The sequence below is a fragment of the Natator depressus genome, chromosome 6 (assembly GCF_965152275.1).
Source record: "Natator depressus isolate rNatDep1 chromosome 6, rNatDep2.hap1, whole genome shotgun sequence".
NCBI lineage: Eukaryota > Metazoa > Chordata > Testudines > Cheloniidae > Natator > Natator depressus.
The window spans coordinates 3387711-3458506 of record NC_134239.1 but is presented as its reverse complement, the minus strand read 5'-3'; the positions used below and the strand labels follow the sequence as shown (position 1 = coordinate 3458506).

The window sequence follows — 70796 nt, the reverse complement described above, 5'->3', positions numbered from 1 at the left end:
TGGAACTGCCTGCCACTGGATTGTCACTAATTCTGGATCTCTCTGTTTCTCTAGCTCCATATGTACATTTTCAAGTACATAAAAGGTTGTTACAAGGAGGAGGGAGAAAAATTGTTCTTCTTAACCTCTGAGGATGGGACAAGATGCAATGGGCTTAATTGCAGCAAGGGCAGTTTAGGCTGGACTTGAAGAAAAACTTCCTACCTGTCAGGGTGGTTAAGCCCTGGAATCAATCGCCTAGGGAGGTTGTGGAATCTCCATCACTGGGGATTTTTAAGAGCAGGTTGGACAAACACCTGTCAGGGATGGTCTAGATAATCCTTAGCCCTGCCTTGAATGCATGGGACTGGAGTAGATGACCTCTCGAGGTCTCTTCCAGTTCTATGATTCTATTATTCTATGGGTCTACTCTGGGTAGCAGGGAGGGGTCAGGATATTGGGCTAGATGGGCCCATGGGCCTGATCCAGGTCAAAACGGAGGGAGCAAGATAAGAGGTTAGATGGGCCCAGGATCTCTTCCGGGGTGGTAACATTTCCTGCCTTCTTTCCCCAACAGCTGCAGTGTCCAGGTGGCAGCGCCAGACGCTAGGGCTGATGCTGGCCAGGAGAAACCCCAGAAAATGACCCTCCGTCAGTAGTTCAACACAACCAAATCCACCACTTGGCGTGGCCACAAGGGGGCCCCAGTAGTTTCTACAGCAAAGCCAGTCATGCCTAGCACGACCCAAGCTCCCGCTGCTCTTGCTGGTTAAAAAGCCACGACATGGGTTGTGTGTGGCTTTGCACTGCCCACTAGTGGCCAGACCCAGCCACTGAATCAGCTCACTCAGTACAAGCCATGTGGCACCGCCCTCTAGTGGCCCCATTGGGGAATTGCAATGACGTATTATTAGATTGCGCACCGTGGAGTAGGCATGTGAAACTCTACCTCCTCCTCGTAGTTAGTCCTGGTATTACAACATCTGGGAAGTAGGGAGGGGAGGGAATTGATGCCAGTTAGGTAATCTGTAGTCAAACATGCAAATGAGGCATCACGTCATTTGTGTAATGAGTTTTCGTAGGTGTGCAATAAAACATGGCTGATGTCGTCGGTGGTAGGTGGATGTCTCTGTCTCTACAACAGAGATAACTTACAGAACTGCCTGCCACTGGATTGTCACTAATTCTGGACCTCTGTGTGTCTGTTCCTCTAGGCTGTTCAGAGGCTGACGGCCTCTCCTTGGAGGGGGAACCCATCACATCAGCCATGCCCAGATTTGGTGCCTTCATCCCCCTCCTCCTCTTCATCTTCCCTGGGGCCTCCTCCCATTGTCACACTGGCACGGTCAATGAATGCAAGAATCACACAGCCTTTGTGCCCGGGCACAGCCTGGCTGGAGAGGGCATCGATGTGACCACGATGGCCAGAAAGGGGGCCTACCTGGTAGACAGCAGCCTCTGGCAACATCAGGACAGCACCTGCACCCTGTGCCGGAACCGACTTCAAGGAGGGCAGTGGCAGAGGCTGCCACTGGCCGTGGAGGACTGGAGGGTCCGCGTCTCTTGCAGCCGGAAGCTGAGCAGCTCGGTGCAGCAGTCGGCAATGGGCATGATGGATTCGGCGGCGTCCACGGTGCAGAATGACTGGAAGGTGGGGCTGGACGTGCTGTGAAGCCCAAGGTTAATGTGCAGGTGGCCCTGGCTGGATCGCACTCCAAACTGGCCAGTATCATGGTAGACCACGCGCAAATGGACAAATACGGCTTCATGAGCCACAAGGTCTCCTGTGGCTCTTACAGGTGAGAGGCAGCCTGGGTCGGGAGGGCTCACTTCAAATTGGGATCACAGCAACACCGCACAGTGATACGGGGTCTTTCCCCTAAATGGGACACCAGGTCAGATCCAGGCCTAGGAGGGCTGGCTCAGGGGGGCAGAGAATGTGACACAGAACCTTTCCTCTCTAGGGAACACTGGCTTCAATCTAGCACCAGGATGGGGGACTGATTCAGGATAATGGGGAATGGGACACAGGAGCTTTCCCCTCTAGCGGGCATCATCTCCGATCTGGCCCCAGGCCAGGGGACTGGTTAGCTAGGAAGGCAGGGAATGCTACACAGGACCTTTCCCCTCTAGGGGGCACTGGCTCCCACGTGGGACTGGACAGTTATGGGGATTTCTTCTCATGCATGTCAGGACAGCCCGGTGACCTGCTATGAGCAGAGCGGGGGCAGTCTGTCAGAACAATCAAGCAGCCGGCAGTATCCCCAGCAAGCTTGTGAGGTTCAGCACAATGGGTGGCTGTTTTCAGTAGGAGCCACCTGCTTAGACCCTTTCTTCTGGTTTGGCTGGGGCCTTAGGACTGGCAGCTAATAACCTCAGCTGACTCACCGGGTGCAGAATCCACCTCTTGTGTCCCTGACCAGGTTCTGGGTCAGCGAGATGCCCCCGCTCACCAGCCATTTCACTCTGGTGCTGGAGAACCTCCCGGAGCAGTACAACAGCAAATCCAAGCTGGAGTACCGGCAGCTAATCAGCAACTACGGCACCCACTACCTGTCCCAGCTGCAGCTTGGGGGCCGGGTGCAGTACGTGACAGCTGTGCGGGTCTGCGAAGCGTCAAGGAGCAGCTTGATTGACGACGAGATCAAGGACTGCTTGAGCATGCAGGCAGCCGTGAGTATCGGAATGGGCTTGATCAAGAGTGGGTACAGCAAGTGCGAGGAGGAGAGGAAGGGGAAGGTCCAGGGGAGCTTCCACGAGACGTATCGGGAGTGCCAGGTCGAGGTGGAGGAAGGAGAGAGCACAACTGATGTGCTCTTCTCCGTGAGTGATGCCAAGGTCTTCTCGGCCTGGAAGGAGAGCCTCAAAGACAGCCCTGACCTGGTGTCCTATTCGCTGCAAACCACCACATCCTACTGGAGCAGGACGACCCCAAGCGGGAGGCGCTGAGGCGGGCGGTGAGTGAGTACATCCGTGAGAGAGCCCTGTGGAGGAATTGCACCCGAAGCTGCCCCCCCGGGACTCAACGCAGCGCCAATGACCCCTGCTCCTGCGTCTGCCCTGGGGATACCATGACCAACACGACGTGCTGCTCGTGGGAGCGCACCCTGGGGAAGCTGATGGTCACAGTGAATATGGCCAGTGGCCTGTGGGGCGATTACTTTACTGCTACGGATGCCTTCGTCAAGGTCTTCTTTGAGAGAAGGGAGATGTGGACTGGCACCATCTGGAACAACAACAATCCCGTCTGGAACGTCCACTTGGACTTCGGTACCGTCCACACCACCAGCGCCAGCAAGATCCGAGTCCAGGTCTGGGATGAGGACAACAAGTGGGACGATGACCTGCTGGGAAGCTGCGACATCCCGCTGGAGGCTGGGGGGCCCCACCAGAAGGATTGCTACCTGAACCATGGCCGCATCTGGTTCCAGTACAGCCTGCGCTGTGGGCCCCACCTCGGGGGGCCGAGCTGCTCTGATTATGTCTCCCAGCCACCCCAGCTGGGAACAGCCAAGGGGAATGAGGTGGAGGCCTTCTGGTCAGCCCCTTAGATAGGGGATCGGAGAGGGGCATGGGTGTGCATTGGTCAATAGTACTCCCTGTCCAACCATTTGCTAGATCCCGCTCTGCTGATGCTGGGCGGCTTCATGCTGACCCTCCTGCTCGGGAATCAGGGTCTCCTATGCCCATAAGAGACGTCTGCTCCTGTGGGTCCGTTATCTTCACAGCTCCCTCTGGAAAAACATCCCATCAAGAACCGTCCATTTCAAATCCATCAGACCAGCCTGTCCAATGATTCCAACCATCCAATGGATCCCTCCAATCAACAAACTAATGTATCTACCTACTGCATACCTGTTCTCAACCTATTTACCATTTTGGGTTACATATGCAGGGGAGGTTGCATTGTGGGTTGCATATGCGGCTCTCTATGTGTTATTCTGGCCACATCCATAGTGCATATATACTATCTGTATGTCCCTCAGATGTGACACGAGCTTCAGCTGTGTGCTGACTGGGGCACGAGCAGCTGCGGGTTGAGAACTACTGATCTAGTGCATCCAATATAACTAACCAAGCAACCAACTAAGGTCTTAAGTACATCCAACCAACCAACCAATATGTGTAGCCGGTGCAACCAACCAACCAATGAATGTCCCAAGTACGTCCAACCAACCAGTCGACCAAGATGTGCAGGCCGGGCAACCAATCCACCGCCCCATGTCTCCAGCCACCAACGGTATTTATCTGTCTAGTGTATCCACTGGAAAACCGATGTTCTCTGCAAGAAGGGATAAGGTCCAGAGCTTAGCCCTGTCCTATTGCGGCTTCAGTGATCAACCCTCTGTAGAAACCTGAAGATATTCCAGGGTGGACATGGTTCAAAAGACCCAGCAGATGGGCCGGGGTTCCAGGGGGAGGATTCATTAGGGGGCTGTTCCCTAAATGTTGTTTCTGTTGCTTTCCACAATTACCCAGCTGCTTTGGGGTTAGTTATATCATTATAAATTCACAGGTCCCACCCACCAACCAGCTGGATGTTCTCTGCTCAGGTGGTCGTCACAGATGATGACGTATCACTCACCGTCAGGAAGCTTCAGAGTTAGTACCCAGGAGAACATGCCACAGGGCTATTGACTGAGGCTGTCAGCAGGCTCAGGGAGATGGCACTGCACTGGGGTCACATTTGGGAAGAGCAAATTCTCCCTAATTCGGGGATTCAAGGTTCTTCCTGTCTCACTTCTACCTGCCTCTGTTGAGAGCCTAATCAATAAGTCCACAGTGCACCTCACTGATGATGGGTGTGGTTAACTCTGAACCCTACTGACTGCAAGTTAAACATCTCCAGCCTGGAAAACTGCCATGCAGTTTCCCTTGCGATAACAAGCCTGGTACATAACTCCACGGTGCACCTCACTGATGATGGGTGTGGTTAACTCTGCCATTTGCCATGCTCTCTCTCTCTTTTCCACCAACATCTACGGACAGTACACCAAGCAAATGAAGCGCTGATCAAAGGGGAGAGTTTGGCTGCCAAGGAACCAGCCTGTGGTAAGTAGCATCTAAGGGCTTGGCTACACTTGCGAGTTACAGCGCAATAAAGGAGCCCCGGGCGCAATAGCTTACTCCCCGTCCACACGGACAAGGCACGCAGAGCGCTCTGACTCCACGGCTACAGCACTGCTGGTACTCCACCTCGGCGAGTGGAATAGCGTTTGCTGCACCCCCCCTGGAGCACCACGGCACCAGTGTGAATGAGGTGTTCCATTACTGAGCTCTTGTCAGCCTCCGGAAACATCCCATAATCCCCTTAAGCCAAGTGGCCACTCTTCTCATTGTTGTGAAGTCGGCTGCAGGAATGCGGAAATGCCCTTTGAAAGCTCCGTTTAGGAGAAGCCGGAGAAAAAGTAAACATTTACTGTTTGCTTTGAGTGAGTGAGAGAGAGACGGGGGGGAATGGGGGTCTGAACTTACAAGACAGCATGCAGACACACTCTCAGAACCCCGAAAACCCACTCTCTCTCCCCCCACATACACACAACACACTCCCTGTCACACTTCACCCCACCCCACCCCATTTGAAAAGTACATTGCAGCAACTTGCATGTTGGGATAGCTGCCCACAATGCATCGCTCACAATGCCGCTGCAAGTGCTGCAAATGTGGCCACGCCAGTGCGCTGTCCCTGTGGACAGACTGCAGGGCTTTCCTGACTGCGCTCTGAGAAGGTGGATTTAACTCACAGCACTCTACATCGGCAAGCGTAGCCAGGCCCTAAGTTTGTAAGGGCATTGAAACGTTAAGGTCAGCTTAGAATGTGTTTTGCTTTTATTTCATTTGACCGATACTAACTTTTTGTACTTTGACTGATAATCAGTTAAAATTTATCTTTATAGTAATATATCTGTTTGTGTATTCTACCTGATGCAGTGCGTTTGGTTTGAAGCGTGTCAGAGACTCCCCTTGCGATAACAAGCCTGCTACATATCAATTTTATTGTTAAATTGACGAACTTATATACGCTTGCAGCATCCAGCGGGCATAACTGGACACTGCCAGACGGAGGTTCCCAGGGTAGTGTCTGGGACCGGAGATATTGGCTCGTGTCATTCGGTTGCGTAATCCAAGGAGCAGCTTGAATGCCAGAGGTTGTGCGTGAACAGCCCAGGAGTGGGGGTTCTCACAGCAGAGCAGGGTCGGGCTGGCTCCCAGAATCAAGCATTGGCGTGACCTTGGAGATCACCAGTCCAGATAACACCAGAGGTGAACGTCACAGTGGGAAAGACCTACAGGGAGATGGGCCGTGTTGTTAGGGGGTATTAATATCCCCCAGCTGATATTTGCAAGACACTGCTATTGCCAAGGGATATGAGGAATTTTCCTTCTAAGGGGATTCAGCTCTGATCTGGCCCTAGAGCAGGGGGATTGGCTATCTCAGGGGGCTGGGGAATGGGATACGAGGCCCTTCCGCTTTTGGGGCGCTGGTTCTGATCTGGCCCCATGACTCTCATCTGGGCCTTTGTTTCAGTCTCTTTCAGGCATCTCTTGTGGGTGGAGAGGCCATCTCTTGAGCCATCTGAAGACAAAATGGAGGGGTTTCCAGGGCCTTTTATATTCTTCCTCTTGTGGCCAGAAACCCCTTGTTCTCCTGTACAAAATCACAGCAACAGGATGGCGTTTGTAGCCACATGGACAAATCACATGTCAATGAATGATTCAGCTTTTTGCAGGCCGACACCATTGTTTACATGTTAGTTTGAACATTCCCAAGGAAAGCTCAGATGTGGATTGGCGTCTCCCAAAGTCCACTGTTGTCAAGGTTCCTTCCCCACTCTGAACTCTAGGGTGCAGATGTGGGGACCTGCATGAAAACTTCCTCAGCTTACTTTTACCAACTTAGGTTAAAACTTCCCCAAGGTACAAACTATTGTTACCTTTTGCACCTGGACTTCCACTGCCAACACCAAACTTTATCTGGCTTCCTGAAAAAACAGAGTTTGGACACGTCTTTCCCCCCAAAATCCTCCCAACCCTTGCACCCCACTTCCTGGGGAAAGTTTGGTAAAAACCCTCACCAATTTGCATAGGTGACCACAGACCCAAACCCTTGGATCTTAGAACAATGAAAAAGCATTGAGTTTTCTTACAAGGAGACTTTTAATAGAAGTAAAGGAATCACCTCTGTAAAATCAGGATGGTAGATACCTTACAGGGTAACTAGATTCATAATATAGAGAATCCCTCTAGGCAAAACCTTAAGTTACAAAAAAGACACACAGACAGGAATAGTCATTCTATTCAGCACAGTTCTTTTCTCAGCCATTTCAAGAAATCATAATTTAACGCATATCTAGCTAGATTACTTACTAAAAGTTCTCAGACTCCATTCTATCCCCGGCAAAAGCAGCACACAGACAAACACAGACCCTTTGTTTCTCTCCCTCCTCCCAGCTTTTGAAAGTATCTTGTGTCCTCATTGGTCATTCTGGTCAGGTGCCAGCGAGGTTACCTTTAGCTTCTTAACCCTTTCCAGGTGAGAGGATTTTTCCTCTGGCCAGGAGGGATTTTAAAGGGGTTTACCCTTCCCTTTATATTTAGGACAACCCCCACACACTGTTCACTATCCCCCCATTGATATTGTAGTCTCTCTCTCCCCAGTGCAGCCGGAGGAGCCAGTATCCCTATCCCATGCTGCTGATCACTCCCCGCCCCCCTGCCTCGAGAGATCTTCCCACGCCCCACCCTCTTGGTATCCTTCCCCTCCCCTGCCCGCATCCTAGCTGGGACAAGTGATTCACCTTTCCCCTCTCCCCTAACCATCCCTTCTGTCTCCTGCCTCGTTCCAAAATACTGGGGGAAACTGTGGGTGGGGCCCCTCACCTTGACCCTGTGGTCCCACCCCTGCCAAATCCCCCATCTCTCCCTGTGCCTAATCTCTTCACCACCACCACCGGCCCCTCTGCTTCCGCCCCTCATCGGGCACCGCTGGACATGGGTCCGGACTCTGCAGCTGCCATGGCCACAGCCCTCTTCAGTTTCCGGGGAGCCTCCTCGGCTGGTAAAAAGGGCCAGGGGAAGGAAAAGGGCAAGAGCCTGCCCGCCTCCCGGGATGTCAAGAAGGCCTCACGCTAGCGGCGGGCGAGTTCCCTCTGGCTGTTCCGCTGGCTGGAGGTCTCCCCGGCTCCGGCTGCTGTTGCTGCTCGGGGTGGCCCTGCCGGCCTGCCCTCCAGGGGCCAGCGGCTGACCCGACCTCCATCTCTGGGGTCTCTCCTGGCTGGCTGCGGGCTGCTTGCTGCTGCTCCCTTCAGCCGGCTGCTGTTACCATTCAGGAGGAGGACCCTGTTGGGGGAGCGCACAGACGGGTGCTGGACACCGTGGAGGGGCTTCATTGCTGAACTGAGTGACTTTCCTCTTTGCTCCTGGGTGGTGGTAGCGACAGTTGTTGTGGGGAGCAGGGGGAGTGGTGTGGGGCCCTCCCCCGGCCCATCTGCTCCCACCTCCAGCACCCCCACTTACCATCTGGACCTGCTCTTCACCCCTCCACACGGGGCAGGGATAGCTCAGTGGTTTGAGCATTGGCCTGCTAAACCCAGGGTTGTGAGTTCAATCCTTGAGGGGGCCATTTCGGGATCTGGGACAAACACTGGGTATGGTCCTGCTTTGAGCAGGGGGTTGGATGAGATGATAGCAGGCCAATGCTCAAACCAATTCATTGATTCCCTGCAGTGCAGTGGTGTGGGGGTGCAGCAGGGCTGGAAGGGATTGTCCGGCTGAGGGTTTCAAACTTAACAGTTAAGGGAAGCTCATGGTAACCCCCGCCCAAAGCTTCTTTGTAAACCAGCCTCGCGCTGATGCTGTGTAAGGAATATGAAAGCAACACCTCTTTTTGTCGCCTGGGGGCTTGTGTGATTCCTCCCCTCCCAGAGACTGGATAGAACCCAGGAGTCCTGGCTCCCAGCCCCCTTACTCTAGCCTACTAGACCCCAGTCCACTCTCAAAGCAGGGGCCGGAACCCAGGAGTCCTGTGCTGGAGGCTGGACCTGGGGTGGGCCTTTCCCTGAAATGGGCAGACCCACCCTCACCCCCCACCCCCACCAGCTGCCTACCTAAGAAGCTCCCCTTCCTGAACCATATGAGATATGGCTGTAGGGTCCCATGCCGCATCCCCTTACTGAAGAAGTGTGGCTGTGTGATACCCTCGTGGGATCACCATTCTCATGCCCTGGTGCTCCTCGCCCTTTCTGGGGCTCTTGCCAGAGGCTCCTTCCCTCCTGGGACCTATCTCTGCACTTCCAATCCCCTCGCCGTCCCTTGAAGGGTGTGGCTGTCTCATCCCTGGGGCCCCTCCCCAGCCCTGGGAGTACGGCTCTGTGCTCCCAGGCAGGGTGGGACCCTGCGTCCAGACCCTTCCCCCCTCCCCAACTCTCCAACGTGGGCTGTCACTTACAATGCTTTGCCAGTGACAAGCAGCCAACCCCTCCAGGCGCTGAGGTCACTCTGCCAACAACAGGCAGGGAGACACCCAGCTCAGTTGCATGATTGAGGTAGAGAGTGTCACCCCCCCACCCCCAGCTTGTATCTCCATGGGGGAGAAGGAGTCAAAAGCGGATGGGGGGCATGCTGGGATGGAGTGAGGGAGACCCCTGGTAGAATATATGGGGATGCAGAAAGTGGGGGTGACCCCGGCAGAATAATGAGGGGTGCAAGGATTGGGCGTGACCCCTGGAAAGATATTGGGGGGGACAGGGGGACAGGGATCCTCCCAGCAGTGGGGTGAAGGAGTGAGCAGAATCCCCTGATGGGGGGAGTCCAGGGTCTCCTGTGCGGGCTGTGGGTCCCTGGGGTTGAAGTCCCAGGAAATGAAAGTGTGGATAGAACAAAACTCAGGAGAACAGAGTGACAGAAGGAAACCTGTAACCTATTCTACAGCAGCCCAGGGTCGTCATCCCTCTCTCAATGCCCAATTTCCCCACCTCCACCCCAGCCTGCCCCACAGGGCCAGGGCATTGGGCTTGCTCCAGATTTACCCAGGGATCAGAATCCTGGCCTGATTCCATTGGCAACAGTGGGGTGGCTCTGTATTTACAGTGGGGTCCCTGAGGCGCTAGGTGCTGGCCCCAGTGCGGCACTAGGGGGCGCAATGCTGCAGGGTGGGGGGCTCATCAGGGGGCGCTCTCCCCTGGCAGGCAGTGCTGGCCCCAATGCCCCAGCGTGGCGTTCGGGGGCGCTCTCCCCTGGCAGGCAGTGCTGGCCCCAATGCCCCAGTGTAGCCTTAGGGGGCGCTGTGCTGCTGGTCAGGGGGCTTAGCAGGGGGCGTTCTCCTCGGGTACGCAATGGCCCCAGTGACTCAGTGCAGGCTTTGGCTCACTGTGGTTTCCTTTGCAGCCTCTCTAGCTCCTCATACCCTGGGACGAGAGTCACGGGAGGGGCGTTTCATCCACCACAGGGGTGGAAAAATTGGTGGCCACAGCTTCCTTCCCAGCTGGCTGTGGCTGGGGGTGTGAAGGGGGGCAGGAACTCAGCGTTGGGGGGAGTGTGATGACGTCTGAGACACTGAGAACACAGGAGACCTTGTGTGCTGCCTTCATCCACCTTCAAAGCGCGTCTCTCCCAGCAGAGACACATCCCAGTCCTGGCTGCCGACGGGCCCCGGATCCTAAATATACCTCAGCTTGGCTCCTGAGACAGGTGAGCGATGGGTGGATCTGCACAGATCATGGCTGAGATCGGGAACTCCATTGTGCCAGGACCTGCATAGACCCTGACCGAGATCAGAGACCCCTTCCCGCTGGGCATTGCATAGACCCCGGCCGAGATCAGGAACCCCATCGCGACGGGTCCTGCACAGACCCCAGCCGAGATCAGGAACCCCATCGCGACGGGTCCTGCACAGACCCCGACCCAGATCAGGAACCCCATCTTGACGGGTCCTGCACAGACCCCGGCCGAGATCAGAAACCCCATCGCATTGGGCACTGCACAAACCTTGACCAAGACCAGGGACCCCTTCGCGCCCGGTGCTGCACAAACCCCGGCCGAGATTGAGGACCCCATCACTCTGGGTGCTGCACAGACCCATCCCAACTGAGATGACCCCTCCGGCTAATGCTGGGCTCTGCACAGACCCCCCCCAGCATTGAGATTGGGAACCCTGTCACACCGGGTTCTGTAAAGACCTCAACCAAGATCGTGGTTCCTAGTCTCTTCTGGTCTAACCCACTTCACCCCACTCGCCCACCAGAGCGAAAATAGAACCCAGGAGTCCTGACGCTCAATCCAGTGCCCCAGCCACTAGCCCATGTTGCCACTCAGCTTTTGATCATTAATTTACCTAGTTGATACGCTTCATATCAGGGGCATCTTGCAATTTCAGGCTGTTTGATTTTCTATTGGCAACGAAGCAGTGGGGGGCAGCAGATCTGGATTGAGGAGCACCAAAAGAGTTGTGGAGGGGAGGGAACCCCAAGGCGCGGATTGCAGGGGGCTGGCCAGAACCAAGCAGTCCATATTCAAATGGGTTTTTCCTGCCTGGTTCTGCTGGGGTGAGTTCAACCATTTACTGTCCCCTCCCAGTCCGAGCCCGCTACCCTGACAGGATGCAGAGCTGTTACCCTTTCCTGCCCCACAGCCAGCATTGCTGTACAGTTCCAACCCAAGCTGAAAACAATTCAAATTGACCTTTAACACAGCATCCCTTGTGGTTAGGAAGGGGAGGGACGCAAAGAGAAGTGTGAGGTGCTCAAAGCATCTGGGGCAGAAGGAAGGGGACAGGATACCAGAGTAGATGGGCCCATGGGTCTGTTCTCGGGTGGCAAGGAGGGGGAAGGATAGCGGGCTTGATGGGCCAATGGGCCTGATCCAGGGCAAAAGGGAGGGGGCAGGATACTGGGCTAGATGGGCCCAGAGTCTCCTCTGGGGCACCAGAATTTCCTGCTCTCTTTGACCAACAGCCACAGTGTAAAGGTGGCAGCGCCAGAGAGAAACCCCATAAAATGACCCCCCATCAGTGGTTCAACATAACCAAATCCACCACTGGGCGTGGCCACAAGGGGGCCCCAGCAGTTTCCACAGCAACGCCAGTCACGCCGAGCGTGGCCCAAGGTCCCGCTGCTCTTGCTGGCTATAAAAGCCACCACTCGTAGCCACGGGTTGTGTGTGACTTTGCACTGCCCACAAGTGTCCAGACCCAGCCACTACCTCGGCTCACTAATTATAACCAACAGAATCTGTCCACATTGCACCGTCCTTTAATGGCCCCATTGAAGAACTGCAATGACCCATGATTATATAGCAAGCTGTCGAGTGGGTACGTGAAACTCTACCTCCTCCTCATAGTTAGTGTTGGTATTGCAACATCTGGGAAATAGGGATGGGAGGGAATTGATGCAAATTAGGTAATCTATAGTCAAACATGCAAATGAGGCATCAGGTCATTTATGTATTGACACCAGAGTTTCTAGAGCCCACAGTTTTCATGGGTGTGCTATAGAACATGGTAGATGTCATGGATGGTAAGTGGATGTCTCTGTTGCTACAACAGAGTTAACCAATGGAACTGCCTGCCACTGGATTGTCACTAATTCTGGACCTCTGTGTGTCTGTTCCTCTAGGCTGTTCAGAGGCTGATTGCCTCTCCTTGGTGGGGGATCCCATCACATCAGCCATGCCCAGATTTGGTGCCTTCATCCCCCTCTTCCTCTTCATCTTCCCTGGGGCCTCCTCCCATTGTCAGACAGGGACGCTCAATGAATGCAAGAAGCACACGGCCTTCATTCCCGGGCACAGCTTGGTAGGAATGGGCATCGATGTGACCACGATGGCCAGGAAGGGGGCCGGTCTGGTGGACAGCAGTGACTGGCAGAATCCAGACGGCACCTGCACCCTGTGCCGGAACCAACTGCAGGGAGGGCAGTGGCAGAGGCTGCCGCTGGCTGTGGTGGACTGGAGGGTCCACGTCTCATGCCAACACAGCCTGAGCAGCTCGGTGCCGCAGTCGGCGATGGGCATGATGGAGTCCGCGGCGTCCCCGGTGCAGAATGACTGGAAGGTGGGGCTGGACGTGCCGGTGAAGCCCAAGGTTAATGTCCAGGTGGCGCTGGCCGGATCGCATTCCAAACTGGCCAGTTTCCTGCTAGACCACACGCAGAAGGACAAATACAGCTTCATGAGCCATGAGGTCTCCTGCGGCTATTACAGGTGAGAGCCAGCCTCAGTCAGGAGGGCTCATCTGGAGTTGGGATCACAGCAACACCACAAGGTGACACAGGGCCTTTCCCCTCTAGTGGGCCCTGGTTCCCATCCAGCCCCAGGGCAGGAGACTAGCTTGTTTTAGGGAAACAGGGAATGGGACATGGGGCCTTTCCCCTCTAGTGGGCCCTGGTTCCCATCCAGCCCCAGGACAGGAGACTAGCTTGTTTCAAGGGAGCGGGGAAGAGGGAAGAGAGGCCTTTCCCCTCTAGGGGGCACCAGCTCACATCTGGGACGGGCCAGCTGTGGGGGATTTTCCTGTCCTGTATGTCAGGACACCCCGGCCACCTGCTGTGGCCAGAACTATCAAGGAGCTGGCGGTATCCCCAGCAAGGTTGTGAAGTTCAACAGACTGGGTGGTTGCATTGAATAGGAACCACCTGCTTAGACCCTTTCTTCTGGGTTGGCTGGGGCCTTAGGCTACACAGCTAATGATCTCAGCTGACTCATTGGGCTGAGCACACTCCTCCCCTTGTCTCCCTGACCAGGTTCCGGGTCAGCGAGACGCCACCGCTCACCAGCCATTTCACTCTGGCGTTGGAGAACCTCCCGGAGCAGTACGACAGCAAATCCAAGCTGGAGTACCAGCAGCTAATCAGCAACTACGGCACCCACTACCTCTCCCAGCTGCAGCTGGGGGGCCGGGCACGGGACGTGACAGCCGTGCGGGTCTGCGAAGCGTCAATGAGCAGCTTGACTGTCGACGAGATCAAGGACTGCTTGAGCATGGAGGCAGCCAAGAGTATCGGAATGGGCTCAGTCAAGGGTGGGCACAGCAAGTGCGAGGAGGAGAAGAAGAAGGGGAAGATCCAGGGGAGCTTCCACGAGACGTATCGGGAGCGCCACGTGGAGGTGGAGGGAGGAGAGAGCACGACTGATGTGCTCTTCGGGAGTGATGCCAAGGTCTTCTCCACCTGGATAGAGAGCCTCAAAGCCAGCCCCGGTCTGGTGTCCTATTCGCTGCACCCCATGCACATCCTGCTGGAGCAGGATGACCCCAAGCGGGAGGCACTGAGGTGGGCGGTGAGTGAGTACATCCGTGAGAGGGCCCTGTGGAGCAATTGCACCCGAAGCTGCCCCTCGGGGACTCAACGCAGCGCCCATGACCCCTGCTCCTGCCTCTGCCCCGGGGATACCATGACCAACACCATGTGCTGCTCGCGGGAGCGCGGCCTGGGGAAGCTCACGGTGACAGTGAAGCGGGCCAGCGGCCTGTGGGGGGATTACATTACTGCTACGGATGCCTTCGTCAAGGTCTTCTTTGAGAGAAGGGAGATCCAGACCCGCACCATCTGGAACAACAACAATCCCATCTGGAACGTCCCCTTGGAGTTCGGTACCGTCCGCATCACCAGCACCAGCAAGATCCGCATAGAGGTCTGGGACGAGGACTTCAAGTGGGACGATGACCTGCTGGGAAGCTGCGACATCCCGCTGGAGGCTGGGGGGCCCCACCAGAAGGATTGCTACCTGAACCATGGCCGCATCTGGTTCCAGTACAGCCTGCGCTGTGGGCCCCACCTCGGGGGCCGGAGCTGCTTCGACTATGTCTCCCAGCCACCCTAGCAGAGCACAGCCAAGGGGAAGGAGGTGGAGGCCTTCTGGTCAATAGCACTCCTTATCCCCCAGAGCATTTGCTAGCTCCCGCTCTGCTAACGCTACTGAGCTTCATGCTGTTACTCCTGCTCAGGTAGTGGTCTTTCCTATACCCAGAAGAGACGGTCTGCTCCTGTGGCCCGATGTCCTCACAACTCCCTCTGGGAAAATATCCCAGCATGAACCGCCCATTCCAGATCCCTCACACCAGCCTGTCCAATGATTCCAGCCATCCAATGTGCCCATCTCACCAACAAACCAAGGCGTTCACCTACCGCATCCAACCTATCTGCCCCCCGCATCCAGCCAACTGCCAGCCAACCGACCAACCAATTGTTGCACTTACTTTATCCAAGGTATTCAACCAGTAAACCACCAATTGGATGTAGTTTATCCAATTTATCCAACCAACCTCTCAAAGAATGTGTGACGTGCATCCACCATATCCATCCCTCCAACCAACCAGTGCATATATCTCATGCATCCAACATATGCAACAAACCAACCAATGAATGTATCCAATGCATCCAAACAGCCATTGAATTTATCTAGAGCATCCAATGTAAAAAGCCAGCCCGCCGGCCAACGAACAAATGAATGTGTTTCGGATGTCCACTGTAACCGACCAACCAACCAACAAATGTATTTAGCGTATCCTGCCAAGCAGTGTATCCAATGCACCTAATGTATCCATCCAGGCAACCAACCAGTGTATGTACCTAGTGCATCCGGTGTAGCCACGCAACTAATATCTTATCTCCGTCCAACCAACATGTGTAGCCAGTGCAACCAACCAACCCATGAATGTCAAGTTCATCCAGTCAACCAATATTGCAGGTAGTGCAACTAATCCAGCACCCCACGTATCCATCCACCCACTGTCATTGCCTGTCTAGTGTATCCAGCTGAAAAGAGATCATCAGGAGCAAAGCTCAGTCCCGTCCTATTGTGGCATCAGGGATTAACCCTCTGCAGAAACCCGAAGAGACTCCAGCGATGGGCAAAGTTCTAAACACCAGTGGATGGGACGGGCTCCTGGAGGGAGGATTCATTAGAGGGCTGTTCCCTAGCTGTCATTTCTGTGGCTTTCCACAATTATCCAGTACCTTTGGGGTTAACTATCTCATCCTGAATGTGCAGGTCCCACCTACCATCTAGCTGGATGTTCCATGCTCAGATGATCAGCAGAGATGATGCGACATCACTTGCCATTGGTAGGATTCAGAGTGAACACCCACAAGGACATGCCACAGGCCTATCGGTTCAGGCTATCAGCAGGCTCAGGGAGATGGCACAGCATTGGGGTCACCCTGGAAAGGGAAAATTCCCCCTACTTCTGGGATTAAAGCATCTTCCTGGCTCACCCCTATCTGCATCTGTGAGAGCCTAGATCCATGGTGCTGTTAACTGGTAATGAGGGTTGTTAACTCTGAATCCTACTGACTGTAAGTTCAATCTCTCCAGCCTGTTAAAATGCCGGGCAGCTTTGCATCTCCACCACAAAATGATTTGCTTCTGGTAGGATTCCAGGCTCTCTGGATCTTTGTAAATGTATCTCCTTGCTTCAATAAACATTTGTGCAAGCAAATTTCTAAGCAGGAAGACTTGTGATTCTTCTAACCTCAGTGGGCTGGACCGAGATGTAGAGTAGAAATGAGTGGCTGCAATACACACTTGGGAACACGACGGGGAGCTCTAGGCTGGGCAGTTGCAAGGCATGGCAAGACACGGGAGCTAAATAGCTGGATGAATTTGCTGCAATTGGGAATCCAATGTAATGTGGCTAACGCCAACCAAAGGGATTGGCTTCTGTCCAGCACAGAGTGGGGTGGGTGGGAAAGAGATACAGGGAGATGGTCCGTGTTATTAGTGGGCATTAATATACCCCAGCTGATATTTGCAAGACACTGCTATTACCAAGAGATTGAGGAGGGGATATGAGGAATTTTCCCTCTAAGGGGATTCAGCTCTCATCTGGCTCTAGGGCAGGGAGATTTGCTGGCTCAGGAGGCTGGAGAATGGGACACTGAGCGTTTCCCCTGTAGGGGGCACTGGTTCTGATCTGGCCCCGCGGCATGGCTGGCTCCGGAGGCTGGGGAATTAGAATAATAGTCCTCTTCTAATGGTGCAGCTCCGATTCCCTCCAGCAAGTGGCAGCCTGGACTCGTGAAGCCCTAAGCCGGTTGATCACCTAAATCAATCTTGCAGGTCAGTTCTGACAGTGCATGGAAGGTGTTGGGGACGGGGGGAGGCTGCGAGCTCCTGATCTGCCCCTGGAATGAAGGCTGGGATCCTGGTGCAGAGGTAGAGAGGTGTGGCAGCTCCGAGAGCCAATGGGGTTGTGGTTGTGATTCATTGTGAACAGGAGAGGATATTTCCATAGCCTGCTTCTGCCCCAACCCACACCCAATGGCTGCAGAGTACAAGGCCCTAGCTGGCAGGGCCCACCTCCAACCCACTGCCCCCTGGGCCCGAGCCCTTCCCCGTACCCCAGTGCCCTGGGTATGGGCAGAGCATGAATCAGCTGGTTGCTAGAGTACCCTGGGCAATACTCTAAGCTGCCAGGGACAGAGGGATGGGCAGAAGTGGGAGCCCCATGGCCAATGGTGGAGCTGAGATGGGGGGAGGGGGATAAGGACATGGTGACGCCCAAGAGACATAGGGGCCAACATGGGCATGTCTCAGTGTTGCTCTCCTCATAGAACCAGGGACGAGTCGTGGGGTCGGGGATGTGTGTGCAAAAATTCATCCCAGAGCCAGATGGAGAAACGAGGAGCCACAAAGGCCAGGTCAAGATGGGGCTGGGAGGCAGGAGATCCCAGGGCAGCATGTTCTCACCTGTAGGCGACCTCTGCTCCAAGGGGCTGAACATTAAGGTCATGGAGCCCAGGTTGGGAAACTGGGAGCCACGCAGTGCAGACCAGTATGGAGCTGAGACGTAGCCCACCCCAGAGCAGAAAGCTCCTGCTGGGAAGCAGTCGGGTGGAATCATGGGGCAGAGGCCAGGAGAAGAGGGGGCCTGGGAGATGTGGCAGAATGGGGACAGGATTCCCGTAGCCCCCTCCCCTAGAGTGATGGCCCCCCTGCTTCACACATGTAGCCCCTCAGACTCAAGCTGTCGCGTCGGGCAGCGCTAGAGCCGCACTCTGAGTTTCTAGCGGCAGGAAGAGCGGTTCTGACCACAGGCTTCCCCCTGCCCTTCTCTGCAGCTGCACGGCACTGCGGCAGGGAGAGAGCGCCTTTGATGTCAGTGATGAAGGAGTAGGGGGAGACCCCAGAGCTCCCTGCCACGCCCACTGTCGCACCAGTCAGAGCTGCACCTCCATCCAAGCCTCAGCCTTTCTCATCAGCCCTTCCAGCCCTGGGACAGTCACCCCCAGCAGGTGAGTGAATGGTGGTGGGAGAATCTCTGGGCTCCCAGGCCCCTCCTGGAGCTGGGGATAGAACCCAGGAGTCCTGACTCCCAGATAGACTCCCTCTCAAGGTTCCTTCCCCACTCTGAACTCTAGGGTACAGATGTGGGGACCTGCATGAAAATAGTGAGAAGAGTAAGGTCACACATTTAGGGATGAAGAAGAAGAATTTTAGTTATAAGCTGGGGATGCGTCACTTAGAAGTAACGGAGGAGGAGAAGGACCTTGGATTATTGGTTGATCATAGGATGACTATGAGCCACCAATGTGATATGGCCATGAAAAAAGCTAATGCCGTCTTGGGATGCATCAGGCGAGGTATTTCCAGTAGAGATAAGGAGGTTTTAGTACCATTCTACAAGGCCCTGGTGAGACCTCACCTGGAATACTGTGTGCAGTTCTGGTCTCCCACGTTTAAGAAGGATGAATTCAAACTGGAACAGGTACAGAGAAGGGCTACTAGGATGAGCCGAGGAATGGAAAGCTTGTCTTATGAAAGGAAACTCAAGGAGCTTGGCTTGTTTAGCCTAAGCAAAAGAAGGCTGAGGGGACATCTGATTGCTCTCTATAAATCTATCAGAGGGATAAATACCGGAGAGGGAGAGGAATTTTTGAAGCTCAGTACCAATGTGGACACAAGAACAAATGGATATAAACTGGTCATTGGGAAGTTTAGACTTGAAATTAGACCAAGGTTTCTAACCATCAGAGGAGTGAAGTTTTGGAATAGCCTTCCAAGGGAAGCAGTGGGGGCAAAAGATCTATCTGGCTGTAAGATTAAACTCGCTAAGTTTATGGAGGAGATGGTATGATGGGGTAACATGATTTTGGTAATTAACTGATCTTGAAATATTCATGGTCAATAGGCCTAATGGCCTGTGATGGGATGTTAGATGGGGTGGGAGCTGAGTTACCCAGGAAAGAATTGTCTGTAGTATCTGGCTGGTGAATCTTGCCCATATGCTCAGGGTTTAGCTGATCGCCATATTTGGGGTCGGGAAGGAATTTTCCTCCAGGGCAGATTGGAAGAGGCCCTGGAGCTTTTTCGCCTTCCTCTGTAGCATGGGGCACGGGTCAGTTGCTGGAGGATTCTCTGCTCCTTGAAGTCTTTCAACCACGATTCGAGGACTTCAATAGCTCAGACATAGGTGAGAGGTTTCTTGCAGGAGTGGGTGGGTGAGATTCTGTGGCCTGCGTTGTGCAGGAGTTAGACTAGATGATCATAATGGTCCCTTCTGACCTTAGTATCTATGAATCTATGAACAAATATATAACAGGAAAGAGCCCGCTTGGAAATGTCTTTTCCTGCAAAATCCTCCCCAAACCCTGCACCCCCTTTCCTGGGGAACACTTGATAAAAATCCTCACCAATTTGCATAGGTGAACACGGACCCAAACCTTTGGATCTTAAGAACATGAAAAAGCAATCATGTTCTTAAAAGAAGAATTTTAATGGAAGAAAAAGTAAAACAATCACCCCTGTAAAATCAGGATGGTAAATACCTTACAGGGTAATTAGATTCAAAACATAGAGAATCCCTTTAGGCAAAACCTTAACTTACAATACACACAAAAACAGGAATATCCATTCCATTCAGCACAGCTTATTTTCTCAGACATTTAAAGAAAAGAGAATCTAACGCATATCTAGCTAGATTACTTACTAAGTTCTAAGACTCCATTCCTGTTCTGTTCCCGGCAAAAGCATCACACAGACAGAGAGAGCCTTTGTTTCTTCCCCCCTCCAGCTGTGAAAGTATCTTGTCTCCTCATTGGTCATTGTGGTCAGGTGCCAGCGAGGTTATCCTAGCTTCTTAACCCTTTCCAGGTGAAAGGGTTTTTCCTCTGGCCAGGAGGGATTTAAAGGGGTTTACCCTTCCCTTTATATTTATGACACCCCCTCTAACCCACTAGACCCCTCTCCCCACTCAGAGACAAGATGGAACCCAGGAGTCCTGGTTCCCAGTCTCCCTCCGCCCACCCCGCTCTAACCCACTAGACCCACTCCCCTCCCAAAGCCAGGGAGAGAACCCAGAAGTCCTGCCTCCCACCCACCCCCTCACACCAAACTTTAAGCCTTTTTCATCAGCATGAACTGGAGAGGTAGAAAGCTTCACTGTGAGATCTGTTAAATTATTTCTTTCTCCCAGATCTAGACCCCAGCGTGACTTCCCCCTAGTGTGATCTGGACCGGTGATCTGCCAGGTCACACCAATCCTTTTCTCGGGCAGCCAGCTTTACCCTGCTCTGCTGTGAGAACCCCCACTCCTGGGCTGTTCACGCACAGCCTCTGGCATGTCAGCTGCTCCTTGGATTGTGCAACTGAATGACACGAGCCAATATCTCCGGTCCCAGACACTACCCTGGGAATCTCCGTCTGGCAGTGTCCAGTTATGCCCTCTGGATGCTGCAAGCTTAGATGAGTTTGTCAATTTAACGAAGAAATTGATATGTATCAGGCTTGTTATCGCAAGCGGAGTCTCTGACACACTTCAAACCAAACGCACTGCTTCAGGTAGAATAAACAAACAGATTTATTAACTAAAAAGAATAGTGTTAAGTGATCATAAGTCAAAGAATAACCAGTCAGTTTTGGTCCAATGAAATAAAAGCAAAACGCATTCTAAGCTGATCTTAACACTTTCAGTTCCCTTACAAACTTAGATGCTTCTCACCACAGGCTGGCTGGTTGCTCTTCAGCCAGGCTCTCCCATTTGATCAGCGCTTCAGTCGCTTGGTGGTGATGTCTGTAGATGGAGGTGGAAGAGAGAGGAAGAGCACGGCAAAGGTCTCTCCCTTTTATCGTGTCCTTTCTTCCCTCTTGGCTTTGCGCCCCTCTCCCGCATTGGAGTCAGGTGTATATGACCTCATCACAGTCCCAAACTGATGAAAGGAAGGGGGGTGACTCACTCCAGATCCTTTCTTGCTGCCTAGGCCAGCATCCTTTGTTCCTGTGAGGCTGGGCTGGGTTTGTCCCATACATGCCCTGATGAGGTGTGAACTGCCCCTCTGCTCTTGGAGAGTTTTGGCCTGGGCTTATTTTTTAGCCATGAAGACACATTTTCAGCCTCTTAACTAGATACATGAAATTATAACCTATAACAGTACTGTAACAACAATTACTATAACATCGCTATCACAACAATGCTCAGTGCATCATGAGCCTTCTGAAGACTCCCGACATGTCAAGATTTGCATTGGATACCACACGATCACAGTATAAGGATGAACGTGGGGGTGTAGGGTGTTCCCACAATGTACACAACCTCACACCCAGAGATATGAAATGTTTAATGTGTTAAAAAGTTCTATCAATCTGTCCCCATAACATAGTTACACATCAGTCTGATCTAATCTATCTATCCATCCATCCCCTTACACCCGCCTCTATCTATCTATCTATCTATCTATCTATCTATCTATCTATCTATCTATCCCATACACCCTCTATCAATCTATCATCTTATATGACTCTGGCTTTGTCTACACTGCACTTTTGTGGGTAAAATATTTGTCATTCAGGGGTGTGAAAAAACACACACACACCCCAAATGACAAAAGTTTTACTGACAAAATGAACAGCGCTTGGTCAATGGGAGAGCTCTCTCCTGTCACCAAAGAGCAGCTACACTGCACACCTCTTAGCGGCACAGCATTGTTACTAAAAGGTGCATAGTGAAGACATAGCCTCTGTTTATCACTCTGGACAGGATCTTTAAAATGGATGGGCACTGCAGAACTGTGGGGGGAGCCCACTTCTAGGATAGCAGGGGGCTGTGGATCAGGACTGAGGGGCACCAGCCGAGCTGTGGAGGGTGGGGGGAACCCAGTTCTGCGTTCGCAGGGGGGCTGCCGGTTGGCGTTGAGGGGCTGCCGCAGAGCTGGTGGGGGACCCCAGGGCTAGGCTTGTAGGAGGCCGTGGTTCGAGATTAATTTCTCATTCTGTCTTTCTTTTTCAGGGATCAGAACTCCTGCCTGTGTGTGACAAGTGGAAACACACACACACAGAAACCTGAGGTGACACCACTCCCCCACCTCGCCACCACCAGCTTCTAAGTTTCTGTTTCATGTTCCGAGGTATCCTGTACCAGAGAGATATTCACATTTTCAACGTCAGCCCCTGCGACCCACAAACAGCATGTGCCATAAATTTAAAGGGAAGGGTAAACCCCTTTAAAATCCCTCCTGGCCAGAGGAAAAATCCTCTCACCTGTAAAGGGTTAAGAAGCTAAAGGTAACCTCACTGGCACCTGACCAAAACAACCAATGAGGAGACAAGATACTTTGAAAAGATGGGAGGAGGGAGGAAAACAAAGGGTCTGGGTCTGTCTGTATGCTGCTTTTGCCGGGGATAGAACAGGAATGGAGTCTTAGAATTTAGTAAGTAATCTAGCTCGGTATGTGTTAGATTATGATTTGTTTCAATGGCTGAGAAAAGAGCTGTGCTGAATAGAATGACTATTCCTGTCTGTGTGTCTTTTTTGTAGCTTAAGGTTTTGCCTAGAGGGGTTCTCTATGTTTGGAATCTAATTACTCTGTAAGGTATCTACCATCCTGATTTTACAGAGGTGATTCTTTTTTACTTCTATTAAAAGTCTTCTTGTAAGGAAACTGAATACTTTTTCATTGTTCTAAGATCCAAGGGTTTGGGTCTGTGGTCACCTATGCAAATTGGTGACGATTTTTACCAAACCTTCCCCAGGAAGTGGGGTGCAAGGGTTGGGAGGATTTTGGGGGGAAAGACGTGTCCAAACTCCGTTTTTTCAGGAACCCAGATAAAGTTTGGTGGTGGCAGTGGAAGTCCAGGGGCAAAAGGGTAAAATAGTTTGTACCTTGGGGAAGTTTTAACCTAAGCTGGTAAAAGTAAGCTGAGGAGGTTTTCATGCAGGTCCCCACATCTGTACCCTAGAGTTCAGAGTGGGGAAGGAACCTTGAGAGCATGTCAGGGCCATATCCTGCCCCCCAAATCAGAGTACATGGAGGGGCAAAATACAAGGCTAGATCGGCCTGTGGATCTTCTCGGGGGCAGGATAACAGGCTAGAAGGGCCCATGGGTCTAATCCAGAGTGGCAGGGAGGGGGAAGGATACCGGGCTAGATGGGACCATGGGTCTGTTCAGGAGTGGTGCGGTTGGAGCAGGATACTGGGCTAGCTGGACCCATGGGTGTGACACTGCATGCCATATTTGTCTTCGTAATATTATTATGATATGATTATGGCATAATTATGATGCATTTTGTACAAGATAGGTCATATGAGGTGTCATTGAAAAAGATACAATTTTCTGAATGTGATTATCCTATGTGTATGCATGTATCCTTTTTGTATCTAAATTTAGGAATATTGACGATATCTCTGTATTTCAATTGTGCTTATTCTATGTGACACGCACAACTAGACTTTCTGGTACAACAATGAAGAAGCCGGACAGTGCTGGTGGCCCATCAGCAAAGATAATGGACTGGAATAGCTTAACCTTCCTGTGGGCATTTTGGAAAGCTTGTAAACAATGGCTGCTACAACAATGCAAGGGCATGTGTTCAGACCACAGGTCTCTGGGCTCCACTTGGGATGTCAGTATTTTTCCACAGACTGGTCTGGGAACCAAGCTTTGAAACGAAGAGTTCCTACCGTATGCCTACCAATAAATCTCCGGGCATGGATGGGCTGACCGTGGAGTTCTACTGCGTATTCTGGGACATGCTTGGCCTGAGCTTGTCACTGTCTGGGGCTAGTCCTTGGGAAGCAGCATCCTGCCTCTGTCGTGCAGGCGAGCCGTGCTCGCCTTGCTAAAGAAGAAGGGGGACCTCTGTGACCTTCAGAATTGGCATCCCGTCTTCCTCCTCAGTACGGACTACAAAGTCTTTGCGAAGGCCATCCTGCTGCAGCGGGGGTCCGTGCTGGTGGACATGGTCCATCCAACCAGACCTACACCATCCCAGGCCGCACCATCTTTGATCATTTGATTTTGGTCTGGGACCTCCTGGAGCTCGGGCGTAGGGATGGTCTGTCGCTCGCCCTTCTGGTCTTGGACCAGGAGAAGACGTTCGACAGGACGGAGCAGCGGATCCCCACTGGTGAGCGCCCCTACACGTCCCTGCAGTGCGACGAGACCTTCCTGGCCTCCTGGGATCTCACGCGGCACCACCGGGCGCACTCGCGCGAGTGGCCCTTCCAGTGTGACCGCTGCAGCAAAACCTCTGTGGTCTCCTCCAGCCTCCACGAGCACGAGCGGACGCATGGCTAGCGGCGGGACGGGGAGGAGGCAGGGGCCATGGCACGGTACGGCTGCTGCCTCTGCCGGGCCACCTTCCCTGATGCAGGGGCACTGTGGCGCCACCAACAGGGGGAGCACCAGGAGGCAGGTCCCGGGGCGCCCACCTGCCCCGAGGGCGGGGAGGCCTTCGCCTTGCCCTACGATCTGCGTCAGCAGGAACGTCTATGCCCCTGCCTGCGAATGACCCAAATGCAGCAAGGGCTTCTCCAACCGTGCCGGCTTGAGCCCCACACCCCCTCTCAACAGCGTGGCTCTGTTCGCGGCTGCAGTCCTTACCCGCTCTGGGGGCATGGTTCTCTGCATCACTGGGGCTCCTCAACCCTCTTTGCGGGGGGTGGCTCTGTGTGCCACTGGGGCCCACCCCCTCTGGGGGCTTGGCTCTTTGGTAACCCCCGCCCCCAACGTTGGCATGGCCTCTGATCCCCCTGGGGCTCCTTGCTCTCCTTAGCCCTCATAGGTGAGGTGACACCACTCCCTCACATAGGATCCCCACCCCTCTATACGGCTATATGCCCCGCAGGGCTCCTCCACCTCCTGAGTCCCTGCGGGGCATGGCTCTGAGCCCCTAACATACACTTTCTCTGGAACATAGCTATCTGCTCCCCTAGAACCCCTCATTCTTCTGGGTCCATGGGGGCATGGCTCTGTGCTTCCAGGCTCCTCCCCTTCACTCTAAGGGCGTGGCTATGAGACACTTCTTCCAGGGGCTGTAACTGTCTCATCTCCTGGGCCCCTCCCTCTCCTGAGCCCCCATGGGGGGTTGCTTTTTGTTCCTCAAGACATAGGGGGGGTCTGTTCCCCAACTGAGCGTGGGCTCTACACCAAGCAGTCTCCTTCTCTTGTCCCTCTGCTGCCCTGGGGAGGGGTAGGAGGCTGGGGAGATTATGAAAGGAGAACAGGTCATGCGGGGGGCGGGGAGGAGTGGCACTATATGTGAAAGAAAATGTAGAATCAAATGAAGTAAAAATCTTAAATGAATCCACATGTTCCATGGAATCTCTGTGGATAGTAATTCCAGGCTCGAATAAGAATATAACAGTAGGGATCTACTGTCGACCGGACCAGGACAGTGATAGTGACGATGAAATGCTAACGGAGAATAGAAAGGCGATCAAAATAAAGAACTCAATAATAGTGGGGGTTCTCAATTATCCCCATGTTGACTGGCTACATGTCACCTCAGGATGAAATGAAGAGACAAAATTTCTCAATACTTTAAATGACTGCTTCTTGGAGCAGCTGGAACAGGAACCCACAAGGGGAGAGGCAACTCTCGATCTAGTCGTGAGTGGAGCGCAGGTTCTGGTCCAAGAGGTAACCATAACAGGACCCTTTGGAAATAGTGACCATGATATAATAACATTTAACATTCCTGTAGTGGGAAGAACACCTCAACAGCCCAGCACTGTGGCCTTTAATTTCAGAAAGGGGAACTATGCAAAAATGAGGGGGTTAGTTAAACAGAAATTAAAAGGTACAGTGACTAGAGTGAAATCCCTGCAAGCTGCATGGGCCCTTTTCAAAGAAAACCCTAAGAGAGGCCCAACTTCAATGTATACCCCAAATTAAAAAACACAGTCAAAGAACTAAAAAAGAGCCACCGTGGCTTAACAACCCTGTAAAAGAAGCAGTGAGAGATAAAAAGGCATCTTGTAAATAGTGGAAGTCAAATCCTAGTGAGGTAAATAGAAAGGAGCATAAACACTGCCAAATTAAGTGTCAACATGTAATAAGAAAAGCCTAAAAGGAGTTTGAAGAACAGCTAGCCAAAAACTCAATAGGTGATAACAAAATGTTTTTTAAGTACATCAGAAGCAGGAAGCTTGCTAAACAACCAATGGGGCCCCTGGACGATCGAGATACAAAAGGAGCACTTAAAGACCACAAAGTCACTGCGGAAAAATTCAATGAATTCTTTGCTTCAGTCTTCACGGCTGAGGATGTTAGGGAGATTCCCAAACCTGAGCCGATCTTTGTAGGTGTCATATCTGAGGAATTGTCACAGATTGGAGTGTCATTAGAAGAGGTTTTGGAATTAATTGACAGTAACAGGTCACCGGGACCAGATGGCATTCAGCCACAAGTTCTGAAAGAACTCCAATGTGAAATTGCGGAACTATTAACTATGGTTTGTAACCTCTCCTTTAAATCAGCTTCTGTACCCAATGGCTGGAAGACAGCTAATGTAACCCCAATATTTAAGAAGGGCTCTAGAGGTGATCCTGGCTATTACAGACCGGTAGGTCTAACATCAGTACCGGGCAGATTAGTTGAAACAATAGTAAATGTAAGGGGACTGTTGCCCCCTTCCTAACATTCAGTGGGGGTGTTTTGGTTGCTAGCTCCCAGTACTAAAAGGGGAAGGGTCGATGGGAAACCAGGACCCTGAGACTGACAGCCCCCAGGAACAATGGGGGGAGGCCAATGCTCCTGATCAGCCTGAATGACAGGGCGGGCAGGCTAATCAGGGAGTCAGGAGATCCCATCCTCCATGTCAGCTGGATTTGCCTGGGCCAGACAGAGGGGGGCCGAGCTAAGGAGAAAGCAGGGGCCCAAGCTGAGCTGGGGAGCAGAGCTGTGCCAGATCCAGAGGGACCAGAAAAGCAGCCCAGAGACAGCAGCCCCTGTCCTGGGAGCAGAGCTGCAGCCACCAGAGCCAGAGGGGCCAGAGAAGCAGCCCAGGGAGCTGGAGGCAGAGCAGCAGCAATGCAGAGACCGAGTGGTGGAGCTGGGGCTGGAGCAGTCCGGAGCTGGGTGCGGTGAGCAGCGGCGGAGAGCGAGGGGGACCCTGGGCAGCGGGCCCAGCACAGGGAGACGCCTCAGCCAAGAGGCTCTGCAGGCCAAGCTTGGATCGTAAGCCCGGCGGGGCGGGGGCGACACTGGGCAGAAGGGTCCTGCCACCTAGAGCCTGAGAGCGTGTGGACACCACCAGAGCGAGTGTCCAGCCCACAGCATCCCTGCAGCACGGCCAGGGCCTGGGAAGAAGGTTCTGGGACTTACAAGAAACAGACTGTGAACCGCCCGGACGTTCCAGAGGCACTGTTTGTGACGTTCCCTGCCACAGAGCGGGGTGATGTGTTTCCTTTAACCTTTCCCGCGTTTCCTTAGTCTTTTTAAAATTAATTGCTGATGAAAAGGTCAGTGGGTCAGAGAAGTGCCCAGTGCAGAGAGAGTACCCTGGAGTGGGGACACCCAAGCCACTGTCCTAGGTGACCACAACAGGGTTGGGGGTCGAGCCCCCCAGGAATCCTGGGCCCAGCCTTGTTGGGGTTAGGAGGACTCTGCCAGACAGGAGAGTGGAAGGGGAGTCCTCAAGGGCAGGGAGGCCACTGGGTAAAGGAAGTGGGAGTGAGGACTCGGATCCGTTTGCTCACCCAATTCACCGGGGTAGTGCAGAAGCCAGGAAAGTTCCCCACAATAGCGGGACTATTCCCCCTCTTACATAAAGAATAAAATTGTCAGACACATAGAAGAACATAAATTGTTTGGCAAAAGTCAATATGGTTTCTATAAAGGGAAATCGTGTCTTACTAATATATTAAAGTTCTTTGAGGGAGTCAACAAACTTGTGGACAAGGGGGATCCAGTGTACATAGTGTACTTGGATTTCCAGAAAGCCTTTGACGAGGTCCCTCACCAAAGGCTCTTACGTAAATTAAGTTGTGCTGGGATAAGAGGGAAGATCCTTTCATACATTTAGAACTGGTTAAAACACAGGGAACCAAGGATAGGAATAAATGGTAAATTTTCAGAATGGGGAGGGATAACTAGTGGTGTTCCCCAAAGGTCAGTTCTAGGACCAATCCTATTCAACTTATTCATAAATGATCTGGAGAAAGGGGTAAACAGTGAGGTGGCAAAGTTTGCAGAGTATACGAAACTGCTCAAGATAGTTAAGACCAAAGCAGACTGTGAAGAACTTCAAAAAGATCTCACAAAACTAAGTGATTGGGCAAAAAAAAAATACAAATGAAAGGTAATGTGGAGAAATGTAAAGTGATGCACATTGGAAAACATAACCCCAATTACACATACAATATGATGGGGGCTAATTTAGCTACAACTAATCAGGAAAGAGATCTTGGAGTCATCGTGGATAGTTCTCTGAAGACGTCCACGCACTGTGCAGCGGCGGTCAAAAAAGCAAACGGGATGTTAGGAATCATTAAAAAAGGGATAGAGAATAAGATGGAGAATATCTTATTGCCCTTATATAAATGCATGGTCTGCCCACATCTTGAATATTGCGTAGAGATGTGGTCTCCTCATCTCAAAAAAGATACACTGGCATTAGAAAAGGTTAAGAGAAGGGCAACTAAAATGATTCACGGTTTGGAACGGGTCCCATATGAGGAGAGATTAAAGAGGCTAGGACTTTTCAGCTAGGAAAAGAGGAGACTGAGTGGGGATGTGATAGAGGTATATATGAATTCATGAGTGGTGTGGAGAAAGTGAAGAAGGAAAAGTTATTTACTTGTCCCCATAATAGAAGAAGTAGGGGCCTCCAAATGAAATTAACAGGCAGCAGGTTTAAAACAAATAAAAGGAAGTTCTTCTTCAAACAGCGCACAGTCAACCTGTGGAACTCCTTGCCTGAGGAGGTGCTGAAGGCTCGGACTCTAACAGGGTTTAAAAGAGAACTAGATAAATTCACGCAGGTTAAGTCCATTAATAGCTATTTGCCAGGATGGCTGAGGAATGATGTCCCTAGCAGCTGTTTGTCAGAGGGTGGAGATGGATGGCAGGAGAGAGATCACTCGATCTTTGCCTGTTAGGTTCGCTCCCTCTGGGGCACCTGACATTGGCCACTGTTGGCAAAGAGGATACTGGGCTGGATGGACCTTTGGTCTGACCCAGTCTGGCCATTCTTATATTCTTATGTTCTTAACAGCACATGGGTCAATGCCCCTCCCTCCCCGGGATTGTGGCTCTACTGGTCCCTCACTCCCCAGGGGGCGTGGCTCTGTGGTTCCAGGCCCCACCCCATCGGGCGTGTCTGACTGGTGAAATATCGTCCTCATGCGTATAAGTGTCGAGGGGAGGCGCTGCCCCCTGCTGGAGGGAATTGGAGCAGTCTGTGAGAGCAATTCATTGATTCCCTGCGGCGCTGTGGAGTGGGGGTGCAGCGGGGTGGAAGGGATTGTCAGGCTGAGGGTTTTGAACTTAACCGTAAAGGGAAGCTCATGGTAACCCCCGTCCAAAGCTTCTTTGTAAACCGGCCTTGCGCTGATGCTGTGAAAAGAATATGAAATCAACATCTCTTTTTGTTACCTGGGGGCTTCTGTGATTCCTCCCCACCCAGAGACTGGAGAGAACCCTGGCTCCCAGCCCCCCTACTCTGTCCCGCTAGACCCCACTCCCCTCTCATAACAGGGGCCAGAACCCAGGAGTTCTGTGCTGGGGCTGGACCTGGGGTGGCCTCTTTCCCTGAAATGGGCAGACTCACACTAACCCCCCATCCCCTCAGCTGCCTGCCTAAGCCCTACCCCTTCCTGAACCCTATGGGATGTGGCTGTATGGTCCCAAGCCCCAACCCCTCACCGAAGAGGCATGGCTGTTTGATACCCTCATGGGAGCATGATTCTCATGCCCTAGTGCTCCTCGCCCTTTCTGGGGCTCTTCCCAGAGGCTCCTCCTCTCCTGGGGTCATCTCCCTAGACTAGAAGGGCGTGGCTGTCTCATCCCTGGGGCCCCTTCCCTCCAACTCCAGTTCTGGGAGTGTGGGTCTGTACTCCCAAGTAGGGTGGGACTCTACTTCCATAGCCGCCCCCTCTCCCGAAGAGGGCATGGTGTTCTCTGGTCCTGGGCCCCTCCTCTAAGGGGGTGTGACTCTGAGTTCTCCTGGACCCTCCCCCAATTTGTTTCCCATGCCTCTGTACAGCCCCCTGTGACTGGATCCCCAGGGTAGAACCTTGAATTGGGGCACCGCTGTGCCCTCTTACCTCTCCAACCCAGACTGTCTCTTACAGTGCTTTGCCGGTGACAAGCAGCAAAACCCATCCAGGGGCTGAGCTCACTCTGCCAACAACAGGCAAGGAGACACCCTGCTAAATTGCATGAATGCTCTAATTAGACAGATACAGACATCTGCAAATCTCCCCAGCCTTGGATCCAGGAAATGTACCCTTTTCCATGGCTCAAGACCTTCTCTTAAACAGAGCAAGTTCATTAGTTACTTCACCACTTTGTCAAAGGAAAGTGGACATGCACCAGCCTTTCTAGCCTGAGCCGATTCCCCAAGCCCTCTAGGCAAACTCACTGGTAAGGATAAAGTGTTAAAGTCAGTTTATTAACCACAGAAAGATCAATTTTAGGTGATTAGAAGTGATAAACACAGAGGTCAATGTTGGTTACACAAGAAATAAAAATAGAATCGCAGTCTAAATGGCTTAGTCTGTTAAACTTAAAGATTTGAATCCAAGAACATTTCTCACCCCACTGGGTGCTCCAGGCTGTTGACAGTTCTCTGTACACAGGCTAGATTCCCTTCTCAGCCTGGGACCAATCTCCCCAGTTCAAAGTCTTTGTCTTCCCAATGATATTGAGATGCGGGAGAAGAGAGGTCAAGTGGTGATGTCAGTGGGAGTCTGGATTCTTCTTCATCGGCCATCAATACCTGTCCGGCCCAGCCTCTGGTAAATGTGGATAAGGAATAATGTGCATTTCCCACTTACCACATATTTCAGAGGCAAAGTTATTGCAACACGTGATAACTTCACCGATAATGATAGCACTCCCCATTCAACAGGATATTCCTGTTCAGCAGAGCAAGACTTCTTAAACGATACCTCACAAGGCATGTATTGTAGAAAACATTTCATTGTCATATCACAGTGTGGAATATGGAGGTTCCTGGCTCTTATTTTGAGGTACAGTGTGTTACCCCCCCACCCCCAGCTTGTATCTCCATGAGGGGGGAAGGAGACAAAAGCGGATGGGGGGCATGCTGGGATGGAGTGAGGGAGACCCCTGGTAGAATATGTGGGGATGCAGAAAGTGGGGTGACCCCTGGCAAGATAATGGGGATGCAGAGGGATAGGGGTCCTACCAGCAGGGGGTGAAGGAGTGAGCAGAATCCCCTGATGGGGGAATATGGGAGCTGTGGGACCCTGGGGTTGGAGTCCCAGGGCATGAAAAGGTGGAGAGAACAAAACACGGAGAACAGAGACAGAGAAAGAAACCTCAAACCTGCTCTATAGCAGCCCAGGGTCATCCCCCGCCCCTCAGTGCCCAATTTCCCCAGCTCTGCCCCACAGGGCCAGGGCATTGGGCTTCCTCTGGATTTACCCAGGGATCAGAATCCTGGCCTGATTCCAATGGCATCGGTGGGATGGCTCTGTATTTACAGTGGGGTCCCTGAGGCGCTAGGTGCTGGCCCCAGTGCGGCACTAGGGGGCGCTATGCTGCAGGTTGGGGGGCTCAGCAGGGGGTGCTCTTCCTGGGCATGCAGCGGACCCAATGACTCGTTGCAGGATTTGTCTCACTGTGGATTCCTTTTCAGCCTCTCTAGCTCCTCATACCGTGGGTCGAGACCCACGGTACATGCATTTGATTCACCACATGGGTGGAACAATTGCTGGCCACAGCTTCCTTCCCAGCTAGCTGTGGCTGGGGGTGTAAAGGGGGGCAGAAGCTCAGTGCTGGGGGGAGTGTGAGGATGGTTGAGACACTGAGAACACAAGAGACCTTTTGTGGTGCCTTGATCCACCTTCAAAGCGCGTCTCTCCCAGCAGAGAAACAGACCAACCCTGGCTGCCGACAGGCCCCAGAGCCGAAATATACCTCAGCTCAAATCCTGAGACAGATGAGTGATGGGTGGGTCTGCTCAGACCTCAGCTGAGATCAGGAACCCCACTGCACCAGGCCCTGCACAGACCAGACTAAAATGAGGGACCCCATTGCGTCGGGCACTGCACGGCCAAAATCAGGAGCCCCATCTCCCCTGGCACTGCACAGATCCCAGGCGAGATTGGGAACCCCATTGCCTCAGGCCCTGAGCAGACCCCGACCGAGATCAGGGACCCCATCGCGCCGGGCACTGCACAAACCCCAGCCAAGATTGAAGACCCCATCAGTCTGGGTGCTGCACAGACCCATCCCAACTGAGATCTGGGCCCCCTAATGCTGGGCACTGCACAGACCACCCCCCCGCCCGACTGAGATTGGTGGCTCTGTCACACCGGGTGCTACACAGAACTCAATCAAGATCATGGTCCCCAGTCCCTCCTGCTATAACCCACTCGATCCCACTCCCCTTCCAGTACGACAATAGAACCCAGGAGTCCTGACTCCCCCTCCACCCCCCCATCCTCTAATCCACTTCACCTCACTCCTCTCCCGGTGCGAAAATAGAACCCAGGATTCCTGACTCTTCCTCCACCCCACATCCTCTAACTCACTTCACCCCACGCCCCTGCCAGAGTGACAATAGAACCCAGGAGTCCTGACTCTCAATCCAGTGCCCCAGCCACTAGGCCACATTGATGATCAAAAGCTGAGTTGCAATTTACCTAGTTGATACCTTTCATATCAGGGGCATCCTGCAATTTCAGGCTGTTTGATTTTCTATTGGCAACGAAGCAGTGGGGGGCAGCAGATCTGGACTGAGGAGCACCGAAAGAGTGCGGGGGGGAGGGAACCCCAAGGCGCAGATTGCAGGGGGCTGGCCAGAACCAAGCAGTCCATACTCAAATGCGTTTTTCCTGCCTGGTTCTGCTGGGGTGAGTTCAACCATTTACTGTCCCCTCCCAGTCCGAGCCTGCTACCCTGACAGGATGCAGAGCTGTTACCCTTTCCTGCCCCACAGCCAGCATTGCTGTACAGTTCCAACCCAAGTTGAAAACAATTCAAATTGACCTTTAACACAGCATCCCTTGTGGTTAGGAGGGGGAGGGACGCAAAGAGAAGTGTGAGGTGCTCAAAGCATCTGGGGCAGAAGGAAGGGGAGAGGATACCAGAGTAGATGGGCCCATGGGTCTGTTCTCGGGTGGCAAGGAGGGGGCAGGATAGCGGGCTTGATGGGCCCATGGGCCTGATCCAGGGCAAAAGGGAGGGGGCAGGATACTAGGCTAGATGGGCCCAGAGTCTCCTCTGGGGCACCAGAATTTCCTGCTCTCTTTGACCAACAGCCACAGTGTAAAGGTGGCAGTGCCAGAGAGAAACCCCATAAAATGACCCCCCATCAGTGGTTCAACATAACCAAATCCACCACTCGGCGTGGCCACAAGGGGGCCCCAACAGTTTCCACAGCAACGCCAGTCAGGCCTAGCGTGGCCCAAGGTCCCCCTGCTCTTGCTGGCTATAAAAGCCACCACTCGTAGCCACGGGTTGTATGTGGCTTTGCACTGCATACTAGTGGCCAGACCCAGCCACTACCTCAGCTCACTAATTATAAGCCACAGAATCTGTCCACATTGCACCCTCCTTTAATGGCCCCATTGAAGAACTGCAATGACCCATGATTATATAGCAAGCTGTCGAGTGGGTACGTGAAACTCTACCTCCTCCTCATAGTTAGTGTTGGTATTGCAACATCTGGGAAATAGGGACGGGAGGGAATTGATGCAAATTAGGTAATCTGTAGTCAAACATGCAAATGAGGTATCAGGCCATTTGTGTATTGCCACCAGAGTTTCTAGAGCCCACAGTTTTCATGGGTGTGCTATAGAACATGGTAGATGTCATGGATGGTAAGTGGATGTCTCTGTTGCTACAACAGAGTTAACCAATGGAACTGCCTGCCACTGGATTGTCACTAATTCTGGATCTCTCTGTTTCTCTAGCTCCATATGTACATTTTCAAGTACATAAAAGGTTGTTACAAGGAGGAGGGAGAAAAATTGTTCTTCTTAACCTCTGAGGATGGGACAAGATGCAATGGGCTTAATTGCAGCAAGGGCAGTTTAGGCTGGACTTGAAGAAAAACTTCCTACCTGTCAGGGTGGTTAAGCCCTGGAATCAATCGCCTAGGGAGGTTGTGGAATCTCCATCACTGGGGATTTTTAAGAGCAGGTTGGACAAACACCTGTCAGGGATGGTCTAGATAATCCTTAGCCCTGCCTTGAATGCATGGGACTGGAGTAGATGACCTCTCGAGGTCTCTTCCAGTTCTATGATTCTATTATTCTATGGGTCTACTCTGGGTAGCAGGGAGGGGTCAGGATATTGGGCTAGATGGGCCCATGGGCCTGATCCAGGTCAAAACGGAGGGAGCAAGATAAGAGGTTAGATGGGCCCAGGATCTCTTCCGGGGTGGTAACATTTCCTGCCTTCTTTCCCCAACAGCTGCAGTGTCAAGGTGGCAGCGCCAGACGCTAGGGCTGATGCTGGCCAGGAGAAACCCCAGAAAATGACCCTCCGTCAGTAGTTCAACACAACCAAATCCACCACTTGGCGTGGCCACAAGGGGGCCCCAGTAGTTTCTACAGCAAAGCCAGTCATGCCTAGCACGACCCAAGCTCCCGCTGCTCTTGCTGGTTAAAAAGCCACGACATGGGTTGTGTGTGGCTTTGCACTGCCCACTAGTGGCCAGACCCAGCCACTGAATCAGCTCACTCAGTACAAGCCATGTGGCACCGCCCTCTAGTGGCCCCATTGGGGAATTGCAATGACGTATTATTAGATTGCGCACCGTGGAGTAGGCATGTGAAACTCTACCTCCTCCTCGTAGTTAGTCCTGGTATTACAACATCTGGGAAGTAGGGAGGGGAGGGAATTGATGCCAGTTAGGTAATCTGTAGTCAAACATGCAAATGAGGCATCACGTCATTTGTGTAATGAGTTTTCGTAGGTGTGCAATAAAACATGGCTGATGTCGTCGGTGGTAGGTGGATGTCTCTGTCTCTACAACAGAGATAACTTACAGAACTGCCTGCCACTGGATTGTCACTAATTCTGGACCTCTGTGTGTCTGTTCCTCTAGGCTGTTCAGAGGCTGACGGCCTCTCCTTGGTGGGGGAACCCATCACATCAGCCATGCAAAGATTTGGTGCCTTCATCCCCCTCCTCCTCTTCGTCTTCCCTGGGGCCTCCTCCCATTGTCACACTGGCACAGTCAATGAATGCAAGAATCACACAGCCTTTGTGCCCGGGCACAGCCTGGCTGGGGAGGGCATCGATGTGACCACGATGGCCAGAAAGGGGGCCTACCTGGTAGACAGCAGCCTCTGGCAAAATCAGGACAGCACCTGCACCCTGTGCCGGAACCAACTTCAAGGAGGGCAGTGGCAGAGGCTGCCACTGGCCGTGGAGGACTGGAGGGTCCGCGTCTCTTGCAGCCGGAAGCTGAGCAGCTCGGTGCAGCAGTCGGCAATGGGCATGATGGATTCGGCGGCGTCCACGGTGCAGAATGACTGGAAGGTGGGGCTGGACGTGCTGTGAAGCCCAAGGTTAATGTGCAGGTGGCCCTGGCTGGATCGCACTCCAAACTGGCCAGTTTCATGGTAGACCACGCGCAAATGGACAAATACGGCTTCATGAGCCACAAGGTCTCCTGTGGCTCTTACAGGTGAGAGGCAGCCTGGGTCGGGAGGGCTCACTTCAAATTGGGATCACAGCAACACCGCACAGTGATACGGGGTCTTTCCCCTCAATGGGACACCAGGTCAGATCCAGGCCTAGGAGGGCTGGCTCAGGGGGGCAGAGAATGTGACACAGAACCTTTCCTCTCTAGGGAACACTGGCTTCAATCTAGCACCAGGATGGGGGACTGATTCAGGATAATGGGGAATGGGACACAGGACCTTTCCCCTCTAGCGGGCATCATCTCCGATCTGGCCCCAGGCCAGGGGACTGGTTAGCTAGGAAGGCAGGGAATGCTACACAGGACCTTTCCCCTCTAGGGGGCACTGGCTCCCACGTGGGACTGGACAGTTATGGGGATTTCTTCTCATGCATGTCAGGACAGCCCGGTGACCTGCTATGAGCAGAGCGGGGGCAGTCTGTCAGAACAATCAAGCAGCCGGCAGTATCCCCAGCAAGCTTGTGAGGTTCAGCACAATGGGTGGCTGTTTTCAGTAGGAGCCACCTGCTTAGACCCTTTCTTCTGGTTTGGCTGGGGCCTTAGGACTGGCAGCTAATAACCTCAGCTGACTCACCGGGTGCAGAATCCACCTCTTGTGTCCCTGACCAGGTTCTGGGTCAGCGAGATGCCCCCGCTCACCAGCAATTTCACTCTGGTGCTGGAGAACCTCCCGGAGCAGTACAACAGCAAATCCAAGCTGGAGTACCGGCAGCTAATCAGCAACTACGGCACCCACTACCTGTCCCAGCTGCAGCTTGGGGGCCGGGTGCAGTACGTGACAGCTGTGCGGGTCTGCGAAGCGTCAAGGAGCAGCTTGATTGACGACGAGATCAAGGACTGCTTGAGCATGCAGGCAGCCGTGAGTATCGGAATGGGCTCGATCAAGAGTAGGTACAGCAAGTGCGAGGAGGAGAGGAAGGGGAAGGTCCAGGGGAGCTTCCACGAGACGTATCGGGAGTGCCAGGTCGAGGTGGAGGAAGGAGAGAGCACAAGTGATGTGCTCTTCTCCGTGAGTGATGCCAAGGTCTTCTCGGCCTGGAAGGAGAGCCTCAAAGACAGCCCTGACCTGGTGTCCTATTCGCTGCAAACCACCACATCCTACTGGAGCAGGACGACCCCAAGCGGGAGGCGCTGAGGCGGGCGGTGAGTGAGTACATCCGTGAGAGAGCCCTGTGGAGGAATTGCACCCGAAGCTGCCCCCCCGGGACTCAACGCAGCGCCCATGACCCCTGCTCCTGCGTGTGCCCTGGGGATACCATGACCAACACGACGTGCTGCTCGTGGGAGCGCACCCTGGGGAAGCTGATGGTCACAGTGAAGACGGCCAGCGGCCTGTGGGGGGACTACTTTACTGCTACGGATGTCTTCGTCAAGGTCTTCTTTGAGAGAAGGGAGATGTGGACTGGCACCATCTGGAACAACAACAATCCCGTCTGGAACGTCCACTTGGACTTCGGTACCGTCCGCACCACCAGCGCCAGCAAGATCCGAGTCCAGGTCTGGGATGAGGACAACAAGTGGGACGATGACCTGCTGGGAAGCTGCGACATCCCGCTGGAGGCTGGGGGGCCCCACCAGAAGGATTGCTACCTGAACCATGGCCGCATCTGGTTCCAGTACAGCCTGCGCTGTGGGCCCCACCTCGGGGGGCCGAGCTGCTCTGATTATGTCTCCCAGCCACCCCAGCTGGGAACAGCCAAGGGGAATGAGGTGGAGGCCTTCTGGTGAGCCCCTTAGATAGGGGATCGGAGAGGGGCATGGGTGTGCATTGGTCAATAGCACTCCCTGTCCAACCATTTGCTAGATCCCGCTCTGCTGATGCTGGGCGGCTTCATGCTGACCCTCCTGCTCGGGAATCAGGGTCTCCTATGCCCATAAGAGACGTCTGCTCCTGTGGGTCCGTTATCTTCACAGCTCCCTCTGGGAAAACATCCCATCAAGAACCGTCCATTTCAAATCCATCAGACCAGCCTGTCCAATGATTCCAACCATCCAATGGATCCCTCCAATCAACAAACTAATGTATCTACCTACTGCATACCTGTTCTCAACCTATTTACCATTTTGGGTTACATATGCAGGGGAGGTTGCATTGTGGGTTGCATATGCGGCTCTCTATGTGTTATTCTGGCCACATCCATAGTGCATATATACTATCTGTATGTCCCTCAGATGTGACACGAGCTTCAGCTGTGTGCTGACTGGGGCACGAGCAGCTGCGGGTTGAGAACTACTGATCTAGTGCATCCAATATAACTAACCAAGCAACCAACTAAGGTCTTAAGTACATCCAACCAACCAACCAATATGTGTAGCCGGTGCAACCAACCAACCAATGAATGTCCCAAGTACGTCCAACCAACCAGTCGACCAAGATGTGCAGGCCGGGCAACCAATCCACCGCCCCATGTCTCCAGCCACCAACGGTATTTATCTGTCTAGTGTATCCACTGGAAAACCGATGTTCTCTGCAAGAAGGGATAAGGTCCAGAGCTTAGCCCTGTCCTATTGCGGCTTCAGTGATCAACCCTCTGTAGAAACCTGAAGATATTCCAGGGTGGACATGGTTCAAAAGACCCAGCAGATGAGCCGGGGTTCCAGGGGGAGGATTCATTAGGGGGCTGTTCCCTAAATGTTGTTTCTGTTGCTTTCCACAATTACCCAGCTGCTTTGGGGTTAGTTATATCATTATAAATTCACAGGTCCCACCCACCAACCAGCTGGATGTTCTCTGCTCAGGTGGTCGTCACAGATGATGACGTATCACTCACCGTCAGGAAGCTTCAGAGTTAGTACCCAGGAGAACATGCCACAGGGCTATTGACTGAGGCTGTCAGCAGGCTCAGGGAGATGGCACTGCACTGGGGTCACATTTGGGAAGAGCAAATTCTCCCTAATTCGGGGATTCAAGGTTCTTCCTGTCTCACTTCTACCTGCCTCTGTTGAGAGCCTAATCAATAAGTCCACAGTGCACCTCACTGATGATGGGTGTGGTTAACTCTGAACCCTACTGACTGCAAGTTAAACATCTCCAGCCTGGAAAACTGCCATGCAGTTTCCCTTGCGATAACAAGCCTGGTACATAACTCCACGGTGCACCTCACTGATGATGGGTGTGGTTAACTCTGCCATTTGCCATGCTCTCTCTCTCTTTTCCACCAACATCTACGGACAGTACACCAAGCGAATGAAGCGCTGATCAAAGGGGAGAGTTTGGCTGCCAAGCAACCAGCCTGTGGTAAGTAGCATCTAAGGGCTTGGCTACACTTGTGAGTTGCAGCGCAATAAAGGAGCCCCGGGCGCACTAGCTTACTCCCCGTCCACACGGACAAGGCACGCAGAGCGCTCTGACTCCACGGCTACAGCACTGCTGGTACTCCACCTCGGCGAGTGGAATAGCGTTTGCTGCACCCCCCCTGGAGCACCACGGCACCAGTGTGAATGAGGTGTTCCATTACTGAGCTCTTGTCAGCCTCCGGAAACATCCCATAATCCCCTTAAGCCAAGTGGCCACTCTTCTCATTGTTGTGAAGTCGGCTGCAGGAATGCGGAAATGCCCTTTGAAAGCTCCGTTTAGGAGAAGCCGGAGAAAAAGTAAACATTTACTGTTTGCTTTGAGTGAGTGAGAGAGAGACGGGGGGGAATGGGGGTCTGAACTTACAAGACAGCATGCAGACACACTCTCAGAACCCCGAAAACCCACTCTCTCTCCCCCCACATACACACAACACACTCCCTGTCACACCCCACCCCACCCCACCCCATTTGAAAAGTACATTGCAGCCACTTGCATGTTGGGATAGCTGCCCACAATGCATCGCTCCCAATGCCGCTGCAAGTGCTGCAAATGTGGCCACGCCAGTGCGCTGTCCCTGTGGACAGACTGCAGGGCTTTCCTGACTGCGCTCTGAGAAGGTGGATTTAACTCACAGCACTCTACATCGGCAAGCGTAGCCAGGCCCTAAGTTTGTAAGGGCATTGAAACGTTAAGGTCAGCTTAGAATGTGTTTTGCTTTTATTTCATTTGACCGATACTAACTTTTTGTACTTTGACTGATAATCAGTTAAAATTTATCTTTATAGTAATATATCTGTTTGTGTATTCTACCTGATGCAGTGCGTTTGGTTTGAAGCGTGTCAGAGACTCCCCTTGCGATAACAAGCCTGCTACATATCAATTTTATTGTTAAATTGACGAACTTATATACGCTTGCAGCATCCAGCGGGCATAACTGGACACTGCCAGACGGAGGTTCCCAGGGTAGTGTCTGGGACCGGAGATATTGGCTCGTGTCATTCGGTTGCGTAATCCAAGGAGCAGCTTGAATGCCAGAGGTTGTGCGTGAACAGCCCAGGAGTGGGGGTTCTCACAGCAGAGCAGGGTCAGGCTGGCTCCCAGAATCAAGCATTGGCGTGACCTTGGAGATCACCAGTCCAGATAACACCAGAGGTGAACGTCACAGTGGGAAAGACCTACAGGGAGATGGGCCGTGTTGTTAGGGGGTATTAATATCCCCCAGCTGATATTTGCAAGACACTGCTATTGCCAAGGGATATGAGGAATTTTCCTTCTAAGGGGATTCAGCTCTGATCTGGCCCTAGAGCAGGGGGATTGGCTATCTCAGGGGGCTGGGGAATGGGATACGAGGCCCTTCCGCTTTTGGGGCGCTGGTTCTGATCTGGCCCCATGACTCTCATCTGGGCCTTTGTTTCAGTCTCTTTCAGGCATCTCTTGTGGGTGGAGAGGCCATCTCTTGAGCCATCTGAAGACAAAATGGAGGGGTTTCCAGGGCCTTTTATATTCTTCCTCTTGTGGCCAGAAACCCCTTGTTCTCCTGTACAAAATCACAGCAACAAGATGGAGTTTGTAGCCACATGGACAAATCACATGTCCATGAATGATTCAGCTTTTTGCAGGCCGACACCATTGTTTACATGTTAGTTTGAATGTTCCCAAGGAAAGCTCAGATGTGGATTGGCGTCTCCCAAAGTCCACTGTTGTCAAGGTTCCTTCCCCACTCTGAACTCTAGGGTGCAGATGTGGGGACCTGCATGAAAACCTCCTCAGCTTACTTTTACCAGCTTAGGTTAAAACTTCCCCAAGGTACAAACTATTGTAACCTTTTGCACCTGGACTTCCACTGCCAACACCAAACTTTATCTGGCTTCCTGAAAAAACAGAGTTTGGACACGTCTTTCCCCCCAAAATCCTCCCAACCCTTGCACCCCACTTCCTGGGGAAGGTTTGGTAAAAACCCTCACCAATTTGCATAGGTGACCACAGACCCAAACCCTTGGATCTTAGAACAATGAAAAAGCATTGAGTTTTCTTACAAGGAGACTTTTAATAGAAGTAAAGGAATCACCTCTGTAAAATCAGGATGGTAGATACCTTACAGGGCAATTAGATTCATAATATAGCGAATCCCTCTAGGCAAAACCTTAAGTTACAAAAAAGACACACAGACAGGAATAGTCAATCTATTCAGCACAGTTCTTTTCTCAGCCATTTCAAGAAATCATAATTTAATGCATATCTAGCTAGATTACTTACTAAAAGTTCTCAGACTCCATTCTATCCCCGGCAAAAGCAACACACAGACAGACACAGACCCTTTGTTTCTTTCCCTCCTCCCAGCTTTTGAAAGTATCTTGTCTCCTCATTGGTCATTCTGGTCAGGTGCCAGCGAGGTTACCTTTAGCTTCTTAACCCTTTCCAGGTGAGAGGATTTTTCCTCTGGCCAGGAGGGATTTTAAAGGGGTTTATCCTTCCCTTTATATTTAGGACACCCCACACACACTGTTCACTCTCCCCCCATTGATATTGTAGTCTCTCTCTCCCCAGTGCAGCCGGAGGAGACAGTCTCCCTATCCCATGCTGCTGATCACTCCCCGCCCCCCTGCCTCGAGAGATCTTCCCACGCCCCACCCTCTTGGTATCCTTCCCCTCCCCTGCCCGCATCCTAGCTGGGACAAGTGATTCACCTTTCCCCTCTCCCCTAACCATCCCTTCTGTCTCCTGCCTCGTTCCAAAATACTGGGGGAAACTGTGGGTGGGGCCCCTCACCTTGACCCTGTGGTCCCACCCCTGCCAAATCCCCCATCTCTCCCTGTGCCTAATCTCTTCACCACCACCACCGGCCCCTCTGCTTCCGCCCCTCATCGGGCACCGCTGGACATGGGTCCGGACTCTGCAGCTGCCATGGCCACAGCCCTCTTCAGTTTCCGGGGAGCCTCCTCGGCTGGTAAAAAGGGCCAGGGGAAGGAAAAGGGCAAGAGCCTGCCCGCCTCCCGGGATGTCAAGAAGGCCTCACGCTAGCGGCGGGCGAGTTCCCTCTGGCTGTTCCGCTGGCTGGAGGTCTCCCCGGCTCCGGCTGCTGTTGCTGCTCGGGGTGGCCCTGCCGGCCTGCCCTCCGGGGGCCAGCGGCTGACCCGACCTCCATCTCTGGGGTCTCTCCTGGCTGGCTGCGGGCTGCTTGCTGCTGCTCCCTTCAGCCGGCTGCTGTTACCATTCAGGAGGAGGACCCTGTTGGGGGAGCGCACAGACGGGTGCTGGACACCGTGGAGGGGCTTCGTTGCTGAACTGAGTGACTTTCCTCTTTGCTCCTGGGTGGTGGTAGCGACAGTTGTTGTGGGGAGCAGGGGGAGTGGTGTGGGGCCCTCCCCCGGCCCATCTGCTCCCACCTCCAGCACCCCCACTTACCATCTGGACCTGCTCTTCACCCCTCCACACGGGGCAGGGATAGCTCAGTGGTTTGAGCATTGGCCTGCTAAACCCAGGGTTGTGAGTTCAATCCTTGAGGGGGCCATTTCGGGATCTGGGGCAAACACTGGGGACTGGTCCTGCTTTGAGCAGGGGGTTGGATGAGATGATAGCAGGCCAATGCTCAAACCAATTCATTGATTCCCTGCAGTGCAGTGGTGTGGGGGTGCAGCAGGGCTGGAAGGGATTGTCCGGCTGAGGGTTTCAAACTTAACAGTTAAGGGAAGCTCATGGTAACCCCCGCCCAAAGCTTCTTTGTAAACCAGCCTCGCGCTGATGCTGTGTAAGGAATATGAAAGCAACACCTCTTTTTGTCGCCTGGGGGCTTGTGTGATTCCTCCCCTCCCAGAGACTGGATAGAACCCAGGAGTCCTGGCTCCCAGCCCCCTTACTCTAGCCTACTAGACCCCAGTCCACTCTCAAAGCAGGGGCCGGAACCCAGGAGTCCTGTGCTGGAGGCTGGACCTGGGGTGGGCCTTTCCCTGAAATGGGCAGACCCACCCTCACCCCCCACCCCCACCAGCTGCCTACCTAAGAAGCTCCCCTTCCTGAACCATATGAGATATGGCTGTAGGGTCCCATGCCGCATCCCCTTACTGAAGAAGTGTGGCTGTGTGATACCCTCGTGGGATCACCATTCTCATGCCCTGGTGCTCCTCGCCCTTTCTGGGGCTCTTGCCAGAGGCTCCTTCCCTCCTGGGACCTATCTCTGCACTTCCAATCCCCTCGCCGTCCCTTGAAGGGTGTGGCTGTCTCATCCCTGGGGCCCCTCCCCAGCCCTGGGAGTACGGCTCTGTGCTCCCAGGCAGGGTGGGACCCTGCGTCCAGACCCTTCCCCCCTCCCCAACTCTCCAACGTGGGCTGTCACTTACAATGCTTTGCCAGTGACAAGCAGCCAACCCCTCCAGGCGCTGAGGTCACTCTGCCAACAACAGGCAGGGAGACACCCAGCTCAATTGCATGATTGAGGTAGAGAGTGTCACCCCCCCACCCCCAGCTTGTATCTCCATGGGGGAGAAGGAGTCAAAAGCGGATGGGGGGCATGCTGGGATGGAGTGAGGGAGACCCCTGGTAGAATATATGGGGATGCAGAAAGTGGGGGTGACCCCGGCAGAATAATGAGGGGTGCAAGGATTGGGCGTGACCCCTGGAAAGATATTGGGGGGGACAGGGGGACAGGGATCCTCCCAGCAGTGGGGTGAAGGAGTGAGCAGAATCCCCTGATGGGGGGAGTCCAGGGTCTCCTGTGCGGGCTGTGGGTCCCTGGGGTTGAAGTCCCAGGAAATGAAAGTGTGGATAGAACAAAACTCGGGAGAACAGAGTGACAGAAGGAAACCTGTAACCTATTCTACAGCAGCCCAGGGTCGTCATCCCTCTCTCAATGCCCAATTTCCCCACCTCCACCCCAGCCTGCCCCACAGGGCCAGGGCATTGGGCTTGCTCCAGATTTACCCAGGGATCAGAATCCTGGCCTGATTCCATTGGCAACAGTGGGGTGGCTCTGTATTTACAGTGGGGTCCCTGAGGCGCTAGGTGCTGGCCCCAGTGCGGCACTAGGGGGCGCAATGCTGCAGGGTGGGGGGCTCATCAGGGGGCGCTCTCCCCTGGCAGGCAGTGCTGGCCCCAATGCCCCAGCGTGGCGTTCGGGGGCGCTCTCCCCTGGCAGGCAGTGCTGGCCCCAATGCCCCAGTGTGACCTTAGGGGGCGCTGTGCTGCTGGGCAGGGGGCTTAGCAGGGGGCGTTCTCCTCGGGTACGCAATGGCCCCAGTGACTCAGTGCAGGTTTCGGCTCACTGTGGTTTCCTTTGCAGCCTCTCTAGCTCCTCATACCCTGGGACGAGAGTCACGGGAGGGGCGTTTCATCCACCACAGGGGTGGAAAAATTGGTGGCCACAGCTTCCTTCCCAGCTGGCTGTGGCTGGGGGTGTGAAGGGGGGCAGGAACTCAGCGTTGGGGGGAGCGTGATGACGTCTGAGACACTGAGAACACAGGAGACCTTGTGTGCTGCCTTCATCCACCTTCAAAGCGCGTCTCTCCCAGCAGAGACACATCCCAGTCCTGGCTGCCGACGGGCCCCGGATCCTAAATATACCTCAGCTTGGCTCCTGAGACAGGTGAGCGATGGGTGGATCTGCACAGATCATGGCTGAGATCGGGAACTCCATTGTGCCAGGCCCTGCACAGACCCTGACCGAGATCAGAGACCCCTTCCCGCTGGGCATTGCACAGACCCCGGCCGAGATCAGGAACCCCATCGCGACGGGTCCTGCACAGACCCCAGCCGAGATCAGGAACCCCATCGCGACGGGTCCTGCACAGACCCCGACCCAGATCAGGAACCCCATCTTGACGGGTCCTGCACAGACCCCGGCCGAGATCAGAAACCCCATCGCATTGGGCACTGCACAAACTTTGACCAAGACCAGGGACCCCTTCGCGCCCGGTGCTGCACAAACCCCGGCCGAGATTGAGGACCCCATCACTCTGGGTGCTGCACAGACCCATCCCAACTGAGATGACCCCTCCGGCTAATGCTGGGCTCTGCACAGACCCCCCCTAGCATTGAGATTGGGAACCCTGTCAAACCGGGTTCTGTAAAGACCTCAACCAAGATCGTGGTTCCCAGTCTCTTCTGCTCTAACCCACTTCACCCCACTCGCCCACCAGAGCGAAAATAGAACCCAGGAGTCCTGACGCTCAATCCAGTGCCCCAGCCACTAGCCCATGTTGCCACTCAGCTTTTGATCATTAATTTACCTAGTTGATACGCTTCATATCAGGGGCATCTTGCAATTTCAGGCTGTTTGATTTTCTATTGGCAACGAAGCAGTGGGGGGCAGCAGATCTGGATTGAGGAGCACCAAAAGAGTTGTGGAGGGGAGGGAACCCCAAGGCGCGGATTGCAGGGGGCTGGCCAGAACCAAGCAGTCCATATTCAAATGGGTTTTTCCTGCCTGGTTCTGCTGGGGTGAGTTCAACCATTTACTGTCCCCTCCCAGGCCGAGCCTGCTACCCTGACAGGATGCAGAGCTGTTACCCTTTCCTGCCCCACAGCCAGCATTGCTGTACAGTTCCAACCCAAGTTGAAAACAATTCAAATTGACCTTTAACACAGCATCCCTTGTGGTTAGGAAGGGGAGGGATGCAAAGAGAAGTGTGAGGTGCTCAAAGCATCTGGGGCAGAAGGAAGGGGACAGGATACCAGAGTAGATGGGCCCATGGGTCTGTTCTCGGGTGGCAAGGAGGGGGCAGGATAGCGGGCTTGATGGGCCCATGGGCCTGATCCAGGGCAAAAGGGAGGGGGCAGGATACTAGGCTAGATGGGCCCAGAGTCTCCTCTGGGGCACCAGAATTTCCTGCTCTCTTTGACCAACAGCCACAGTGTAAAGGTGGCAGCGCCAGAGAGAAACCCCATAAAATGACCCCCCATCAGTGGTTCAACATAACCAAATCCACCACTGGGCGTGGCCACAAGGGGGCCCCAGCAGTTTCCACAGCAACGCCAGTCACGCCGAGCGTGGCCCAAGGTCCCGCTGCTCTTGCTGGCGATAAAAGCCACCACTCGTAGCCACGGGTTGTGTGTGACTTTGCACTGCCCACTAGTGGCCAGACCCAGCCACTACCTCGGCTCACTAATTATAACCAACAGAATCTGTCCACATTGCACCGTCCTTTAATGGCCCCATTGAGGAACTGCAATGACCCATGATTATATAGCAAGCTGTCGAGTGGGTACGTGAAACTCTACCTCCTCCTCATAGTTAGTGTTGGTATTGCAACATCTGGGAAATAGGGATGGGAGGGAATTGATGCAAATTAGGTAATCTATAGTCAAACATGCAAATGAGGCATCAGGTCATTTATGTATTGACACCAGAGTTTCTAGAGCCCATAGTTTTCATGGGTGTGCTATAGAACATGGTAGATGTCATGGATGGTAAGTGGATGTCTCTGTTGCTACAACAGAGTTAACCAATGGAACTGCCTGCCACTGGATTGTCACTAATTCTGGACCTCTGTGTGTCTGTTCCTCTAGGCTGTTCAGAGGCTGGTTGCCTCTCCTTGGTGGGGGATCCCATCACATCAGCCATGCCCAGATTTGGTGCCTTCATCCCCCTCTTCCTCTTCATCTTCCCTGGGGCCTCCTCCCATTGTCAGACAGGGACGCTCAATGAATGCAAGAAGCACACGGCCTTCGTTCCCGGGCACAGCTTGGTAGGAATGGGCATCGATGTGACCACGATGGCCAGGAAGGGGGCCGATCTGGTGGACAGCAGTGACTGGCAGAATCCAGACGGCACCTGCACCCTGTGCCGGAACCAACTGCAGGGAGGGCAGTGGCAGAGGCTGCCGCTGGCTGTGGTGGACTGGAGGGTCCACGTCTCATGCCAACACAGCCTGAGCAGCTCGGTGCCGCAGTCGGTGATGGGCATGATGGAGTCCGCGGCGTCCCCGGTGCAGAACGACTGGAAGGTGGGGCTGGACGTGCCGGTGAAGCCCAAGGTTAATGTCCAGGTGGCGCTGGCCGGATCGCATTCCAAACTGGCCAGTTCCCTGCTAGATCACACGCGGAAGGACAAATACAGCTTCATGAGCCATGAGGTCTCCTGCGGCTATTACAGGTGAGAGCCAGCCTCAGTCAGGAGGGCTCATCTGGAGTTGGGATCACAGCAACACCACAAGGTGACACAGGGCCTTTCCCCTCTAGTGGGCCCTGGTTCCCATCCAGCCCCAGGGCAGGAGACTAGCTTGTTTTAGGGAAACAGGGAATGGGACATGGGGCCTTTCCCCTCTGGGGGGCCCTGGTTCCCATCCAGCCCCAGGACAGGAGACTAGCTTGTTTCAAGGGAGCGGGGAAGAGGGAAGAGAGGCCTTTCCCCTCTAGGGGGCACCAGCTCACATCTGGGACGGGCCAGCTGTGGGGGATTTTCCTGTCCTGTATGTCAGGACACCCCGGCCACCTGCTGTGGCCAGAACTATCAAGGAGCTGGCGGTATCCCCAGCAAGGTTGTGAAGTTCAGCAGACTGGGTGGTTGCATTGAATAGGAACCACCTGCTTAGACCCTTTCTTCTGGGTTGGCTGGGGCCTTAGGCTACACAGCTAATGATCTCAGCTGACTCATTGGGCTGAGCACACTCCTCCCCTTGTCTCCCTGACCAGGTTCCGGGTCAGCGAGACGCCACCGCTCACCAGCCATTTCACTCTGGCGTTGGAGAACCTCCCGGAGCAGTACGACAGCAAATCCAAGCTGGAGTACCAGCAGCTAATCAGCAACTACGGCACCCACTACCTGTCCCAGCTGCAGCTGGGGGGCCGGGCACGGGACGTGACAGCCGTGCGGGTCTGCGAAGCGTCAATGAGCAGCTTGACTGTCGACGAGATCAAGGACTGCTTGAGCATGGAGGCAGCCAAGAGTATCGGAATGGCCTCAGTCAAGGGTGGGCACAGCAAGTGCGAGGAGGAGAAGAAGAAGGGGAAGATCCAGGGGAGCTTCCACGAGACGTATCGGGAGCGCCACGTGGAGGTGGAGGGAGGAGAGAGCACGACTGATGTGCTCTTCGGGAGTGATGCCAAGGTCTTCTCCACCTGGATAGAGAGCCTCAAAGCCAGCCCCGGTCTGGTGTCCTATTCGCTGCACCCCATGCACATCCTGCTGGAGCAGGATGACCCCAAGCGGGAGGCACTGAGGCGGGCAGTGAGTGAGTACATCCGTGAGAGGGCCCTGTGGAGCAATTGCACCCGAAGCTGCCCCTCGGGGACTCAACGCAGCGCCCATGACCCCTGCTCCTGCCTCTGCCCCGGGGATACCATGACCAACACCATGTGCTGCTCGCGGGAGCGCGGCCTGGGGAAGCTCACGGTGACAGTGAAGCGGGCCAGTGGCCTCTGGGGGGATTACATTACTGCTACGGATGCCTTCGTCAAGGTCTTCTTTGAGAGAAGGGAAATCCAGACCCGCACCATCTGGAACAACAACAATCCCGTCTGGAACGTCCACTTAGACTTCGGTACCGTCCGCATCACCAGCGCCAGCAAGATCCGCATAGAGGTCTGGGACGAGGACTTCAAGTGGGAAGATGACCTGCTGGGAAGCTGCGACATCCCGCTGGAGGCTGGGGAGCCCCACCAGAAGGATTGCTACCTGAACCATGGCCGCGTCTGGTACCAGTACAGCCTGCGCTGTGGGCCCCACCTCGGGGGCCGGAGCTGCTTTGACTATGTCTCCCAGCCACCCTAGCAGAGCACAGCCAAGGGGAAGGAGGTGGAGGCCTTCTGGTCAATAGCACTCCTTATCCCCCAGAGCATTTCCTAGCTCCCGCTCTGCTAACGCTACTGAGGTTCATGCTGTTACTCCTGCTCAGGTAGTGGTCTTTCCTATACCCAGAAGAGACGGTCTGCTCCTGTGGCCCGATGTCCTCACAACTCCCTCTGGGAAAATATCCCAGCATGAACCGCCCATTCCAGATCCCTCACACCAGCCTGTCCAATGATTCCAGCCATCCAATGTGCCCAACAAACCAAGGCGTTCACCTACCGCATCCAACCTATCTGCCCCCCGCATCCAGCCAACTGCCAGCCAACCGACCAAACAGTTGTTGCATTTAATTTATCCAAGGTATACAACCAGTAAACCACCAATTGGATTTAGTGTATCCAATTTATCCAACCAACCTATCAAAGAACGTGTGACGTGCATCCACCATATCCATCCCTCCAACCAACCAGTGCATATATCTCGTGCATCCAACATATGCAACAAACCAACCAATGAATGTATCCAGTGCATCCAAACAGCCACTGAATTTATCTAGAGCATCCAATGTAAAAAGCCAGCCCGCCAGCCAACCAACAAATGAATGAGTTTCGGATGTCCACTGTAACCAACCAACCAACCAACAAAAGTATTTAGCGTATCCTGCCAAGCAGTGTATCCAATGCACCTAATGTATCCATCCAGGCAACCAACCAGTCTATGTACCTAGTGCATCCGGTGTAGCCACGCAACTAATATCTTATCTCCGTCCAACCAACATGTGTAGCCAGTGCAACCAACCAACCCATGAATGTCAAGTTCATCCAGTCAACCAATATTGCAGGTAGTGCAACTAATCCAGCACCCCACGTATCCATCCACCCACTGTCATTGCCTGTCTAGTGTATCCAGCTGAAAAGAGATCATCAGGAGCAAAGCTCAGTCCCGTCCTATTGTGGCATCAGGGATTAACCCTCTGCAGAAACCCGAAGAGACTCCAGCGATGGGCAAAGTTCTAAACACCAGTGGATGGGACGGGCTCCTGGAGGGAGGATTCAATAGAGGGCTGTTCCCTAGCTGTCATTTCTGTGGCTTTCCACAATTATCCAGTACCTTTGGGGTTAACTATCTCATCCTGAATGTGCAGGTCCCACCTACCATCTAGCTGGATGTTCCATGCTCAGATGATCAGCAGAGATGATGCGACATCACTTGCCATTGGTAGGATTCAGAGTGAACACCCACAAGGACATGCCACAGGCCTATTGGTTCAGGCTATCAGCAGGCTCAGGGAGATGGCACAGCATTGGGGTCACCCTGGAAAGGGAAAATTCCCCCTACTTCTGGGATTAAAGCATCTTCCTGGCTCACCCCTATCTGCATCTGTGAGAGCCTAGATCCATGGTGCTGTTAACTGGTAATGAGGGTTGTTAACTCTGAATCCTACTGACTGTAAGTTCAATCTCTCCAGCCTGTTAAAATGCCGGGCAGCTTTGCATCTCCACCACAAAATGATTTGCTTCTGGTAGGATTCCAGCTCTCTGGATCTTTGTAAATGTATCTCCTTGCTTCAATAAACATTTGTGCAAGCAAATTTCTAAGCAGGAAGACTTGTGATTCTTCTAACCTCAGTGGGCTGGACCGAGATGTAGAGTAGAAATGAGTGGCTGCAATACACACTTGGGAACACGACGGGGAGCTCTAGGCTGGGCAGTTGCAAGGCATGGCAAGACACGGGAGCTAAATAGCTGGATGAATTTGCTGCAATTGGGAATCCAATGTAATGTGGCTAACGCCAACCAAAGGGATTGGCTTCTGTCCAGCACAGAGTGGGGTGGGTGGGAAAGAGATACAGGGAGATGGTCCGTGTTATTAGTGGGCATTAATATACCCCAGCTGATATTTGCAAGACACTGCTATTACCAAGAGATTGAGGAGGGGATATGAGGAATTTTCCCTCTAAGGGGATTCAGCTCTCATCTGGCTCTAGGGCAGGGAGATTTGCTGGCTCAGGAGGCTGGAGAATGGGACACTGAGCGTTTCCCCTGTAGGGGGCACTGGTTCTGATCTGGCCCCGCGACATGGCTGGCTCCGGAGGCTGGGGAATTAGAATAATAGTCCTCTTCTAATGGTGCAGCTCCGATTCCCTCCAGCAAGTGGCAGCCTGGACTCGTGAAGCCCTGAGCCGGTTGATCAGCTAAATCAATCTTGCAGGTCAGTTCTGACAGTGCATGGAAGGTGTTGGGGACGGGGGGAGGCTGCGAGCTCCTGATCTGCCCCTGGAATGAAGGCTGGGATCCTGGTGCAGAGGTAGAGAGGTGTGGCAGCTCCGAGAGCCAATGGGGTTGTGGTTGTGATTCATTGTGAACAGGAGAGGATATTTCCATAGCCTGCTTCTGCCCCAACCCACACCCAATTACTGCAGAGTACAAGGCCCTAGCTGGCATGGCCCACCTCCAACCCACTGCCCCCTGGGCCCGAGCCCTTCCCCGTACCCCAGTGCCCTGGGTATGGGCAGAGCATGAATCAGCTGGTTGCTAGAGTACCCTGGGCAATACTCTAAGCTGCCAGGGACAGAGGGATGGGCAGAAGTGGGAGCCCCATGGCCAATGGTGGAGCTGAGATGGGGGGAGGGGGATAAGGACATGGTGACGCCCAAGAGACATAGGGGCCAACATGGGCATGTCTCAGTGTTGCTCTCCTCATAGAACCAGGGGCGAGTCGTGGGGTCGGGGATGTGTGTGCAAAAATTCATCCCAGAGCCAGATGGAGAAACGAGGAGCCACAAAGGCCAGGTCAAGATGGGGCTGGGAGGCAGGAGATCCCAGGGCAGCATGTTCTCACCTGTAGGCGACCTCTGCTCCAAGGGGCTGAACATTAAGGTCATGGAGCCCAGGTTGGGAAACTGGGAGCCACGCAGTGCAGACCAGTATGGAGCTGAGACGTAGCCCACCCCAGAGCAGAAAGCTCCTGCTGGGAAGCAGCCGGGTGGAATCATGGGGCAGAGGCCAGGAGAAGAGGGGGCCTGGGAGATGTGGCAGAATGGGGACAGGATTCCCGTAGCCCCCTCCCCTAGAGTGATGGCCCCCCTGCTTCACACATGTAGCCCCTCAGACTCAAGCTGTCCCGTCGGGCAGCGCTAGAGCCGCACTCTGAGTTTCTAGCGGCAGGAAGAGCGGTTCTGACCACAGGCTACCCCCTGCCCTTCTCTGCAGCTGCACGGCACTGCGGCAGGGAGAGAGCGCCTTTGATGTCAGTGATGAAGGAGTAGGGGGAGACCCCAGAGCTCCCTGCCACGCCCACTGTCGCACCAGTCAGAGCTGCACCTCCATCCAAGCCTCAGCCTTTCTCATCAGCCCTTCCAGCCCTGGGACAGTCACCCCCAGCAGGTGAGTGAATGGTGGTGGGAGAATCTCTGAGCTCCCAGGCCCCTCCTGGAGCTGGGGATAGAACCCAGGAGTCCTGACTCCCAGATAGACTCCCTCTCAAGGTTCCTTCCCCACTCTGAACTCTAGGGTACAGATGTGGGGACCTGCATGAAAATAGTGAGAAGAGTAAGGTCACACATTTAGGGATGAAGAAGAAGAATTTTAGTTATAAGCTGGGGATGCGTCACTTAGAAGTAACGGAGGAGGAGAAGGACCTTGGATTATTGGTTGATCATAGGATGACTATGAGCCACCAATGTGATATGGCCATGAAAAAAGCTAATGCCGTCTTGGGATGCATCAGGCGAGGTATTTCCAGTAGAGATAAGGAGGTTTTAGTACCATTCTACAAGGCCCTGGTGAGACCTCACCTGGAATACTGTGTGCAGTTCTGGTCTCCCACGTTTAAGAAGGATGAATTCAAACTGGAACAGGTACAGAGAAGGGCTACTAGGATGAGCCGAGGAATGGAAAGCTTGTCTTATGAAAGGAAACTCAAGGAGCTTGGCTTGTTTAGCCTAAGCAAAAGAAGGCTGAGGGGAGATCTGATTGCTCTCTATAAATCTATCAGAGGGATAAATACCGGAGAGGGAGAGGAATTTTTGAAGCTCAGTACCAATGTGGACACAAGAACAAATGGATATAAACTGGTCATTGGGAAGTTTAGACTTGAAATTAGACCAAGGTTTCTAACCATCAGAGGAGTGAAGTTTTGGAATAGCCTTCCAAGGGAAGCAGTGGGGGCAAAAGATCTATCTGGCTGTAAGATTAAACTCGCTAAGTTTATGGAGGAGATGGTATGATGGGGTAACATGATTTTGGTAATTAACTGATCTTGAAATATTCATGGTCAATAGGCCTAATGGCCTGTGATGGGATGTTAGATGGGGTGGGAGCTGAGTTACCCAGGAAAGAATTGTCTGTAGTATCTGGCTGGTGAATCTTGCCCATATGCTCATGGTTTAGCTGATCGCCATATTTGGGGTCGGGAAGGAATTTTCCTCCAGGGCAGATTGGAAGAGGCCCTGGAGCTTTTTCGCCTTCCTCTGTAGCATGGGGCACGGGTCAGTTGCTGGAGGATTCTCTGCTCCTTGAAGTCTTTCAACCACGATTCGAGGACTTCAATAGCTCAGACATAGGTGAGAGGTTTCTTGCAGGAGTGGGTGGGTGAGATTCTGTGGCCTGCGTTGTGCAGGAGTTAGACTAGATGATCATAATGGTCCCTTCTGACCTTAGTATCTATGAATCTATGAACAAATATATAACAGGAAAGAGCCCGCTTGGAAATGTCTTTTCCTGCAAAATCCTCCCCAAACCCTGCACCCCCTTTCCTGGGGAACACTTGATAAAAATCCTCACCAATTTGCATAGGTGAACACGGACCCAAACCTTTGGATCTTAAGAACATGAAAAAGCAATCATGTTCTTAAAAGAAGAATTTTAATGGAAGAAAAAGTAAAACAATCACCCCTGTAAAATCAGGATGGTAAATACCTTACAGGGTAATTAGATTCAAAACATAGAGAATCCCTTTAGGCAAAACCTTAACTTACAATACACACAAAAACAGGAATATCCATTCCATTCAGCACAGCTTATTTTCTCAGACATTTAAAGAAAAGAGAATCTAACGCATATCTAGCTAGATTACTTACTAAGTTCTAAGACTCCATTCCTGTTCTGTTCCCGGCAAAAGCATCACACAGACAGAGAGAGCCTTTGTTTCTTCCCCCCTCCAGCTGTGAAAGTATCTTGTCTCCTCATTGGTCATTGTGGTCAGGTGCCAGCGAGGTTATCCTAGCTTCTTAACCCTTTCCAGGTGAAAGGGTTTTTCCTCTGGCCAGGAGGGATTTAAAGGGGTTTACCCTTCCCTTTATATTTATGACACCCCCTCTAACCCACTAGACCCCTCTCCCCACTCAGAGACAAGATGGAACCCAGGAGTCCTGGTTCCCAGTCTCCCTCCGCCCACCCCGCTCTAACCCACTAGACCCACTCCCCTCCCAAAGCCAGGGAGAGAACCCAGAAGTCCTGCCTCCCACCCACCCCCTCACACCAAACTTTAAGCCTTTTTCATCAGCATGAACTGGAGAGGTAGAAAGCTTCACTGTGAGATCTGTTAAATTATTTCTTTCTCCCAGATCTAGACCCCAGCGTGACTTCCCCCTAATGTGATCTGGACCGGTGATCTGCCAGGTCACACCAATCCTTTTCTCGGGCAGCCAGCTTTACCCTGCTCTGCTGTGAGAACCCCCACTCCTGGGCTGTTCACGCACAGCCTCTGGCATGTCAGCTGCTCCTTGGATTGTGCAACTGAATGACACGAGCCAATATCTCCGGTCCCAGACACTACCCTGGGAATCTCCGTCTGGCAGTGTCCAGTTATGCCCTCTGGATGCTGCAAGCTTAGATGAGTTTGTCAATTTAACGAAGAAATTGATATGTATCAGGCTTGTTATCGCAAGCGGAGTCTCTGACACACTTCAAACCAAACGCACTGCTTCAGGTAGAATAAACAAACAGATTTATTAACTAAAAAGAATAGTGTTAAGTGATCATAAGTCAAAGAATAACCAGTCAGTTTTGGTCCAATGAAATAAAAGCAAAACGCATTCTAAGCTGATCTTAACACTTTCAGTTCCCTTACAAACTTAGATGCTTCTCACCACAGGCTGGCTGGTTGCTCTTCAGCCAGGCTCTCCCATTTGATCAGCGCTTCAGTCGCTTGGTGGTGATGTCTGTAGATGGAGGTGGAAGAGAGAGGAAGAGCACGGCAAAGGTCTCTCCCTTTTATCGTGTCCTTTCTTCCCTCTTGGCTTTGCGCCCCTCTCCCGCATTGGAGTCAGGTGTATATGACCTCATCACAGTCCCAAACTGATGAAAGGAAGGGGGGTGACTCACTCCAGATCCTTTCTTGCTGCCTAGGCCAGCATCCTTTGTTCCTGTGAGGCTGGGCTGGGTTTGTCCCATACATGCCCTGATGAGGTGTGAACTGCCCCTCTGCTCTTGGAGAGTTTTGGCCTGGGCTTATTTTTTAGCCATGAAGACACATTTTCAGCCTCTTAACTAGATACATGAAATTATAACCTATAACAGTACTGTAACAACAATTACTATAACATCGCTATCACAACAATGCTCAGTGCATCATGAGCCTTCTGAAGACTCCCGACATGTCAAGATTTGCATTGGATACCACACGATCACAGTATAAGGATGAACGTGGGGGTGTAGGGTGTTCCCACAATGTACAGAACCTCACACCCAGAGATATGAAATGTTTAATGTGTTAAAAAGTTCTATCAATCTGTCCCCATAACATAGTTACACATCAGTCTGATCTAATCTATCTATCCATCCATCCCCTTACACCCGCCTCTATCTATCTATCTATCTATCTATCTATCTATCTATCTATCTATCTATCTATCTATCTATCCCCATACACCCTCTATCAATCTATCATCTTATATGACTCTGGCTTTGTCTACACTGCACTTTTGTGGGTAAAATATTTGTCATTCAGGGGTGTGAAAAAACACACACACACCCCAAATGACAAAAGTTTTACTGACAAAATGAACAGCGCTTGGTCAATGGGAGAGCTCTCTCCTGTCACCAAAGAGCAGCTACACAGCACACCTCTTAGCGGCACAGCATTGTTACTAAAAGGTGCATAGTGAAGACATAGCCCCTGTTTATCACTCTGGACAGGATCTTTAAAATGGATGGGCACTGCAGAACTGTGGGGGGAGCCCACTTCTAGGATAGCAGGGGGCTGTGGATCAGGACTGAGGGGCACCAGCAGAGCTGTGGAGGGTGGGCGGAACCCAGTTCTGCGTTCGCAGGGGGGCTGCTGGTTGGCGTTGAGGGGCAGCCGCAGAGCTGGTTGGGGGACCCCAGGGCTAGGCTTGTAGGAGGCCGTGGTTCGAGATTAATTTCTCATTCTGTCTTTCTTTTTCAGGGATCAGAACTCCTGCCTGTGTGTGACAAGTGGAAATACACACACACACACACAGAAACCTGAGGTGACACCACTCCCCCACCTCGCCACCACCAGCTTCTAGGTTCTGTTTCATGTTCCGAGGTATCTTCACATTTTCAATGTCAGCCCCTGCGACCCACAAACAGCATGTGTCATAAATTTAAAGGGAAGGGTAAACCCCTTTAAAATCCCTCCTGGCCAGAGGAAAAATCCTCTCACCTGGAAAGGGTTAAGAAGCTAAAGGTAACCTCGCTGGCACCTGACCAAAACGACCAATGAGAAGACAAGATACTTTCAAAAGCTGGGAGGAGGGAGAAAAACAAAGGGTCTGGGTCTGTCTGTATGCTGCTTTTGCCGGGGACAGAACAGGAATGGAGTCTTAGAACTTAGTAAGTAATCTAGCTCGGTATGTGTTAGATTATGATTTCTTTCAATGGCTGAGAAAAGAGCTGTGCTGAATAGAATGACTATTCCTGTCTGTGTGTCTTTTTTGTAGCTTAAGGTTTTGCCTAGAGGGGTTCTCTATGTTTGGAATGTAATTACTCTGTAAGGTATCTACCATCCTGATTTTACAGAGGTGATTCTTTTTTACTTCTATTAAAAATCTTCTTGTAAGGAAACTGAATGCTTTTTCATTGTTCTAAGATCCAAGGGTTTGGGCCTGTGGTCACCTATGCAAATTGATGAGGATTTTTACCAAACCTTCCCCAGGAAGTGGGGTGCAAGGGTTGGGAGGATTTTGGGGGGAAAGACGTGTCCAAACTCCGTTTTTTCAGAAAGCCAGATAAAGTTTGGTGGTGGCAGTGGAAGTCCAGGGGCAAAGGGGTAAAATAGTTTGTATCTTGGGGAAGTTTTAACCTAAGCTGGTAAAAGTAAGCTGAGGAGGTTTTCATGCAGGTCCCCACATCTGTACCCTAGAGTTCAGAGTGGGGAAGGAACCTTGAGAGCATGTCAGGGCCATATCCTGCCCCCCAAATCAGAGTACATGGAGGGGCAAAATACAGGGCTAGATTGGCCTGTGGATCTTCTCGGGGGCAGGATAACAGGCTAGAAGGGCCCATGGGTCTAATCCAGAGTGGCACGGAGGGGGAAGGATACCGGGCTAGATGGGACCATGGGTCTGTTCAGGAGTGGTGCGGTTGGAGCAGGATACTGGGCTAGCTGGACCCATGGGTGTGACACTGCATGCCATATTTCTCTTTGTAATATTATTATGATATGATTATGCCATAATTATGATACATTTTCTACAATGTAGGTCATGTGAGGTGTCATTGGAAAAGATACAATTTTCTGAATGTGATTATCCTATGTGTATGCATGTATCCTTTTTGTATCTAAATTTAGGAATATTGACGATATCTCTGTATTTCAATCATGCTTATTCTACGTGACACGCACAACTAGACTTTCTGGTACAACAATGAAGAAGCCGGACAGTGCTGGTGGCCCATCAGCAAAGACAATGGACTGGAATAGCTTAACCTTCCTGTGGGCGTTTTGGAAAGCTTGTAAACAATGGCTGCTAGAACAATGCAAGGGCATGTGATCAGACCACAGGTCTCTGGGCTCCACTTGGGATTTCAGTATTTTTTCCACAAACTGGTCTGGGAACCAAGCTTTGAAAAGAAGAGTTCCTACCGTATGCCTACCAATAAATCTCTGGGCATGGACGGGCTGACCGTGGAGTTCCACTGCGTATTCTGGGACATGCTCGGCCTGAGCTTGTCACTGTCTGGGGCTAGTCCTTGTGGAGCAGGATCCTCCCTCTGTCGTGCAGGCGAGCCATGCTCGCCTTGCTAACAAAGAAGGGGGACCTCTGTGACCTTCAGAATTGGCATCCCATCTTCCTCCTCGGTATGGACTACAAAGTCATTGCGAAGGCCATGTCACTGCAGCGGGGGTCCGTGCTAGTGGACGTGGTCCATCCAACCAGACCTACACCGTCCCAGGCCGCACCATCTTTGATCATTTGTTTTTGGTCTGGGACCTCCGGGAGCTCGGGTGTAGGGATGGTCTGTCGCTCGCCCTTCTGTTCTTGGACCAGGAGAAGACGTTCGACAGGACGGAGCAGCGGATCCCCACCGGCGAGCGCCCCTACACGTCCCTGCAGTGCGACGAGACCTTCCTGGCCTCCTGAGATCTCACGCGGCACCACCGGGCGCACTCGCGCGAGCCGCCCTTCCAGTACGACCACTGCAGCAAAACCTCTGTGGTCTCCTCCAGCCTCCACGAGCACGAGCGGACGCATGGCTAGCGGCGGGACGGGGAGGAGGCAGGGGCCATGGCACGGTACGGCTGCTGCCTCTGCCGGGCCACCTTCCCTGATGCAGGGGCACTGTGGCGCCACCAACAGGGGGAGCACCAGGAGGCAGGTCCCGGGGCGCCCACCTGCCCCGAGGGCGGGGAGGCCTTCGCCTTGCCCTACGATCTGCGTCAGCCCGAACGTCTCCCCCCCTGCCTGCGAATGACCCAAATGCAGCAAGGGCTTCTCCAACCCTGCCGGCCTGAGCCCCACACCCCCTCTCCACAGCGTGGCTCTCTGCGCAGCTGCGGCCCCTCCCCACTCTGCGGGCATGGTTCTCTGCGTCACTGGGGCCCCTCAACCCTCTTTGCGGGGGGTGGCTCTGTGTGCCACTCGGGCCCACCCCCTCTGGGGGTTTGGCTCTTTGGTAACCCCTGCCCCCAACGTTGGCATGGCCTCTGATCCCCCTGGGGCTCCTTGCTCTGCTCAGCCCTCATAGGATCCCTACCCCTCTATATGGCTACATCCCCCCAGGGCTCCTCCCCCTCCTGAGTCCCTGGGGGGCATGGCTCTGAGTCCTTAACCCACACTTTCTCTGGAACATAGCTGTCTGCTCCCCTAGAACCCCGAATTCTTCTGGGTCCATGGGGGCATGGCTCTGTGCTCCCAGGCTCCTCCCCTTCACTCTAAGGGCGTGGGTATGAGACACTTCTTCCAGGGGCTGTAACTGTCTCATCTCCTGGGACCCTCCCTCTCCTGAGCCCACACGGGGGGTTGCTGTTTGTTCTCCAAGACATGGGGGGGCCTGTTCCCCAACTGAGCGTGGGCTCTACACCAAGCAGTCTCCTTCTCTTGTCCCTCTGCTGCCCTGGGGAGGGGTAGGAGGCTGGGGAGATTATGAAAGGAGAACAGGTCGTGCGGGGGGCGGGGAGGAGTGGCACTATATGTGAAACAAAATGTAGAATCAAATGAAGTAAAAATCTTAAATGAATCCACATGTTCCATGGAATCTCTGTGGATAGTAATTCCAGGCTCAAATAAGAATATAACAGTAGGGATCTACTGTCGACCACCTGACCAAGATACTGATAGTGACAATGAAATGCTAACGGAGAATAGAAAGGCGATCAAAATAAAGAACTCAATAATAGTGGGGGTTCTCAATTATCCCCATGTTGACTGGCTACATGTCACCTCAGCATGAAATGAAGAGACAAAATTTCTCAATACTTTAAATGACTGCTTCTTGGAGCAGCTGGTAGAGGAACCCACAAGGGGAGAGGCAACTCTCGATCTAGTCTTGAGTGGAGCGCAGGTTCTGGTCCAAGAGGTAACCATAACAGGACCCCTTGGAAATAGTGACCATGATATAATAACATTTAACATTCCTGTAGTGGGAAGAACACCTCAACAGCCCAGCACTGTGGCATTTAATTTCAGAAAGGGGAACTATGCAAAAATGAGGGGGTTAGATAAACAGAAATTAAAAGGTACAGTGACTAGAGTGAAATCCCTGCAAGCTGCATGGGCACTTTTCAAAGAAAACCCTAAGAGAGGCCCAACTTCAATGTATTCCCCAAATTAAAAAGCACAGTCAAAGAACTAAAAAAGAGCCACCGTGGCTTAAAAACCCCGTAAAAAAAGCAGAGAGAGATAAAAAGGCATCTTGTAAATAGTGGAAGTCAAATCCTAGTGAGGTAAATAGAAAGGAGCATAAACACTGCCAAATTAAGTGTCAACATGTAATAAGAAAAGCCAAAAAGGAGTTTGAAGAACAGCTAGCCAAAAACTCAAAAGGTAATAACAAAATGTTTTTTGGGTACATCAGAAGCAGGAAGCTTGCTAAACAACCAGTGGGGCCCCTGGATGATCGAGATACAAAAGGAGCACTTAAAGACCACAAAGTCACTGCGGAGAAACTCAATGAATTCTTTGCTTCAGTCTTCACGGCTGAGGATATTAGGGAGATTCCCAAACCTGAGCCGATCTTTGTAGGTGTCATATCTGAGGAATTGTCACAGATTGGAGTGTCATTAGAAGAGGTTTTGGAATTAATTGACAGTAACAGGTCACCGGGACCAGATGGCATTCAGCCACAAGTTCTGAAAGAACTCCAATGTGAAATTGCGGAACTATTAACTATGGTTTGTAACCTGTCCTTTAAATCAGCTTCTGTACCCAATGGCTGGAAGACAGCTAATGTAACCCCAATATTTAAGAAGGGCTCTAGAGGTGATCCTGGCTATTACAGACCGGTAGGTCTAACATCAGTACCGGGCAGATTAGTTGAAACAATAGTAAATGTAAGGGGACTGTTGCCCCCTTCCTAACATTCAGTGGGGGTGTTTTAGTTGCTAGCTCCCAGTACTAAAAGGGGAAGGGTCGATGGGAATCCAGAACCCTGAGACAGAAAGTCCCCAGGAACAATGGGGAGAGGCCAATGCTCCTGGTCAGCCTGAATGACAGGGCGGGCAGGCTAATCAGGGAGTCAGGAGATCCCATCCTGCATGTCAGCTGGATTTGCCTGGGTCAGACAGAGGGGGGCCGAGCTAAGGAGAAAGCAGGGGCCCAAGCTGAGCTGGGGAGCAGAGCGGGGCCAGATCCAGAGGGACCAGAAAAGCAGCCCAGAGAGAGCAGCCCCTGTCCTGGGAGCAGAGCTGCAGCAACCAGAGCCAGAGGGGCCAGAGAAGCAGCCCAGGGAGCTGGAGGCAGAGCAGCAGCAGCAGTGCAGAGACCGACTGGTGGAGCTGGGGCTGGAGCAGTCCGGAGCTGAGTGCGGTGAGCAGCTGGGGAGAGCGAGGGGGACCCTGGGCAGCGGGCCCAGCACAGGGAGACGCCTCAGCCAAGAGGCTCTGCAGGCCAAGCTTGGATCGTAAGCCCGGCGGGGCGGGGGCGACACTGGGCAGAAGGGTCCTGCCACCTAGAGCCTGAGAGCGTGTGGCCACCACCAGAGCAAGTGTCCAACCCACAGCGTCCCTACAGCACAGCCAGGGCCTGGGAAGGAGGCCTGGGACTTACAAGGAGCAGACTGTGAACTGCCCGGACGTTCCAGAGACACTGTTTGTGAAATTCCCTGCCACAGAGCGGGGTGATGTGTTTCCTTTAACCTTTCCCGTGTTTCCTTATTCTTTCTAAAATTAATTGCTGATGAAATGGTCAGTGGGTCAGAGAAGTGCCCAGTGCAGAGAGAGTACCCCGGAGTGGGGACACCCTAGCCCCTGTCCTAGGTGACCACAGCAGGGTTGGGGGTCGAGCCCCCCAGGAATCCTGGGCCCAGCCTTGTTGGGGTTACGAGGACTCTGCCAAACAGGAGAGTGGAAGGGGAGTCCTTAAGGGAAGGGAGGCCACTAGGTAAAGGAAGTGGGAACGAGGACTCGGATCCTTTCGCTAACCCACTTCACCGGGGTAGTGCAGAAGACAGGAAAGTTCCCCACACGAGCAGGACTATTCCCCCGCTTACATAAAGAATAAAATTGTCAGACACATAGAAGAACATAAATTGTTGGGCAAAAGTCAATATGGTTTCTGTAAAGGGAAATCGTGTCTTACTAATCTATTAAAGTTCTTTGAGGGAGTCAACAAACATGTGGACATAGTGTACTTGGATTTCCAGAAAGCCTTTGACGAGGTCCCTCACCAAAGGCTCTTACGTAAATTAAGTTGTCCTGGGATAAGAGGGAAGATCCTTTCATGCATTTAGAACTGGTGAAAACACAGGGAGCAAAGGGCAGGAATAAATGGCAAATTTTCAGAATGGGGAGGGATAACTAGTGGTGTTCCCCAAAGGTCAGTCCTAGGACCAATCCTATTCAACTTATTCATAAATGATCTGGAGAAAGGGGTAAACAGTAAGGTGGCCAAGTTTGCAGAGTATACTAAACTGCTCAAGATAATTAAGACCAAAGCAGACTGTGAAGAACTTCAAAAAGATCTCACAAAACTAAGTGATTGGGCAACAAAATGGCAAATGAAAGGTAATGTGGAGAAATGTAAAGTAATGCACATTGGAAAACATAACCCCAACTATACATACAATATGATGGGGGCTAATTTAGCTACAACTAATCAGGAAAGAGATCTTGGAGTCATCGTGGATAGTTCTCTGAAGACGTCCACGCAGTGTGCAGCAGCAGTCACAAAAGCAAACGGGATGTTAGGAATCATTAAAAAAGGGATAGAGAATAAGATGGAGAATATCTTATTGCCCTTTATAAATCCATGGTACGCCCACATATTGAATACTGCGTACAGATGTGGTCTCCTCATCTCAAAAAAGATACACTGGCTTTAGAAAAGGTTCAGAGAAGGGCAACTAAAATGATTCACGGTTTGGAACGGGTCCCATATGAGGAGAGATTAAAGAGACTAGGACTTTTCAGCTAGGAAAAGAGGAGACTGAGTGGGGATATGATAGAGGTATATGAATTCATGAGTGGTGCGGAGAAAGTGAAGAAGGAAAAGTTATTTACTTGTCCCCATAATAGAAGAAGTAGGGGCCACCAAATGAAATTAACAGGCAGCAGGTTTAAAACAAATAAAAGGAAGTTCTTCTTCACACAGCGCACAGTCAACCTGTGGAACTCCTTGCCTGAGGAGGTGGTGAAGGCTCGGACTATAACAGGGTTTAAAAGAGAACTAGATAAATTCACAGAGGTTAAGTCCATTAATAGCTATTTGCCAGGATGGGTGAGGAATGGTGTCCCTAGCGTCTGTTTTTCAGAGGGTGGAGATGGATGGCAGGAGAGAGATCACTCGATCTTTGCCTGTTAGGTTCACTCCCTCCGGGGCACCTGACATTGGCCACTGTTGGCAAAGAGGATACTGGGCTGGATGGACCTTTGGTCTGACCCAGTCTGGCCATTCTTATATTCTTATGTTCTTAACAGCACATGGTTCAATGCCCCTCCCTCCCCGGGATTGTGGCTCTACTGGCCCCTCACTCCCCAGGGGGCGTGGCTCTGTGGTTCCAGGCCCCACCCCATCGGGCATGTCTGACTGGTGAAATACCGTCCTCATGCGTATAAGTGTGTGGGGGGTGGCGTTGCCCCCTGCTGGAGGCAATTGGAGCAGTCTGTGAGAGCAATTCATTGATTCCCTGCGGCGCTGTGGAGTGGGGGTGCTGCGGGGCTGGCAGGGATTGTCGGGCTGAGGGTTTTGAACTTAACCGTAAAGGGAAGCTCATGGTAACATCCGTCCAAAGCTTCTTTGTAAACCGGCCTCGCGCTGATGCTGTGAAAAGAATATGAAATCAACATCTCTTTTTGTTCCCTGGGGGCTTCTGTGATTCCTCCCCACCCAGAGACAGCAGAGAACCCTGGCTCCCAGCCCCCCTACTCTGTCCCGCTAGACCCCACTCCCCTCTCATAACAGGGGCCAGAACCCAGGAGTTCTGTGCTGGGGCTGGACCTGGGGTGGCCTCTTTCCCTGAAATGGGCAGACTCACACTAACCCCCATCCCCTCAGCTGCCTGCCTAAGCCCTACCCCTTCCTGAACCCTATGGGATGTGGCTGTATGGTCCCAAGCCCCAACCCCTCACTGAAGAGGCATGGCTGTTTGATACCCTCATGGGAGCATGATTCTCATGCCCTAGTGCTCCTCGCCTTTTCTGAGGCTCTTCCCAGAGGCTCCTCCTCTCCTGGGGTCATCTCCCTAGACTAGAAGGGCATGGCTGTCTCATCCCTGGAGCCCCTTCCCTCCAACTCCAGTTCTGGGAGTGTGGGTCTGTACTCCCAAGTAGGGTGGGACTCTACTTCCATAGCCGCCCCCTCTCCCGAAGAGGGCATGGTCTTCTCTGCTCCTGGGCCCCTCCTCCAAGGGGCTGTGACTCTGAGTTCTCCTGGACCCTCCCCAATTTATTTCCCATGCCTCTGTACTGCACCCTGTGACTGGATCCCCAGGGTAGAACCTTGAATTGGGGCACCGCTGTGCCCTCTTACCTCTCCAACCCAGACTGTCTCTTACAGTGCTTTGCCAGTGACAAGCAGCAAAACCCATCCAGGGGCTGAGCTCACTCTGCCAACAACAGGCAAGGAGACACCCTGCTAAATTGCATGAATGCTCTAATTAGACAGATACAGACATCTGCAAATCTCCCCAGCCTTGGACCCAGGAAATGTACCCTTTTCCATGGCTCAAGACCTTCTCTTAAACAGAGCAAGTTCATTAGTTACTTCACCACTTTGTCAAAGGAAAGTGGACATGCACCAGCCTTTCTAGCCTGAGCCGATTCCCCATGCCCTCTAGGCAAACTCACTGGTAAGGATAAAATGTTAAAGTCAGTTTATTAACCAAAGAAAGATCGATTTTAGGTGATTAGAAGTGATAAACACAGAGGTCAATGTTGGTTACACAAAAAATAAAAATAGAATCGCAGTCTAAATTGCTTAGTCTGTTAAACTTAGAAGATTTGAATCCAAGAACGTTTCTCACCCCACTGGGTGTTCCAGGCTGTTGACAGTTCTCTGTACACAGGCTGGATTTTCTTCTCAGCCTGGGACCAACCTCCCCAGTTCAAAGTATTTGTCTTCCCAATGATATTGAGATGCAGGAGAAGAGAGGCCAAGTGGTGATGTCACTAGGAGTCTGGATTCTTCTTGATTGGCCATCAATACGTGTCCGGCCCAGCCTCAGATAAATGTGGATAAGGAATAATGTGCATTTCCCACTTACCACATATTTCAGAAGCAAATGTATTGAAATACTTGTAACTTCACCTACAGTGATAGCACTCACCATTCAACAGGATATTCATGTTCAACCGAGCAAGACTTCTTAAATGATACCTCAAAAGGCATGTGTCATAAATATAAAGGGAAGAGTAAACACCTTTAAAATCCCTCCTGGCCAGAGGAAAAATTCTCTCACCTGTAAAAGGTTAAGAAGCTAGGATAACTTCTCTGGCACCTCACCAAAATGACCAATGAGGACACAAGATACTTTCAAAAGCTGGGAGGGGGGAGAAAAATAAAGAGTCTGTCTCCTTCTGTGTGATGCTTTTGCTGGGGACAGAACAGGAAAGGAGTCTTAGAACTTAGTAAGTAATCTAGCTAGATATGCATTACATTATCATTTCTTTAAATGACTGAGAAAATGAGCTCTGCTGAATAGAATGAATATTTCTGTCTGTGTGTCTTTTTTGGTAACTTAAGGTTTTGCCTAGAGGGATTCTCTATGTTTTGATTCTAATTACCCTGTAAGGTATTTACCATCCTGATTTTACAGAGGTGATTATTTTTACTTTTTACTTCTCTTAAAAGTCTTCTTGTAAGAAAACTGAATGCTTTCTCATTGTTCTTAAGATCCAAGGGTTTGGGTCTGTGGTCACCTATGCAAATTGGTGACTTTTTTTACTAAATCTTCCCCAGGAAGGGGGGTGCAAGGTTTTGGTGAGGATTTGGGGGAAAGACTTTTCCAAACAACGCTTTCTCAAAAATAAACCCGGATAAACGTTTGTTGGTGGCAGTGGAAGTCCAAGGGCAAAGGGTAAAATAGTTTGTACCTTGGGGAAGTTTTAACCTAAGCTGGTAAAAGTAAGCTTGGGGGGTTTTCATGCAGGTCCCCACATCTGTACCCTAGAGTTCAGAGTGGGGAAGGAACCTTGCCATGGTGGCAGAGTTGTGTAACTAATCATTTTGAGACAAAAGGGAATTATTTTTTGTGAATTGCAGGTTTTCTCTACCAAAAGGCAGAGTAGTTAATCTCCTGCAGGGAAATTCACAAGTCTTCACAGACCTGAAGTTTGGTTTTTTTGTTTTTTTTTTACCTAAAAGTAACTACAGGGGTTTTCTGCCTATTTGCCTGGAGACAAAGGTGTTAGGGTTTTTGTTTTTGTTTTTGTTTTATTTTTTTTAATTATTCTTGTTGTTGGTTTTTTTGGGGGGAGGGTGGATTTTTCTGTAGGCTGACAATCACTATCAGAGAACAGGTATCTGATTACAGCACAGCAAAATTTTACAAGCCAAGTTTTGTTTGTTTTATTTCTAACCCTTGAGTGTAAAGTTAGTTAAAAACAGAGAGGTAAAGATGACAGATACCAAGGCACTACACAAATAGGAGTTAGCCAAACTGGAAGCAGTGAAAGAAGCAGAAAAAGCCCTAGAAGCTGCTCACAGAAGAGCTATGGAGGCAAAGGACAAAGAAAGGGAGGCAGCGAAAGAGGCAGAACAACACCAAGTGGCTGCTCACAGGAGAGCTATGGAGGCAAAGGAAAAAAGATATGGAGGCAAGGGCCAAAGAACTGGAGGAGAAGGAAAAAGAGAGGAAGCATGTGGAGGAAGAGATGGAAAAAGAGAGAAAGCATGAACTGGAGATGGAGAACATAAGGGCTCCGCCAAACATACCAACAAACCCTAGCAATCCTTCTTCAGCTATCACTTCCCAAACCAGAAAGTTCCCCACCGACAAGGCAAGGCCTTCTTAGAAAACTTCAAAAGGGCATGCCTTGGGTACAACATCTCTACAGACGAGTACATGGTAGAGCTGAGGCCACAGCTCAGTGCACCCTTAGCTGAGGTGGTGGCTGAAATGCCTAAAGACCACATGAACAAGTATGAACTGTTTAAAACCAAGGCAAGAGTCAGAATGGGGCTAACACCTGAGCATTCTCGTCAGCGGTTCAGAGCCCTAAGGTGGAAACCAGGCATGTCATTTACCTGACATGCCTACCACATTGTGAAACATTGGGATGCCTGGATATCAGGAGCAAGTGTTAAATCTCCAGAAGAGTTGCCCTTCCTAATGCAAATGGAGCAGTTCTTAGAGGGTGTTCCTGAGGAAATAGAAAGATACATCCTAGATGGGAAGCCCAAAACTGTAATAGAGGCAGGAGAGATTGGAGCCAAATGGGTGGAGGTGGCAGAGAGAAAAAAAAACTGGTCACATTTGGAGCGGATACCAGCAGGGACAACCTCAGACCACACCCTACTACCGGGGCCTGCCCAAGGCCCCACCTACCCCGACAAGGAACCCTCCAGCCACCTTATCGTCCCGCCACACCGTTCTCCAGCAACCCACCTCGCCCCAGTGACCCAGCTGGACGATGTTATAAATGTAACGAGCTGGGGCATGTAAAGACCAACTGCCCCAAGAACCGCAACAGATTACAGTTCATTGCACCGGAACCACCCCAGAGGTCCTCATGCCCAGATACCTCCCAGATACCCTTGGAGTGGAGGGAAACTGTGAGTGTGGGCAGGAAGAAGGTCACCGCGTGGAGGGACACAGGAGCACGGGTGTCGACTATCCATGCTTCCTTAGTGGACCCCAGTTTAATCAATCCAGAGATCCAAGTGATGATTCAACCCTTCGAGTCCAACTCTTTCAATTTGCCGACAACCAAGTTGCCTCTCCAGTACAAGGGCTGGTCAGGAACGTGGACTTTTGCAGTCTATGATGATTATCCCATCCCCATGCTGCTGGGGGAAGACTTGGCCAATCATGTGAAGCGGGCCAAGAGGGGGGGAATGGTCACCAGCAGCCAGGTTAAACAAGCCGTGATGCCTAGTTCTGTTCTGGAAACTTCTATCAGGATCCGGTCAGAGGTGATGGACCCGGACCCCAGGCCAATGTCTGCAACAGCAGTCGTGGATCCAGTCCCAGAGACCCAGACGGAACCAGTTCCAGAATCGGAACCAGCGGAACAACCAGCACCAGACCCATTGCCAGCACTGAATCCAGTACTTCCAACCCCAACACCAGAGGGCCCCTCCAAACCTGAACAGGCAGCAGCCCATAACCCTACACAAGAGGCTCAGCCAGAGCCTGAACCCCAACATAGTGCTGCAGCGGAGAGGGGTTCACAGTCAACAGAAACAGCCCCATCCCCTACATCGCTTCCAGAGGGACCAAGCGTAGGTTCACAATCCAATGAGGAACTGATGTCTCCAGCATCAAGGGAACAGTTCCAGACCGAACAGGAAGCAGATGAAAGCCTCCAGAGAGCTTGGACGGCAGGATGGAGCAAGCCACCGCCTCTCAGCTCTTCTAATTGATCCAGGTTTGTTGTAGAAAGAGGACTTTTATACAAGGAAACTCTTTCTGGTGGACACAAGGAAGATTGGCATCCTCAGAGACAGTTGGTAGTTCCAACTAAATACCGGGCCAAGCGCTTGAGCTTAGCCCATGATTATCCTAGTGGCCATGCTGGGGTGAACAGGACCAAAGACCGTTTCGGGGGGTTATTCCACTGGGAGGGAATGGGCAAGGATGTTTCTACCTATGTCCGGTCTTGTGAAGTATGCCAAAGAGTGGGAAAACCCCAACACCAGGTCAAAGCCCCTCTCCAGCCACTCCCCATCATTGAGGTTCCATTTCAGCGAGTAGCTGTGGATATTCTGGGTCCTTTTCTGAAAAAGACACCCAGAGGAAAGCAGTACATACTGACTTTCATGGATTTTGCCACCCAATGGCCGGAAGCAGTAGCTCTAAGCAACACCAGGGCTAAAAGTGTGTGCCAGGCACTAGCAGACATTTTTGCCAGGGTAGGTTGGCCCTCCGACATCCTCACAGATGAAGGAACTAATTTCCTGGCAGGAACTATGGAAAACCTTTGGGAAGCTCATGGGGTAAATCACTTGGTTGCCACTCCTTACCACCATCAAACAAGTGGCATGGTGGAGAAGTTTAATGGAACTCTGAGGGCCATGATACGTAAATTCGTAAATGAGCACTCCAATGATTGGGACCTAGTGTTGCAGCAGTTGCTCTTTGCCTACAGAGCTGTACCACATCCCAGTTTAGGGTTTTCCCCATTTGAACTTGTATATGGCCGTGAGCTTAAGGGGCCATTGCAGTTCGTGAAGCAGCAATGGGAGGGATTTACACGTTCTCCAGGAACTAACATTCTGGACTTTGTAACCAACCTACAAAACACCCTCCGAACCTCTTTAGCCCTTGCTAAAGAAAACCTACGGGAAGCTCAAAAAGAGCGAAAAGCCTGGTATGATAAACATGCCAGAGAGCATTCCTTCAAAGTAGGGGACCAGGTCATGGTCTTAAAGGTGCTCCAGGCCCATAAAATGGAAGCATCGTGGGAAGGGCCATTCACGGTCCAGGAGCGCCTGGGAGCTGATAATTATCTCATAGCATTCCCCATCTCCAACCAAAAGCCTAAGGTGTACCATATTAATTCTCTAAAGCCCTTTTATTCCAGAGAATTCAAGGTTTGTCAGTTTAGAGCTCAGGGAGGAGACGACGCTGAGTGGCCTGAAGGTGTCTACTACGAAGGGAAAAGTGTTGGTTGTGTGGAAGATGTGAACCTCTCCATGACCCTTGGGCGTATGCAGCGACAGCAGATCAAGGAGCTGTGCACTAGCTACGCGCCAACGTTCTCAGCCACCCCCGGACTGACTGAACAGGCATACCACTGCATTGACACAGGTAATGCTCACCCAATTAAAGTCCAACCTTACTGGGTGTCTCCTCAAGCTAAAACTTCTATTGACCAGGAGATCCAGGATATGTTACAGATGGGGGTAATCCGCCCCTCTGGAAGTGCATGGGCATCTCCAGTGGTTCTAGTTCCCAAACCAGATGGGGAGATATGTTTTTGCCTGGACTACCATAAGCTAAATGCTGTAACTCACCCAGACAACTTTCCAATGTCACGCACAGATGAACTATTAGAGAAACTGGGATGGGCCCAGTTCATCTCTACCTTGGACTTAACCAAGGGGTACTGGTAGGTACCGCTAGATGAATCCGCCAAGGAAAGGTCAGCCTTCATCACCCATGTCGGGCTGTATGAATTTAATGTACTCCCTTTCGGGCTGCGGAATGCACCCGCCACCTTCCAAAGACTTGTAGATGGTCTCCTACTGGGATTGGGAGTCTATGCAGTCGCCTACCTTGACGATGTGGCCATATTTTCGGATTCCTGGGCAGAACACCTGGAACATCTACAAAAAGTCTTCAAGCACATAAAGGAGGCAGGACTAACTGTTAAGGTTAAGAAGTGTCAAATAGGCCTAAACAGAGTGACTTCCCTTGGACACCAGGTGGGTCAAGGAACTATCAGCCCCCTACAGGCCAAAGTGGATGCTATCCAAAAGTGGCCTGTCCCAAAGCCAAAGAAAGAGGTGCAATCCTTCT

The 70796-nt window shown here is 52.2% G+C and overlaps 2 protein-coding genes and 2 pseudogenes across 2 annotated transcripts; all 4 read left to right on the top strand.

The window, feature by feature from the left end:
- The window catches only part of LOC141988929 (perforin-1-like), a 5469-nt pseudogene extending 1939 nt beyond the window's left edge, over nt 1-3530 (top strand).
- Nucleotides 3531-12628: 9098 nt separating this feature from the next.
- LOC141989827 (perforin-1-like) lies at nt 12629-15008 on the top strand. Its single transcript, XM_074956749.1, has 2 exons — nt 12629-13176; nt 13716-15008. Exons 1-2 carry the CDS (start codon nt 12644-12646, stop codon nt 14791-14793), a joined length of 1611 nt encoding a protein of 536 aa, XP_074812850.1. The 5' UTR covers nt 12629-12643; the 3' UTR covers nt 14794-15008.
- Nucleotides 15009-32117: 17109 nt separating this feature from the next.
- Nucleotides 32118-37762, top strand: LOC141989826 (perforin-1-like; annotated as a pseudogene).
- Nucleotides 37763-44760: 6998 nt separating this feature from the next.
- LOC141989825 (perforin-1-like) lies at nt 44761-49035 on the top strand. The gene is made up of 3 exons (XM_074956748.1): nt 44761-44914; nt 46833-47418; nt 47958-49035. The coding sequence occupies exons 1-3, from the start codon at nt 44761-44763 to the stop codon at nt 49033-49035; spliced, it is 1818 nt and encodes a 605-aa protein (XP_074812849.1).
- Nucleotides 49036-70796: the final 21761 nt, after the last annotated feature.

Coding starts and splice junctions, on each gene's coding strand:
- LOC141989827 (XM_074956749.1), top strand. CDS start 12,644: ATGCCCAGATTTGGTGCCTTCATCCCCCTCTTCCTCTTCATCTTCCCT. Junction 13,177..13,715: donor GTCTCCTGCGGCTATTACAG/GTGAGAGCCAGC, acceptor CTCCCTGACCAG/GTTCCGGGTCAGCGAGACGC.
- LOC141989825 (XM_074956748.1), top strand. CDS start 44,761: ATGACGTCTGAGACACTGAGAACACAGGAGACCTTGTGTGCTGCCTTC. Junction 44,915..46,832: donor TTGGCTCCTGAGACAGGTGA/GCGATGGGTGGA, acceptor CTGTTCCTCTAG/GCTGTTCAGAGGCTGGTTGC. Junction 47,419..47,957: donor GTCTCCTGCGGCTATTACAG/GTGAGAGCCAGC, acceptor CTCCCTGACCAG/GTTCCGGGTCAGCGAGACGC.